The sequence below is a fragment of the Engystomops pustulosus genome, chromosome 4, assembly GCF_040894005.1.
Source record: "Engystomops pustulosus chromosome 4, aEngPut4.maternal, whole genome shotgun sequence".
Taxonomy (NCBI): domain Eukaryota; kingdom Metazoa; phylum Chordata; class Amphibia; order Anura; family Leptodactylidae; genus Engystomops; species Engystomops pustulosus.
This window is the reverse complement of record NC_092414.1, coordinates 105295644-105367732: the sequence shown is the minus strand read 5'-3', so window position 1 is coordinate 105367732 and position 72089 is coordinate 105295644. Positions and strand designations below refer to the sequence as shown.

Genomic DNA, 72089 nt, shown 5'->3' with positions numbered 1-72089 from the left:
TCAACTCTGACATGCAAGGTCTGAACCAGCATGATGTGCAGGGTGCGCTTGTTAGTGAGACTGACACACAACGCAACAGAAATAAATTTTTCTCAGTGTTGTTCAGGTTTTTACCAGTGGTACTTTTGCATTCCCATAGAAGCACAAGGGTGGCATCCTCTTTGGTCAACATACAGCACCCAAAAGTAGCATAAAGTTACAGAGGAACCTAAAGACTACAATACATAGGAAGTTGGTAAGATAATAAAGATCTTTTAGAATTTATTTGCTGTCACTTTCCCATCACCTTCTGGAGTCAAGCTGGCACTTTGTACTGTATGTAAAAATATAATTAAAGGGGTTGTCCCATTTCAGCAAATTAATGTTATAGTTTGTATTATAAAAAGTTAAACAATTTTCCAATATACTTTCTGCATCAATTCTTCATAGTTATCTGGATCTCTGCTTGCTGTCATTCTATAGAAAGCTTCATTGCTTATTTCCAGTTGACAGAAATCTGACCATGATCACACTGGTGCAGAGCTCGTTAGTATCATAGAGCGTAATCAGATTGTGTGTGATAATGAGCCGTGCACCTGTGTGACCATGGCCATATTTCGTGACAAGGAGAATTAACTACTGTGTGGGTTATACCCTGATCTCTTGGGCCTAGATACTTGAGTTGAATGTGTTTTAGGCCAATGCCCACAGGATAGAAGTCTGAAGAAGCATTATTCATCAATAATGAAGAATACTGCACGTAATGTACATTAACCAAGAGAGAATTGATCAGTAGGCTCTGTCGGTAGGCCAAATTGAAATTAAGGCTGTTGCAGTGAAACTATGGTGCATTACCATTAGTTCTCACTGTGAGTAGCTAACATTTTTGTAAGCTTTTTAATGGATGCAAGAAAATACTGGATAATTATCTTACCAATCATTTCCCATCAATTCATTTAATGATATTTTTACACTGCTCGCATAGTCCCTTATTATAGCATTTATTTTTAACTAATGTGATTTTGAAAGGATGAAACACCATTATTCTTCTTAATATTTTCCTCACCCGCTCTTATGCACAGCATGCTTCTGTACCTTTGTAAATCACTCTTGTGTACTGAGGGATTATTTTGTGTATCAAAACCCAGCAGGGTATTTAAACCTTTCCCAGCCAGAGCTATCATATGTGATATAGCTCTGCAAACGCCTTGCTTATTTATTTCACTGCCTTCAAAGCATTAGTTTTGTAAAATAATATATAAAACAACATTAAAGTGGAAAGATGCATGGCCTTTTCTATATATAATATGAATTTACTGCGGTGAAGGTTTTACAGTTCTACATTCTAGGATGCTAAATCATAGTTCTTAGAACCATTGTATCTTCACAGAGTGTGTAGATCTTCATTCTAGAATGTTACTATTCCTAACCACAAATGACTTTCACTAAATCAAGTGCAAGGAGTAGATTCCAGTTCTTGTTGCCATAGTGATTGTATCAGTAGGATCTTACTCCAGTTTATGTAGTGGAAACACATCAATGATCTGGGATAAATTGCATACAATTTCTAATACTGACATGTAGTATATTGTCACCATAGTTATAAATAAAGCATTAATTATTATTGTAAGGACTAAAATGTTTCAGAAAAAAAATAAAAATACAAAGTTAATGAAATAACTGGGAACTAAAAGATATCTGGTCGGTATGACAGAGAAGTCAAGTAATGGAGCACACCAAAAAATAAAGTTACTTTATTCCCAAATTGCTATGTTTCGATTTCATAATCAGAAGACTTTCTTATACAAAACAAAATTGGGGGACTGAATTTGTATATGGTTACATGTATATGAAAAGAGGATGTGTATATAGGACAAAAATACTTTATTGAATGATACAGATATTAAAAACACTAAAAAAGCTGTAGAAAGCTTTACAGTACAAATCCTATGTACAGGGCCAAATAAAAGATATAACTGGACGCCAATGTACTAATGAGCTCCAATGGACAAATGGATCAATATAGTAACATCAAAAAAATCAATAAATATTGGAGCAAACAAAGTGCATTAGTGCAAAGTTAAATACTACAAGCATGATAACATGATAATAATTTTTTTTTTTTATATTACCGTCATCTAGTGAGTCAGGTTGGCCCATATGAAACATAGGAGAGGAACCCCACACGTATCGCCTGACAAGCAGGCTTCCTCGGGGGATATCCATGTATACCATGTTGTCTACCTTTTATGGTCGCTGTGGTTTGGGAGGGGAGATCAGTAGTGAGGTAACATCCGGGTGCCAGCCCCGCCCACCAAATAGCGTGTCCCAAAAAGAAAGAATAAAGATACCGGAATAACGCAAATAAATTATTCATTTTTGCTGGGTTTAGTGGTCAAGTACTAAAAAGAGAATCGACTTTCTATAGCCACAATGTGTAGTGTGTTCGCCGGCCAGAAGTACGTCACATGCGGGTCATGTGCGTTCCAGCGTTCAACTAGCGGTAAAGCATAAAAGCACAATCTACATGTCTGAAAATGGTAACAGAATCGTCACCAAATTCAGACAGTATGGTAATGAATAGAGATGAGCGAACATACTCGTCCGAGCTTGATGCTCGTTCGAGCATTAGCGTACTCGAAACTGCTCGTTGCTCGGACGAATACTTCGCCCGCTCGAGAAAATGGCATCTCCCGCCGTTTTGTTTTTTGACGGCCAGAAACAGAGCCAATCACAAGCCAGGAGACTCTGCACTCCACCCAGCATGACGTGGTACCCTTACACGTCGATAGCAGTGGTTGGCTGGCCAGATCAGGTGACCCTGGAATAGACTAGCCCCTGCCCGCGCTGCTCGGATCATTCTGTGTCTGGATGCCGCTAGGGAGAGAGCTGCTGCTGGTCAGGGAAAGCGTTAGGGTGTTCTATTAGAATAGTGTTAGGCAGGAGTGATTCTACAAGAACCCAACAGCCCTTCTTAGGGCTACAATAACGTTATACATTTTTTTTTTATTTGCTTGTGGCTGGGCTTGCTGGCATTAGTAGTGCAGCTAGTACCATATTGTGAGGAATTTGCTGGGAGACCTGGGACCGTTGTGTTTAGCTCTTAGTGACACGCATATCCACCTCAAACACCGAAGTGGGACAATTTATTAGGGGTTTGATTAGAATTAGGCAGAGTCTGCTGATTTATTTTTTTTTTTTACCTTTATTTCATTTTATAGCTCAAACTCATCTTGCAAAGCAGTGTGCTTTCAGTGTAGGCTACAAAATAGCCATAGGAGAACCCCAACGGCTTACTTAGGCCTACAATAGCGTTATAATTTCCTTTTTTTTGTTTGCTTGTGGCTGGGCTTGCTGGCATTAGTAGTGCAGCTAGTACCATATTGTGAGGAATTTGCTGGGAGACCTGCGACCGTTGTGTTTAGCTCTTAGTGACACGCATATCCACCTCAAACACCGAAGTGGGACAATTTATTAGGGGTTTGATTAGAATTAGGCAGAGCCTGCTGATTCATTTTTTTTTTTACCTTTATTTCATTTTATAGCTCAAAGTCATCAGGCACAGCACAAAATCCAGTTGTGTGCTGTCAGTGTAGGTTAGAAACTAGCCATAGCAATAGGATAGCATCGTTTTGTTAAAAAAAAAAAAAAATTAAAAAAAAAATAAACACAAAGAAAAAAAAAAATTTAAAGTTTACATTTTAATTTGGAAAATGTTTAACCCGAGGGCTAGGGGTAGAGGACGAGGGCGTGGACGTGGGCGTCCAACTACTGCAGGGGTCAGAGGCTGTGGTCCTGGGCGGGGTGAGACACCACCTGCTGATGAGGGAGCAGGGGAACGCCGCAGAGCTACACTCCCTAGGTTCATCATGTCTCAAGTTACTGGGACTCGTGGTAGAGCACTGTTGAGGCCAGAACAGTGCGAACAGGTGATGTCGTGGATTGCGGACAATGCTTCTAGCCATTTGTCCACCAGTCAGTCTTCCACGCAGTCCACCCATGTCACCGAAATCAGCACTCCTCCGGCTCCTCCACCTCAGCCTCCTTCCCCCCAGTCTGCCCCCTCCCAGCAAAATTTGGCATTTGAAGCGGCATACTCTGAGGAACTGTTTTCTGGACCCTTCCCACAGTCACAAACCACTTGTCCGGTTGCTGATGAGCAATTTTCCGATGCCCAGGTTTTCCACCAGTCGCAGTCTGTGGGTGATGATGACATTATTGACGTAGTGGAAGAAGTGTGTAAAGAGGTGTCGGACGATGAGGAGACATGGTTGTCAGACAGTGGTGAAGTTGTTGTCAGGGCAGGAAGTCCGAGGGGGGAGCAGACTGAGGGATCGGAGGATGATGAGGTGACAGACCCAAGCTGGGTTGATAGGCCGGGTGAACACAGTGCTTCTGAGACGGAGGCGAGTCCTATAGCAGAACAGGTTGGAAGAGGCAGTGGTGGGGCCAGACGGAGAGGCAGGGCCAGAGCTGGTGCATCAGCGCCAAATGTTGCCCGTAGTCAAGCTCCCGTGGCGAGGGCTAGATTTTCAGAAGTCTGGAGGTTCTTTAAAGAAACACCGGATGACCGACGGACTGTGGTGTGCAACCTTTGCCAAACCAGGATCAGCAGGGGTTCCACCACTACTAGCTTAACTACCACCAGTATGCGCAGGCATATGAATGCTAAACACCCCACTCAATGGCACCAAGCCCGTTCACCTCCGGCTGGGCACACCACTGCTCCTTCCCCTGTGTCATCTGCTAGTCAGCCCCCTGCCCAGGACCACGGCCCAAACACCTCCCGTGCGAAAACCCCATCTTCGCCTCCACGATCCTCCACAGCATCCACCAGCATTCAGCTCTCCATACCCCAGATGCTGGAGCACAAAAGGAAGTATAGCGCAACCCACCCACACGCCCAAGCCCTCAACGTCCACATCTCCAAGCTGCTTAGCCTGGAGATGCTGCCCTATAGGCTGGTAGAGACCGATGCCTTTCGAAACCTCATGGCAGCGGCCGCCCCTCGGTATTCGGTCCCCAGCCGCCACTACTTTTCCCGATGTGCCGTCCCAGCCCTGCACAAGCACGTGTCAGAGAACATCATCCGTGCCCTGACCAACGCCGTTTCTGACAAGGTCCACCTGACCACGGACACGTGGACGAGTGCTGCCGGGCAGGGCCACTATATATCGCTGACGGCACATTGGGTTAACTTGGTGGAGGCTGGGACCGAGTCTGACCCTGGGGCTGCTCATATACTGCCGACGCCGAGGATTGCGGGGCCTACCTCGGTCCAGGTCTCAAAGGCCTACTATGCCTCCTCCTCCTCCCACCCCTCCTCCTCCGGTCCTCTGTTTTAAGCAATTTTTGGGAGTGCCACATACAGGCACTCAATCTATTTAATTTTTCTGGAGGACCACCTACCTGCTCCTCTGGTTTGAAAACTTTTTTGGACTGCCACATACAGGCACTCAATTTATTTAATTTTTCTGGAGGACCACCTACCTGCTCCTCTGGTTTGTAAACTTTTTTGGACTGCCACATACAGGCACTATCCAAATTAAATGGTCTCCATAGCAGCCTCCACATGTCGTCTTTTTAGCTGGCTCCACACGTTGTCTCCATTGCTTACTCCACACGTCATCGCCATAGCTGCCTCCAAAAGTCGTCCATATAGCTGCCTCCATACATTGTCTCCTTATCAAACGAACTGTGTCAGGCAGAATTTTGGGTTGTTTTCATGGATTCCACATCAAACTTGTTAACTTTGTCGCCACCCTGCTGTGTAATCCACAAAATATACTGGCAAACTTTTATCATTTACCGATATTATTTCAGCGCTTCTTGCGCATCTGTTTACATTCCCCTCACCCGCCATATCCCAAACTTATAAGAACGCTACTACACTTGATCTTATACAAAAGGTTCTTAGAAGTGCTGTTTGGGGAGTAGCCTAGAGACAGGGGCTTGGATTGGCGAAAGCTCGCCTGGCAGCGGAGCGCCAGCTCCATCTCAAGATCCAACTAACATAGTTTTAACTGCAGCACCTTTAATCTACTATGCTATTCCATTATTCCTAGGTGAAATATTCAAACGACCTGGCCTGATTTGAAAATTATAATTTTTTCAAAGTAAACGCTTCTGGCCCCCAGGCCCATTTTGGGTGGGGAGGAGCCGAGAGACAGGGGCTTGGACAGGCGAAAGCTCACCTGGCAGTGGACTGCCAGCTCCATCCCAAGATTAGGCAGCCTCAGAGGCATCCATGCATGCTGCCCCTGCTGTTTCCTGTCCATTTTGCCTCCACGATCCTCCACAGCGTCCACCAATGTCTCATTTCAACTCTCTATACCCCAGACGCTGGAGCACGAGAGGATATGCAGCACATCATCCCCTTATCAAACGAGCTGTGTCAGGCAGAATTTTCAGGTGTTTCACCAGATACATAGTGGAACTTGGCCCATCTGTCGCCGCCATGCTGGAGACCTGAAGTTGCAATCATAGCAGCGCAATATGAATGCCCCATACTGTCGCTCTTAATCATGGAAGTCGTCTCCATGGCTGCCTCCACATGTCGTCCCCTTATCAAAAGAGCTGTGTCAGGCTCATTTTTCGTGTGTTTCACCAGATACGTTATGGAACTTGGTCACTATGTCGCCACCATGCTGTGTTATCGACTAAATATACCGTCAACCTTTTTTTCACATAGGAAATCATTTCACCTCCTTTGGTGAAACCTGAGTCCATTTAGGGTATGTCGCCATGAGACTCTCTAGCCTGCCACTGCTGCCGCTGCATGCCGTCCCCTATAGTGTCAGGGTCAATTATTGCATGTTTTAGATGCTATCCAGCCTCATTCGGTCACTCTGTCATGGCCATGCTGTTACCCATAATTTTGGCATAATGGTGCGATTAAGCAGCCTCAGAGGCATCCATGCATGCTGCCCCTGCTGTTTCCTGTCCATTTCCGTGGTGTTTCCATCCTTTTCTGAGGTTCCCAGGTGTTTGGCCAAGCTTCCCTGTGCAGAGCCTTGGTCCCCTTGAAAAATGCTCGAGTCTCCCATTGACTTCAATGGGGCTCGTTATTCGAGACGAGCACTCGAGCATCGGGAAAAGTTCGTCTCGAATAACGAGTACCCGAGCATTTTAGTGCTCGCTCATCTAGTAATGAACCTATTGTAATATATAAAATTATATACAACCCTACTAAAGTGACAAATAATTAATACAGGTAAGTATATCACCTATTGTGAAGTACAGGATATATATCACAAGTCGGCGTATGCAAATATAACAAATATATATGAAGACATCCTAAGGTTGTAGTATATAACATATTATGCGGTACAGGATATACATATCGGCGCATAAAAGGACATATAAGACATGTAAAAAGCCAGTGCAAATGCCAAGAATAAATCGAAGAATCAGAGGTTGGTGTTATATAACCCACCAAAAAATATTCTATATTATAAAGAGATAATGACAAAATAGAAGAAAATTGTATAGATAAGACTTAGTGTCTATTAATATATAGAGTGAGTAGTCGTCATCATTGTTTCCAAATTCAAACTGGATAGTAATAGATATATAAAATTATGTACAACCCTATTAAAGTGGCGAAAAGTTGATAAATAAAGATAAGTATATCACCTATTGTGCAATACAAAGTGTATATACATATTGGCGGATAAAGAAATATAAAATATCAGTGCAAATACCAAGAGTACCGTATTTTTCGGCCTATAAGGCGCACCAAAAATCCTTTAATTTTCTCAGAAAACAAAGGTGCGCCTTATATATGAACTTATACAGAAATGTACTACAGACAAGATGTACTGTACATTTACCAGTGTTTAATAGCTCCATCCCCAGAAATTTCCTGCACCTTCCCACACAATATACAGGGTCCCTAGTTCCTGAAGTGCCCTGGCACCACAAGTAACATTGTGCCCATCCTGCCCTCCCCTAGCACGGAGAGACCGGAGCTGCCATAGTGCTGACCACGAGGCAATCATCATCATCAGTAAACAATCCCCCATACCTGACAGCCCTGTAACAGGGGAATTAGAAGGAGCCACAGGGAACCCCACAGAAATAACACCCTGGCTGAGGAGGGAAGGAGAAGGGGCAGAGGGAGACCGCTTAACCCCTGCTGCATCACCCTGCATTAACCCCCAGCAGCCATACCTCTGAGATCGGAGCTCTCTGACAGGCTGAAGACAAGTTTCCTGGGAAGTGTAGCTGGCTTGAACTGTGCACAGGTCTGCCACCTGTTGGTCATTTTTAGGTACTGCATTTGATCCTGCGCCTTATACACCAGTGCGCCTTATATATGAACCTAGATGTTTTAGCAGGCATTTATTAGAGGTGCGCCTTATAGGCCGAAAAATACGGTAATAAAAAAGAGGAATAGAAAAAGAGGAAATTATTAGTGTTGTATCATCATCGACTAGAGTCGCATATGTAAAATATTCTATACTACAAAAATAGTAACAAAGTGAAAAGTATATAAATAGGTACATAAGACTGGATGTCTATTAAGATATAAGGTGAGTGATCACCGTCAGGCATAAGTTCTAAAAATACAAAGATATTTATAGAAAAAAAACTGCGTAATGAGCCGGGGAAATATATGCAGTATAAATGCTAAAAAATATGAAAGAATAGGCGAGCGGACGAAAAAAAGGGACTAAAAATTCTCCTCCCAAGCCACAGCGAGTCAAAGGCATGTAAAAATGTTGTAACTAAATAATATATTTTTTACAAGTACAAAGTATTAACAATTATAAAAATTACACCGGATTATTACCGTATTTTTCGGCCTCTAAGGCGCACCTCTAATAAATGCCTGCTAAGACATCTAGGTTCATATATAAGGCGCATTGGAATATAAGGCGCAGGATCAAATGCAGTACCTAAAATGACCAGCAGGTGGCAGACCTGTGCACAGTTCAAGCCAGCTTATGTACCTATTTATATACTTTTCACTTTGTTACTATTTTTGTAGTATAGAATATTTTACATATGCGACTCTAGTCGGTGATGATACAACACCAATAATTTCCTTTTTCTATTCCTCTTTTTTATTACTCTTGGTATTTGCACTGATATTTTATATGCCTTTATCCGCCGATATGTATATACACTTTGTATTGCACAATAGGTGATATACTTACCTTTATTTATCAACTTTTCGCCACTTTAATAGGGTTGTACATAATTTTATATATCTATTACTATCCAGTTTGAATTTGGAAACAATGATGACGACTACTCACTCTATATTTTAATAGACACTAAGTCTTATCTATACAATTTTCTTCTATTTTGTCATTATCTCTTTATAATATAGAATATTTTTTGGTGGGTTATATAACACCAACCTCTGATTCTTCGATTTATTCTTGGCATTTGCACTGGCTTTTTACATGTCTTATATGTCCTTTTATGCGCCGATATGTATATCCTGTACCGCATAATATGTTATATACTACAACCTTGGTTGTAGTAGGATGTCTTCATATATATTTGCTATATTTGCATACGCTGACTTGTAATATATATCCTGTACTTCACAATAGGTGATATACTTACCTCTATCTATTAATTATTCGTCACTTGAATAGGGTTGTATATAATTTTATATATTACAATAGGTTCATTACCATACTGTCTGAATTTGGTGATGATTCTGTTACCATTTTCAGACATGTAGATGTAGTGCTTTTATGAACGCTGGAACGCACATGACCCGCATGTGACGTACTTCCGGCCGGCGAACACACTACATGTTGTGGCTATAAAAGGTCGATTCTCTTTTTAGTACTTGACCGCTAAAGCCAGCAAAAATGAATAATTTATTTGCGTTATTCCGGTATCTTTATTCTTTCTTTTTGGGACACACTATTTGGTGGGCGGGGCTGGCACCCGGATGTTACCTCACTACCGGTCTCCCCTCCCAAGCCACAGCGACCATAAAAGGTAGACAACATGGTATACATGGATATCCCCTGAGGAAGCCTGCTTGTCAGGCGATACGCGTGGGGTTCCTCTCCTATGTTTCATATGGGCCAACCTGACTCACTAGATGACAAAAAAGAAAAATCCTTTTTTGCCATCTTCTGAAGCTAATAACTTTTCATACTTTGGCGCACGAAGCTGTGTGAGGTGTTTTTTTTTTCGAAATGAGCCGACGTTTGCATTGCTACCATTTTGAGGTCTGTGCGACATTTTGATCATTTTTTATTCCATTTTTATGTGATGTAAAAAGGTGTAAAAGTCACATTTCGGACATTTAAGCGCCATTTCCCGTCTCGGAGGTCATTGCCGGCCGTAACCGTTTTTATATTTTGATAGATCGGGCATTTTGGGACGCGGCGATACCTAATGTGTCTGTGATTTTTACTGTTTATTATGTTTTATATCAGTTCTAGGGAAAGGGGGGTGATTTGAATTTTTAATATTTTATTATTTTTTTTTATTTTTTAAACTTTTTTTTTCTTTTTTTTTTCACTATTTCTTAGACCATCTAGGGTACATTAACCCTAGATGATCAGATCGTTCCTACCTTATACTGCAATACTTCTGTATTGCAATATATGGCATTTTTGCAGCTCATTCATTACAAGGAGCCACTGGCTCATTGTAACGCATCTGCAGAAGCTAGATAGCCTCGGGTCAAACTAAGACCTGAGGCTACCATGGCAACCGATCGCCGCCCCCGATGACGTTCGGGGGCGCGGCGATCGGAATAAAGATGGCGGCGCCCGCGCGCCGCCATCGTTTACATGCTCCCGGCGACTTTGCCGGCGGCAACGGACGGGTTAATAGCCGCAATCGGCGCAAGCACCAACCGCAGTTATTAGCGATGGGGGTTTGCTGCAATATGCAACAACCCCCACCCTTGTGGGCCCGTGAGCCCTCTTCATACATTCCCTATACCTCTGCGCCGTAGAGCTACAGCGCAGAGCGTTAAGGGGTTACAAAGATAAATTTAAAGTCTATATTTCCAGACCTCATGTTTTCTGTGCTACATACAACCCCCCTAATCTAAAACATATGTTTGTTAAAAGCTCACTGTCCTCTCCAACAATTACATAAAGCGCTACGAAATTTGATGGACCCATATAAATAAAGATTATTATATTATAAATTATTATTATTATTATTATTATTATTATATTAACAGGTAGCCAGAACAGATGTATAATCTGCTAAGATTAGATTCCAAATCCCAGGTAACTTCACTAGCACCACACTCAATGTGGTAACAGCCATAGACCCGGTCCTGCTCCTGCAATTAGCACAGTAACAGAAGATGTAACAGTGATGTCAAAAGATAAAATAAACCCTTTTATGTCTGCATTACCAAAATAATACAAATTCTATAGCCAGGATAATGTGATAATACAAATCTGTTCTGAAAGTTGCTGCTTTCATTTAATTCCCAGCCTTGCAATGATACAGCAGTTGATCACTACATATGGGGTATTGGCATATTTGGGAGAAATTGCTTATCAAATTTTCCTGAGCATTTCATCATTTATTCCCTTGTCAATGTGTAAATTTTGGTGTAAATTTCTGTATTTTTTTAAAGGGTTAACAGACTTCATAAAAGTTTTACATACGTTGAGGGGTGTAGTTTCTATAATACCACAATTTTGGTGATTTTACTATTATTTAGGTCTTTCAAAGTCACTTCAAAACTGAATTAGTTTATTGAAAATGAGAAAACGCACACTTATGGTTCTAAGCCTCATATCATCCTAAAACCTTCTGGAAATGTTAGTTATCAAGCTTTTTAAGTTGCCTGACTATCTGCCTGGAAAGCAGAAGATTTCAATCTTTGAAACTGGAGAATTATTTTCACCAAATTTACATGATTTTAAATTGTACAAAAATTTTAATTTTTTTTTTAATTTAAAGATTTTTAACTAACATGAAGTACAATCATTTACTAAGGGCCCGATTCGCGTTTTCCCAACGTGTTACATGAATATTTCCGCCGGCATGCATGCAACGGAAATCGGTGGGGCGTGGCCATACAAAAACCCGACGGATTCAGAGAAACCACCACATTTTTAAAAAAAAAAGTGTCGCAGGACACACACTTACCTTCACCAAGTATAGGATCGTGCACTCCGGCAGACCTCGGCGGACTTCAGCGCAGCAGCGACGTGGGAGGAACTGCCTTAGTGAATCGCCGGAAGACCCCAATCCACTGCAGAGAATGCGCCGCTGGATTGCGAACGGGCCGGGTAAGTAAATCTGCCCCAATGTGTCAATAGAAAACATTTTCACCTGGATATCTAAAAGCGTTCCAAAGATATAACCAATTTAGAATTTAGATTCTAAAAATAGTGCCTGGCCAGGGAGGCAGTGGCATTTTGGGGAGGGTTGTCATAGCTCGAAAAGTTAATGACACGCTAATCTGGACATGTCCATTCAGGGTGAAATCTAGTTAAAATGAATAACTTCTTGGTAAATATTAAGCAAATTTATTGTAACAAACAGTAGTAAACAGAAAACACACACCTGCTGAAAAATATTTGGTTTTTGCTGTATAACTTTCTTATTCATTAATGACCAGATAACTAGAAATTAGTAGACCGAAAGTTTCTGCTCGGGTTCAGGTGTGCCTCGAGTGACCTGGATATATTGGCAAATTGGCTACCAAACAACCAATCTGACATATTAACGCCCTGAGCAATTATCCATGGCTATGATTAGCCAGGGGTGTCCGATTGGCCAATCAAAGCCATAGCTAGTAGCTAGGGGCATCAAATCAGCAATAGGTCCAGTAGGTTGCACAGGGCATACCCAAAACCAAAACCCACACAGAAAGTTAGGTCTACTCATCACTATAGATAACCACTTTTTTTTTAATAAGTAAACTTAGAAAAGCTAAGATTTTCTAAAGATTTCTAACTTTTGGGTTTGCCACTATTGTAATTTTAACATTAAGAATGTTTAGCAAGAAACCAGGCAATAAGAATTAAAGGAAGCAAAACAGCTTTCCAGCATTGCAGGGATATCTGTAACAGACTTTCTTTTGAAAAAGCAATGTCTTTGGGAATGAATCCTGACAATAGGATAGCTGCCCTTGAATCAATCAATAGATCTTTCTGAACTCTTATCACTGACTGGATTAACTTCTCTTTTCTAGCTTCCCACATTATATTGTGGCTAAATTTGATTAAATACCACCTGTACCTAGCCTTATGAAGAAAGAAAATACAAGGAAAGCTTACAACTCTAACAATGTAATCAAACTAATCCTTTTTTTGTTTTGGCATTAGTCAATATGAATGGGTCGCTTATTTATGGCATATGCACAAATGTATTATAATATATAAGTTACATTACTTGTATATAATGAAAGTCTGAATATGCCATTATTTCATGATTTTAAATGCCTCTGTATGGGATCACAGGCATATATAGTAGTGGAATCTTCAATATGTGGCTTTGTGAAAAATTGAGCAATAAAATCAGAAAAAAAATATTACCTTAAACCCTTAAAGGGGTTATGCCACAACTCAACTTTAATTAAAAAGAGTTTAAAATTTTTCATAAAAACATATCCATAATGGTTGACATAATGGTTAACATAAGGGGTAATAGTACGTCCGTGATGAAAGGAACTTCCCACACCCAGATGTCCTATTTTGTCTTGCTTTTGGCACTGGCTCACAAGCGGAGCTTGTGCCAGAAGCAGCGGGTTTCAGCTGCAACAGCTGACACTCCACTCTAACACCCATGATCAGGAATGTCTCCGATCGTGAGTGTGGACCCCTTACACATCATGGTCAAGCATGACCAGTGCATGTAATGCACTTCTCACTAGGTTTCGGACCCCCTGTGACGCTTACCACGAAGATCTGATCTTTTTCAGGGCAGCTGCAAGGTCTGCCGAGTTTCCAGTGGTTGCTATACACTCACCGGCCACTTTATTAGGTACACCTGTCCAACTGCTCGTTAACACTTAATTTCTTTTCAGCCAATCACATGGCGTGTAGACATGGTCAAGACAATCTCGTGCAGTTCAAACCGAGCATCAGTATGGGGAAGAGAGGTGATTTGAGTGCCTTTGAACGTGGCATGGTTGTAGGTACCAGAAGGGCTGGTCTGAGTATTTCACGCACAACCATCTCTAGGGTTTACAGAGAATGGTCCGAAAAAGAAAAAACATCCAGTGAGCGGCAGTTCTGTGGGTGGAAATGCCTTGTTGATGCCTGAGGTCAGAGGAGAATGGGCAGACTGGTTCGAGCTGATAGAAAGGCAACAGTGACTCAAATTGTCACCCGTTACAACCAAGGTAGGCAGAAGAGCATCTCTGAACACACAGTATGTCGAACTTTGAGGCAGATGGGCTACAGCAGGAGAAGACCACACCGGGTGCCAGTCCTTTCAGCTAAGAACAGGAAACTGAGGCTACAATTTGCACAAGCTCATCGAAATTGGACAGTAGAAGATTGGAAAAACGTTGCCTGGTCTGATGAGTCTCGATTTCTGCTGCGACATTCGGATGGTAGGGTCAGAATTTGGCGTCAACAACATGAAAGCATGGATCCATCCTGCCTTGTATCAACGGTTCAGGCTGGTGGTGGTGGTGTCATGGTGTGGGGAATATTTTCTTGGCACTCTTTGGGCACCTTGGTACCAATTGAGCATCATTGCAATGCCACAGCCTACCTGAGTACTGTTGCTGACCATGTCCATCCCTTTATGACCACAATGTACCCAACATCTCATGGCTACTTTCAGCAGTATAATGCGCCATGTCATAAAGCTGGAATCTGGTTTCTTGAACATGACAATGAGTTCACTGTATTCAAATGGCCTCCACGGTCACCAGATCTCAATCCAATAGAGCATCTTTGGGATGTGGTGGAACGAGAGATTCGCATCATGGATGTGCAGCCGACAAATCAGCGGCAACTGTGTGATGCCATCATGTCAGTATGGACCAAAATCTCTGAGGAATACATCCAGCACCTTGTTGAATCTATGCCACAAAGAACTGAGGCAGTTCTGAAGGCAAAAGGGGGTCCAACCCGTTACTAGCATGGTGTACCTAATAAAGTAGCCGGTGAGTGTATGTCTCCTGCAGTAAGATCGCTTCAGGGTCTGACTGTAAACTGCCTGCGCATGCGCCAGCATGCTCAGATAGTTTACATTTCACTGCAATACATAAGTATTGAAGTGCAGTGTCTTGGACTTGAATCAGCGATCAAAGCATCACTGGCTCATGTCCAAGCTTGTATAAAGTAAAAAAGTGAAAAAATAAGTTTTAAATATTAATAAAATAATTAAAAAATTAATGAATAAAATATAAACCACTATAATTACACATAATAAAGTATAAAAAACACAAATACACATATTTGGTATCGCCATGTCCATAACAATCTATATAGGAAAACAGAATCATTTTTGGACCTACACAGTCTTTATTTATACTGTTAAAAATAAGACCTCTAAAAAGAACAACTCTTCTCGCCAAAAGTAGTCCTTAACCCCTTTCCGACGCCGGGTCCCGGTGCATGGAGAGGGCTCACGGGCCGAGCCCTCTCCATAGCCGGTAGGTCTTTGCTGCATATTGCAGCAAAGGCTTACCGGTAACACCCGCGATCGGTGCTAGCACCGATCGCGGGTGTTTTCACCTCGATCGCCGCCGGCAATGCTGCCATCTTGTCGTGGATCGCTGCTCCCCAATGACGTCACGGGGAGCAGCGATCTGTCGCCCTGGTAACCTCGGGTGTTCCGAATACCCGAGGCTACTTCGTTTTAACCCATGCATTACAATGGGCTAATTGCACATTGTAATGCATGGTGAGTAAAATCCACATATACTGCCATACTGTAGTATGGCAGTATATGATAGGATCGATCAGACTACCTAGGGTTAGAGTACCCTAGGGAGTCTGAAAAATAGTAAAAGTAAAAATAAAAAAAAGTTTAAAAAAAAAAAATTATAATAAAAAACCTAAAAATTCAAATCACCCCCCTTTCCCTAGAACTGATATAAAAAGAAATAAACAGTAAAAATCATAAACGCATTAGGTATCGCCGCGTCCGAAAATGCCCGATCTATCAAAATATGATAATGTTTTTTCACTACGTTTAACCCCGTAACGGAAAATAGCGTCCAAAGTCGAAAATGGCATTTTTTTGCCATTTTGAAAAATATTTAAAAAATTAATAAAAAGTGATCAAAAGGTCGCACAGTCCCAAAAATTATAGTAATGAAAACAGCATCAAAATTCGCAAAAAATTACACTATCCACAGCTCCGTACACCAAAGTATGAAAAAGTTATTGGCCCCAGAAGATGGCAAAATAAAAAAAAATATTTTGTACAGGAGGTTTTAATTTTTTTAAATGTATGAAAACATTATAAAACCTATACAAATTTGGTATCCACGTGATCGTACTGACCCACAGAATAAAGTAGACATGTCATTTGGGACGCAGAGTGAAAGCTGTAAAATCCAAGCCCACAAGAAAACGTCACAAATGTGGTTTTTCACCATTTTCACTGCATTTGGAATTTTTTTCCTGCTTCCCAGTACACGCCATAGAATATTAAATACCGTCACTATGAAGTGCAATTTGTTACGCAGAAAATAAGCCATAACACAGCTCTTTATGTGGAAAAATAAAAAAGTTATAGATTTTTGAAGTTGGTGAGTGAAAAATGGAATTGAAAAAACTAAAAAAGGCCAAGTCGTTAAGGGGTTAACCAGACTTGTCAACCAAAAATGAAGAAAGTTATGCTTCTGTAAAATATAGTGCTAAAATTAACGCAATTTTCTCCAAATTCGTTTTTATTCAGTAAAATTGTGAAGAAATTTTTAAAAAGCCATATAAATTAGGTATTTCTGTAATCGTCGCGACCTATAGAACAAAGGTGGCATATTATTTTTTATGGCATGTTGAACGGCCAACAAAAACAAAAATTAGGATTTATGATTTCCTCCACCAAGAAAGAATAAATAAAATCACATCAATTTGCTACCGATGCCCCAAAATGATGTACCTGAAAAGTGCATCTCATGTGGCAAAAAATTAAGCCCCCACATATCTACATTAGAAAAGAAAACATTTAAAGCCTGTACAATTTGACAATGTAAATCTGCTTTGAATGGTGCTCTTTTTATTCTATGCCTGGCCGTGTGTCCATACAGCAGGTTACCACTCGTGAGAAATTGGGTATCAAACATTATGGAGCTTTTTGTCATTTAATTCATTATGAATGAATAATCCCCACCCCCAAAATAAATGTATTGTCTTAAAAACTCCATTTTGCTTTAACCACTTTAAAACACCTAAAGGGTTAACAAACTTCTTAAATTTGGTTTTTCGTATGTTGTGGGGTGTAGTTTCCATCATGGGAAAATATATGTATTTCTTTTTATTGTAGACACGCAAAGGGAATGGAGCAGCACTATGTATAAAAAAAAAACAACCGGGTGCACGACTTCGATGAGGTTCAGACAGGAACAGCACAGCATGACTAGATGATGAAGCAGCACTCCATATAAACCAAAATAGTGATTTTTATTCCACGATAGTATTGCAACATTTCACCTTATCATTAAAGGCATTTTCAAGCATGAAGTGTTCACAGTCAATCAGATTAAACAGAGGTGAACTAATCACCAACAAATGTGTACATAACTGACGTCATTTACAATATCATTATACAAGCACAAAAAGTGCATCAGTGAACAAATATTCATACAGCAGAGCATAATATACATATAAGACCAATACAATACAATAAGACCAATTAAAAATTAGAATAAAGTGTATAAGGGACTCACGCGTCTACATCGTAGCCCTTGCTCCACCTCCTATGTGTAAACAGACAGGGAACAGATCCCTAGTCCATGTGTATCGTGGACAAAGTGCTAAGTGCATATAAAAAAACATATTGTAACACATATAGTGTTCAAGTGGGTAAAGCCATATTTTTTTCTGCATAGCCAAAAAAGTCACTCTTTTCCGTCGGTCTATATAAGACTGCTCCGGTGAAAAAACACAGACATGCGCATTCAAGGAAAAGTCTCTAGAGCAGCCATCTTAGAGAAGGGAAACATTGCCCAATTATCAAGTTAGAGCTAGACAGCAAAAGAAGGACAGCGACTATCCCCATGGAACTTCACAAGGGACAGATCGGGATAGTGCTGAGTGGTCCACAGGTAAGCTGGTAATGTCAAGCACAGGAAACCTCTTGTTGCCTATTGGCCAAATGGTCTATGTCTGTGACTCGAAGACTTCAACCAAGTCCCATCCGGGATCGACGCCACCCAATGTGGATCTGCTTGCTCAAAAATCACCCGACTATCCAAAGCTACTGTATCGAGGAGAGTCATAGTCTTGTCCCCTTTTTCGTCAGATGGATGCTGCAACAGAAAATAGAAAAGCGCATTAAGCAAGGTTACATCACAAGTCTAAGACATTTCTACAGTCTATATGTCAATATATCATAAATGTAATGTAATGTATTAGGACAATTTCGTCACTATTTTAAAGAAGCGGACAGAGATCAAACTTGTTAGGGGAATAGCGCTTAAACGTATATCACTATAGAAAGACGTTAAGAGGGAGTTCCCTATTGAGGCCAGAGGGACTCAGAGATCCAAGCCTATGTATCCACTGAACTTCTCTGTGTTTCAGCATCAATTCCCTATTACCCCTCCTCCTAAGCGGTGGAATCCTGTCTATAATGGTAAATTTTAAATCTTCCAATTTGTGTCCAGCCTTGGAGAAATGACATGGTACCGGCAGTTCTATTTTATTGGTACGTATACTGGATTTGTTATTTTTTAAACGCAACATACATTCCGTAGTAGTCTCACCCACATACAGTAACTTGCACAGACACTGTAAAACATTAATTACATAGTCACTTGTCCACGTGAGAAAGAAATTGATCTTGTAAGAGTTACCAGTGACAGGATGAATAAATGTCTCACACTTGGTCATGAATTATCACAGGCCATACTTGGGTAACTACCCTTGCGGCTTGTTTTGTCCATAGTCACATTAGATACTTCTGTTTTCACCAGTTGATCCATTAAATTTTTGCCTCGTTTATATGAAAATAGAGGGGGTGATTGAAAATAGGGAATATCCTTATAAAATGTACTAAGGATGCACCAATTCTTCCGTGTGATTGATGCCACTTTCTGACTGTGTGTCGTGTAAGTGGATATCATGGGTATACGGGTATCAGACTTGTTGTCCGGCTTATTGGATAACAGAGTGGTTCTATCAAGGGATTGTACTTTTTCCATTTGTTCAGTGACAAGTTGCTTGGGGTAACCCCTTTTGATAAATTTCTTACCCATAAGGAGGAGTGACTAGTTTTGTTTTTCCTCATCATCCACAATACGTTTAATCCTGAGCATCTGACTAAATGGTAAAGAACGTATCATGTTTCGAGGGTGTTGACTTTCATATTGTAGTATGGTGTTGGAATCTGTTGGTTTCACATATAAATCAGTTCTCAGTGCATTGTCTACAACATGTACATTAGTATATAAAAATTGAAGTTGGACATTAGACACCACCATTGTAAATTTGATGTCAGGGTCAATGTTATTCAAAAATTAATGCATCCAATAATGGACGGTCCCCTACCCATATCGTGAAGACATTATCTATGTATCTCCACCATTCCAGTACCATCTGGAAATGGTGGGACACATAGACGAAAGTCTCCTCAAGATTGCCACTACAATATTGGCATAGGCTGGGGCCACATTGGACCCCATAGCCGTTCCGCGTAGTTGTACAAAAAATTCATTGTTGAACGAAAAATAATTGCAAGTAAGAATAATTTCCAGCAGGTTCAAAGCAAACTCCTTACCACTATTTGTATAGTCACACCCCATGAGAGCTTTACCAACACTGGCTAAGCCCCGGTCATGATCAATAGACGTATACAAACTTGTCATGTCAAAGGACATAAGAAGGGCCCCTGTAGGAAAATAAATTTTGGAAATCCTATTCAAAAAAATCTGTGGTATCTTTAATATATGATTTAGCACCGACTGCGAAAGGTTTCAGCATTTTGTCCAGAAAAATCGCTGCCGGGCTAAACAAAGAATCCTGACCCGATACTATGGGCCTACCTGGTGGAGATGTCCTATTTTTGTGTATCTTTGGTAGACAATACAGTACCGGTACTTTCAGAAACCTAGGCAACAAAAAATCATGCAGTTCTTTATCAATTGCATCCAATGCAAAAGCGTGATCTAAAAGAAGCTTCAATCTCTTGAGGAACATCTGTGTGGGATCCACATCAACTTTTTTATATACAAGCTCATCTTTTAATTGTCTATAGACTTCATCCATAAATTTGGAACGGTCCATAACGACGATCCCACCCCCCTTATCAGCAGGTTTGATAGTGAGACCGCCGTTATGGACCAATCCCTCCAACGACTTTCTCTCATCAGAGTACAAGTTATTTACATGTGTATGAGCAGATACAGATTCCCTATATAATTTAATATCCCTCCTGACTGCAGTAATAAAGGATTTTACAGCAGATGAACTAGTGGGTGGACAAAATTTGCTCTTCAAGCGCAAATCACAGTCCCTAAGCCTGAAGTCATAAGGTGCATTAATGTTTGAGACAACATCACCCGTAATTGCCGGGTTTTCCACAAACCACTTTTTCAACTTATTTGATCGAAAAAAAAAATTAATTTCAATGTCCAAGTCCAGACAATTCATGAAAGTGGCTGGACAATATGACAGTCCCTTACTTAAAACATTAAGTTCAGCAGTTGACAGAGTATATGATGATAAATTTACCACGGGACGATCTTTCACTTCTTCTTCTTCTTTCACAACATCTTGACACTTCTGGTCTTTTGAGTGTCGATTATGTTTATGTCCCCCCCGTCTTCTCTTGGGTCTGTTGGATCTGGTGTGTCCGGAGGGGAAAATTGTAAAAAAAAATCACTTGTAGCCGATGTATGAACGGATTTGTTATTGTTGTGTTTTTTCAAATCTCGTCTATTTCTATTAGTATGTTGTAGCTCATCTTGTCTCCATGTGTAGATCCGTCCGGTCGCATAGTCGTCTTTATCCCTGGACCACTTATGTCGTTTAATTTCTTCTTGTTCTTTATGGAATTTCATTAAAACAGATTGTGTTTTCTCTTTATAGTTGTTGAATTCAGTCTCATTCATTAAGCCTCGTAGTTCCATCTCTAGATCATTTAATTTCTGTTGGCCTGATTCTAGATCAGATTGTATAAATTCAATATTTAATAAAATGATGTCCAGGGCATATTTGTTAGATAGACCCTCAAACCTAGTGTTTATAATACTGGCATAACAAAGCTAGGTGTAGTTCAAAATTGATGCGTCTTCTTGAAAGATATTCAAACTTACGTTTCAGATCCACTTTTGCTGGAATGTCCACAAATGTGCCATCCCCCGTAGATCCACTTAAGATCTTGTTCACATCTTCCTCTGTATATGAGAAGAGATTTGGTGGTGTGGTAGTTGGTTCCATATTCAAGGAAAACACGTGCAAACGCTTCTAGTCAAATACTGCAGACACCAAAGGGAATGGAGCAGCACTGTGTATAAGAAAAACAACCAGGTGCACGACTTCGATGAGGTTCAGACAGGAACCATAGCACTGCACGACCAGGTGATGAAACAGTACAGCAATCAGATTAAATAGAGGTGAACTTATCACCAACATGTGTTATGTGTACATAAGTGACGTCATTTACAATATCATTATACAAGTACAAAAAGTGCATCAGTGAATAAATATTCATACAGCAGAGCATAATATACATAGTGACAATAAGACCAATTAAAAATTAGAATAAAGTGTATAAGGGACTCGCGCGTCTACATTGTAGCCCTTGCTCCATCTCCTATGTGTAAACAGACAGGGAACAAATTGGAAGATTTAAAATTTACCATTATAGACAGGATTCCACCGCTTAAGTAGGGGGTAATAGGGAATTGATGCTGAAACGCAGAGAAGTTCAGTGGATACATAGGCTCGGATCTCTGAGTCCCTCTGGCCTCAATAGGGAACTCCCTCTTAATGTCTTTCTGTAGTGATATACGTTTATGCGCTATTCCCCTAACACTTTTGATCACTGTCCGCTTCTTTAAAATAGTGACGAAATTGTCCTAATACATAACATTACATTTATGATATATTGACATATAGACAAATGTCTTAGACTTGTGATGTAACCTTGCTTAATGCGCTTTTCTATTTTTTGTTGCAGCATCCAGCTGACGGAAAAGGGGACAAGACTATGACTCTCCTCGATACGGTAGCTTAGGATAGTCGGGTGATTTTTGAGCGAGCGGACCCACATGAGGTGGCATCGATCCCGGAGGGAACTTGGTTGAAGTCTTCGAGTCACAGACATAGACTCTTTGACCAATAGGCAACAAGAGGTTTTGTGTGCTTGACATTACCGGCTTACCTGTGGACCACTCAGCACTATCCCGATCTGTCCCTTGTGAAGTTCCATGGGGATAGTCGCTGTCCTTCTTTTGCTGTCTAGCTGTAACAGAGATGGCTTCTCTAAGATGGCTGCTCTAGAGACTTTTCCTTAAATGCGCATGTATGTGTTTTTTCACCGGAGCAGTCTTTATATAGACTTTTTTGGCTACACTGAAAAAAATATGGCTTTACCCGCTTGAACGCTACACTGTATGTCTCTGGTTTTAATTTTTTATATGCACTTAGCACTTTGTCCACGATACACATGGACTAGGGATCTGTTCCCTGTCTGTTTACACATAGGAGGTGGCGCAAGGGCTACGATGTAGACGCGTGAGTCCCTTATACACTTTATTCTAATTTTTAATCGGTCTTATTGTCACTATGTATATTATGCTCTGCTGTATGAATATTTGTTCACTGATGCACTTTTTGTGCTTGTATAATGATATCTTAAATGACGTCACTTATGTACACATATGTTTGTGATTAGTTCACCTCTACTTAATCTGATTGACTGTGAACACTTGATGCTTGAAAATGCCTTTAATGATAAGGTGAAACATTGCAATGCTATGGTGGAATAAAAATCACTACTTTGGCTTATACGGAGTGCTGCTTCATCATCTGGTCGTGCTGTATTTTTTTTTATTATTTAGACCTCTTACAGTCCATTGAAAGTTGAGCAGGAGCCTCTAAATAAAGTTCAGGTTTTGTATTTCAAAAAATGTAAAAAATCGCACCCAAAGTGTAAGCGTTACTTTTCTAGAATAATAAGTAGATGCTTAAAAACTAGAGATGAGCGAGCACTAAAATGCTCGAGTGCTCGTTATTCGAGACGAACTTTTCCAGATGCTCGAGTGCTCGTCTCGAATAACGAGCCCCATTGAAGTCAATGGGAGACTCGAGCATTTTTCAAAGGGACCATGGTTCGGGAATAAAATGTGTTAATTAATTGAAAAAGAATGTCTTCTGATAAGTTAGCAGATGTATGCAAACATCTGCAATCTATTCTTCACTGTTCCGCGCGTATATTATCTCCCGACAAGTTAACAGATGTGAAGAACAGTGAAGAATAGAATAAAAACAGTGAACACAGGATCATTTAAGTGAAAAACACAGTGAAGAATAGATTGCAGATGTTCTGCACATCTGCTTACTTGTCGGGAGATACGCTGTCCCGGGATCCGCTGCTCTTCTTCCACTGAAGTCTCCCCGATGTCTCCGTGCCCCTCGATGTCTCCGTGCCCCTCGATGTCTCCGTGCCCCTCGATGTCTCCGTGCCCCTCGATGTCTCCGTGCCCCTCGATGTCTCCGTGCCCCTCGATGTCTCCGTGCCCCTCGATGTCTCCGTGCCCCGATGTCTCCGTGCCCCTCGATGTCTCCGTGCCCCTCGATGTCTCCCCGTGCCCCTCGATGTCTCCGTGCCCCTCGATGTCTCCGTGCCCCTCGATGTCTCCGTGCCCCTCGATGTCTCCGTGCCCCTCGATGTCTCCGTGCCCCTCGATGTCTCCGTGCCCCTCGATGTCTCCCCGTGCCCCTCGATGTCTCCGTGCCCCTCGATGTCTCCGTGCCCCTCGATGTCTCCGTGCCCCTCGATGTCTCCGTGCCCCTCGATGTCTCCCCGTGCCCCTCGATGTCTCCCCGTGCCCCTCGATGTCTCCCCGTGCCCCTCGATGTCTCCGTGCCCCGATGTCTCCGTGCCCCTCGATGTCTCCGTGCCCCTCGATGTCTCCGTGCCCCTCGATGTCTCCGTGCCCCTCGATGTCTCCGTGCCCCTCGATGTCTCCGTGCCCCTCGATGTCTCCGTGCCCCTCGATGTCTCCGTGCCCCGATGTCTCCGTGCCCCTCGATGTCTCCGTGCCCCGATGTCTCCATGCCGCTCCCTGATGTCTCCGTGCTGCCGCTGCCCCATGTCTCTGTGCTCTTCACACATATATATTGTTCTTCACATACTATTTTGTTCGCACCGTTCCGCGCGTATCTTCCGACAAGTAAGCAGATGTGCCGAACATCTGTAATCTATTCTTCACTGTGTTCTTCTCTGTGTTTTTCACTTAAATGATCCTGTGTTCACTGTGTTCACTGTTTTTATTCTATTCTTCATTGTTCTTCACTGTGTTTTTTTAATTAAATGCTCGATCTCGAGCAGGGGAAATACTCGTCCGAGCAACGAGCCGTCTCGAGTACCTTAATACTCGAACGAGCATCAAGCTCGGACGAGTATACTCGCTCATCTCTATTAAAAACCCATGCCAACCCCGTTATAAATTAAACTAGGGTGGTATGCTTGTAAAGTAGAGAATTTTGAACTTTGAAAAAGGGAAATATTTCAAATGTTTTTCCTAGTTTCTGTTTTTTCATAACTAAACATAAAAAATATCGTCCAAATTTTTAAATAATTTGAAGTTCAATGTGTCATGAGAAAACATTTTAAATAATTTGAAGTTCAATGTGTCATCAGAAAACCCTGGATATGTTAAAGCTATAACCACTTATATTACTACAGGGCAGATTTGAAAAATGTGTTCTTAAATTCTGAAGGTGTTATAAAAGAATTGATTCTTGGTTAGCAGCACATTGGGTAACTGCCTACAAGGTGCATGCACAGCACTGACATAGGCAGTTTTACTGCAAGTCCCATAAAGCTTTGCAGGTGCCTCTCCCTCATTGGCCTCACCTCAGCGCTACATCACTGTTTTCTGATCTCCTCCCCCCTGCTGTATATAAATAATCCCTGCACTCACTGATCTCCAACAAAGCAGATTCTGCTATAGAAATGCTGTGTGTCACCAAAGCCCTGACATTGTTCCCTTTTTCTCTACATCCTTGTATCTGTAAGCTTCAATAAGAAAATAAAAACATATATATTTAGATAACATTTACCTAATGTTATGTATTGTTTTACTATAAGAGATTTTATAAATGAGGCTATTTTTCTTATATAAAGTGAAACATTCACACTACATTGGGAACTGACAGGTGATATATATATATATATATATACACTATACTATACTGAGGATGGACTTGTATATTCTGGCTCCTGACACCAACGTAAGGACCCAGAGCAAAACAAACCTGTGAGCTTGATAGCAACTGACAAGTACTCACTGCTTCTGCTTCTTCTCCTGCTTCAGGTGCTTCATCGGGTCCCGATGCCGACACATAAAACCAACATTGATATGTGGTGCATGAAGGCCTGTGTGTGCTATATAAATAAAGACATTATTATTACTATGATAGAAGATAAATATGAAAGATGATAGAGATTTCTAGATGCAGAACTATAAAGTAGATGATATATACAGTAGATAGATATGAGAGATAAATACAGTAGAACAGAAATAGAAGATTGATTAATAAATAGATAGAGAAAAAGTGAGATATATAAATGATCAGATTATAGGAGATAGATAACTAGACAGATAGATGATAATCATCTTCACCCGGGAATTTAACCAAGGGGTATTAACCCTTTCCCTGCCAGGCATTTCTGGATAGTATTTTTTTGATGACTACAAATAAAACCGAAATTACACCAAAAAGAATTTAAGTTAACTGTAACAGAGCACATATTTTCTGAAAGCAGACACTTGCCCTGTTTTCAAAATTTCATTAAAGAGTTTATAGACATAGGCACCTTCATCCAATTTTTATTCAAACTGAAACATTTTATAAAAAATACTTAAAATTTGACATTGATGGCAAAAAATGTGCTCCAAGCAGAAAATATTTACCTTCACATCTCCTAAATATAATAGATAGACATGTGTACAGTTCACAAATGCCTCATATTGATATGTTCACATGAATAAATCATCATAATATCACTAAAACTGAAATAACTAACTACTTTTCAGCTACAAATTTTTAGACAGTCACAACTTGCAAAATATAGCAATAAAACAGATTAAAAAGTAAAAGCGCCCCTAAAACCTATATATTTTGAAACCAGACAACCAAGCAATGCATTTGCCTTAATTAATAGTTTACAGCCCATACCACTCTCATGTAACTTTGTGACAAGGAAAAATTATTTAAAGGCAATTGAAAATGCCTTGATAACGTACGTTTTTACATAAAACTCACATCACAGTGGAGGTTTACTCACAAATAGGGATTTAAAAATAATAACACAAAGTGAGCAGATTTATATATATATATATATATATATATATATATATATATATATATATATATATATATATCACGATACACAACATCAAGAATTTACACTCCCAAAAAGGCTGAGACAAAAACCATGACATGTTTGGTTGCTATCCACAAATGTGTTTAAAATATATAACACACAAAATAAAAAGCTTTTTCCGGAAATCACCATGTAAACAAGAATAACTTTTTAATTCATACACACTACCACCTTCATGCAACTTTGCAGCAAACAGCAATATAATGCAAATATTGCATGAGAATTGAAAATTTCCTCTAAAATATGTACAAATCCAGAACACTTATATAAAGAAAATATACTTTCCTAAAACAGCAAGATGTGAGGAGATTATACATACCCCACATCTGTATATTCACCAAAATATGCAGCAAAGGGAATGTTAAATCCACAGGGGACACCAAACAATTTTTCCAGAAAATTGCACTGAGCGTCACACCGATCTATCATTGTATGCTCCTTTACACAATGGTAACCCAAATGAACAACTATATATCCATAAACCAAGCTAATGATATTGCAAAAGTCACTTAAAGAAGAACCCTTCATAACTCTTTATGCTTCATAAGAATATGAGTAAGAACGCCCTAAGATAGGTGAAAATAATGGAGGTTGTTGTCAAATAAAAACATGAGAACAACATCTTTTGGAAGAGAAGGGTTTGATGGCTTTGTGAGTGCCCTGTGGATGCATGCGGTTCGTTTGGAGGTCATTTATCGCAACATGAGGCAGGGGAGCAGCAAAGAGATTAAGGGCAGTCCCATGTAAATTGGAGAGGGGCTCCGGGAGGCCTCTGATCCTAAGATTGCCCCTACGATTATGATTCTCTTGGTCCTCACATTTTGCTTCTAGCAGATCCATTTGTGTTTGCAGGAGATCAATTTAAGTTTCCTCAGATTGTAGAGAATCCACAATATTGTCAATCTTTTGTTCAAGATCAGTTGTTCTTTGCCCCAAGTCATGGATCTGTGATTAGATATTTGTAACAGCAGCCGTGAGTTCCGATATGAACATGGCCTGGATCTTGTCAAACAGTCAGGACTCTTAAAAAGGCACCACAGTATTTAGAGGCAATGAAGCTGCTGATGCAGAGTGCCATCTAGTGCAGGAGAGTCAGGACAATGTTTAGGTGGTGGTGTATGCTTATGAGTGTATGTTGCCCGGGTTTTGACAAACAAGTCATTAACTTGACCCCCCGATGGCGTATTACCCTTTTTAGTGGATGCTCCCTGTTTCCCAGACATTCAGGAGTACTATCCAAAGTGGGTGCTCACTGTCTGTTATTATAGCTGGATCTGTGCAGCTGTGGACGTGGGGCCTAAGGGACATATCTATCACCTCAGGTGCTGTGTATCCACCCTTCACTGAAGAAATCAAAGAGCCCCCATGATAGCCAAAAGTCACCTGCAGCCAAAGTTAGCATGTAGGACAAATGAGGGGTATGTGGCAGCCACAGTACCAAGGAGGATGGGTACAGTAAATAGCAGAAGGGTACCTGAGCAGTGAAGTCCTACCACCTAACCCACTAACCTGTTGTGTATTAACGGGGTGCAACAGGGAGAAGGTGATCCCTTTGAATACGACTCTAGGCTTTTTTACAGAATACCAGGGGCTGGAGCTTCTAGTTGGGGCAAGGTTCCAAAAGCTGACTCCCCAATTAACTCTCCAGGTAGTAGGCTGCACTGACTAGAGGCAAAAGCAGAGCTCAGCAAACGGTGAACATCTCCTGTACCGACTGCTTGGCAAGGCATAAAAAAATCAAGGTCTGGGCTTTTGAGGTCTAGCAGGCCACGGTGCTGTAATGCAGGAACTCTTGGGCAGTGATCCGGCGTTATAGAGCCACAGTGTCTTATCGGGTGTTGTGAGGGACCAGAATGGCCTATACGTACCCACGGGATATCGCCCTCTTCTGCTCTGGCAGATACCGTGTTTCCCCGAAAGTAAGACAGTGTCTTACATTCTTTTTACCCCCAAAAGCCCCACTATGTCTTACTTTCGGGGTATGTCTTATATTGGAAAAAAATTGACAATTTTTATATTAACCATAAAATTAACATTTATTAACAGGCTGAACAGTATGGTATTCACCACCAAACAGTTTTATAAAAGCAAGTGCCAAGAATTATACAGTGTAATGGGTGGTTATACAGTGTGAGGGGGGGGGGGGCATTATACAGTGTGGTAGGTTATACAGTGTAAGGGGGGGGCATTATACAGTGTGGGAGGTTTTACAGTGTAAGGGGGGGGCATTATACAGTGTGGGAGGTTATACAGTGTAAGGGGGGGGGGCATTATACAGTGTGGGAGGTTATACAGTGTAAGGGGGGGCATTATACAGTGTGGGAGGTTATACAGTGTAGGGGGGGGAATTATACAGTGTGGGAGGTTATACAGTGTAAGGGGGGCATTATACAGTGTGAGAGGTTATACAGTGTAGGGGGGGCATTATAAAGTGTAAGGGGGGGCATTATACAGTGTGGGAGGTTATACAGTGTAGGGGGGGCATTATACAGTGTAAGGGGGGGCATTATACAGTGTGGGAGGTTATACAGTGTAAGGGGGGGCATTATACAGTGTGGGAGGTTATACAGTGTAAGGGGGGGCATTATACAGTGTAAGGGGGGGCATTATACAGTGTGGGAGGTTATACAGTGTAGGGGGGGCGTTATACAGTGTAAGGGGGGCATTATACAGTGTGGGAGGTTATACAGTGTAAGGGGGGGGGGGCATTATACAGTGTGGGAGGTTATACATTGTGAGTAGGGGCATTATACAGTGCAGAGGGGGGATGGGTGTTTTAACACAAACCATAGAACTGTGCAAGCAAACAAACTGACACACACTACATTCATACATTTGAATAAACATGCAAACAATGTTCAAATATAGATCAGGCATCACACCTACATACACACTACACATAACATACATACTTTTCAGTGTCACTGACTGCAGGGCTGAGTAGAGGCTGGTCCAGGCTGACATGTGCTCCCCTGCTGCCCCCCTCCAGGTCCGACTGATGTAGCAGAGTTTAGCAGCTACACAGGAGGGGGAGGAGCTGCTTCAGTAACACAGACGGCAGCAGCACACAGCAGGAAGCTACTCCCTCGGCTCCATGCTGCAGACTCAACACTGTGCAGCCCTGTCTCCTCTCTCCTCATGTGATCGGAGCCTGCACGGAGTAGCTGAGCTCCGGTCACATAATCTTCTATCGGCCAGGAGCTACAGCAGTGACATAAAGAGGCTGCAGCACCCCGGCTCCCCTCAGCTCTAACTATGTCTTACTTTCGGGGTATGTCTTACATTACACTAAAACACCCACTATGTCTTACTATCGGGGAAACACGGTAGTGTGCTGGTGCTGGGTGCCACTTTCACACGAGGCCAGGGATCAAAAAGCCGATGTAGGCTGCAACCTGAGACAGTCAGTAAAGGGACCCCAAAGTGTGCCAATGGTCCCGTAGATGTGAGGTGGGACCACACAGACTGTAAGGAGGGCAGCTAGCGTGGTCTTGGCCTCCAGACGGCAGCAGAGGAGGTCCAGCGGACCTCCAGCCCAGTACAGCTCATTGGGGTTTGCTTGGAACCCCGAGATATCGGTATCCAGCCATTGGAACCCCCCTGGCACAGATGGTGCGGTGCATGGAGCTGTTCAGGGAACAGATGAGGTAGGATTAATAGGGATCTCTCAGCTCCAAAAATGTGTGTCTGGCTAGGATGATAGGTAGCCACGCCCCCAGATTTTACATTTATTTAAATTGTTTTATTTCTTTTTTTAAAACTCTTTACACTAAATAAGGTTTTCAAATATGAAGCAATTAATTTAACTAGTATACTCATCCTGATGGTTGGGCTGTTAGAGTTGCCACAATAGCAACTGTCATCAGCTGTTAAAAACAGCCTGTTGGTCCCTGCTGCATCTGCCCTGCTTGGAGATCTTTCCATAAAGACCTGGGACTTAATGAGCCCTGCACATCAATGCCTGCCATTCTATCATCAGTTGCCTTGGCAGACTAGAGCCTGTAAGAGACTATTGAAGTATCAGGCGAGACACAATGGGGCTCATTTACTAAGGGTCCCGAATATTTCCGATTTGCGCCTAATTTTGGTGCATGGGATCGGATTGTGGCGCATTGACGCGACAGAAATCAGGGAGGTGGGCACCGGAAAGTAATGCTGATCAAGGCATTCTAAGGAAGATCATACCCATTGAGCCTCTGAAAGAAAACCTACCATTTGATCTTATGCCTTATGAAGAAAACATACCTTGAGAATTCTGTGGCTGCACTGAAGCATGAACATATCTTATTTAACCCCTTACCGCCGAAGCCACTTTTCACATTGCAACATATGCAAGTGATTTTGAAATTTTTTTCTCTAGACACTTTGTACTTTATGTTAGTTGAAAAAATGTGGTGGTATGTTTTGCGTTTATTTATGAGAATAGCAGATATTTGGTGAAAAATTTCTCGATTTTTGAAATTTTAAATGTTCTACTTTTTCCACTCATAGTCATAACAGCAAAAAAACCTTAATAACTAACATTCACCGAATGTCTACTTTATGTTGACATGTTTTTTTTATGCATCCTCTCATTTTTGTAGGGTGTTATGGGGCTTTGAACTTTAGGTGTGATTTTTCAAATTTTCATAAAAAACGCTAAATCATGCTTTTGAAGGACATGCTCAAGTTTCAAGTACCTCTGAGAGGTCTAAATAATAGTAAAATCCCATAAATTACCCATTTATAGAAACTACACCCCTCACCGTACGTAAAACAACTTTTATGAAGTTTATTAATCCTTTCATTGTTTTACAGGTGTTAAAACAAAATCTTGTGCAATTTTGAAATTCAATTTTTTTTTTGGCTAAATGAATGTGTGTTTTATAAAAGGTACAAATTCTCAGTGGATAAAATACCAAAACGCTCTACGAAGTTTGATACCCAATCTCTCCCGAGTATATCAATAGTATTATAAAGTATCTTTTGTGGACATACAATACCAGCAACATTTAAATGCCCAGAGCTGTGTGACCATACAGTAATTCATTAACAGTCATTTCTTTAAAAAATTAACCCATAAAAGGCACCATATACACTCACCGGCCACTTTATTAGGTACACCATGCTAGTAATGGGTTGGACCCCCTTTTGCCTTCAGAACTGCCTCAATTCTTCGTGGCATAGATTCAACAAGATGCTGGAAGCATTCCTCAGAGATTTTGGTCTATATTGACATGATGGCATCACACAGTTGCCGCAGATTTGTCGGCTGCACATCCATGATGTGAATCTCCTGTTCCACCACATCCCAAAGATGCTCTATTGGATTGAGATCTGGTGACTGTGGAGGCCATCTGAGTACAGTGAACTCATTGTCATGTTCAAGAAACCAGTCTGAGATGATTCCAGCATTATGACATGGCGCATTATCCTGCTGAAAGTAGCCATCAGATGTTGGGTACATTGTGGTCATAAAGGGATGGACATGGTCAGCAACAATACTCAGGTAGGCTGTGGCGTTGCAACGATGCTCAATTGGTACCAAGGGGCCCAAAGAGTGCCAAGAAAATATTCCCCACAGCATGACACCACCACCACCAGCCTGAACCGTTGATACAAGGCAGGATGGATCCATGCTTTCATGTTGTTGATGCCAAATTCTGAACCTACCATCCGAATGTGGCAGCAGAAATCGAGACTCATCAGACCAGGCAACATTTTTCCAATCTTCTACTGTCCAATTTCGATGAGCTTGTGCAAATTGTAGCCTCAGTTTCCTGTTCTTAGCTGAAAGGAGTGGCACCTGGTGTGGTCTTCTGCTGCTGTAGCCCATCTGTCTCAAAGTTCGATGTACTGTGCATTCAGAGATGCTCTTCTGCCTACCTTGGTTGTAACGGGTGGCGATTTGAGTCACTGTTGCCTTTCTATCAGCTCAAACCAGTCTGCCCATTCTCCTCTGACCTCTGGCATCAACAAGGCATTTCCGCCCACAGAACTGCTGCTCACTGGATGTTTTTTCTTTTTCAGACCATTCTCTGTAAACCCTAGAGATGGTTGTGCATGAAAATCCCAGTAGATCAGCAGTTTCTGAAATACTCAGACCAGCCCTTCTGGCCCCACCAACCATGCCACGTTGAAAGGCACTCAAATCACCTTTCTTCCCCATACTGATGCTCGGTTTGAACTGCAGGAGATTGTCTTGACCATGTCTAAATGCCTAAATGCACTGAGTTGCTGCCATGTGATTGGCTGATTAGAAATTAAGTGTTAACGAGCAGTTGGACAGGTGTACCTAATAAAGTGGCCGGTGAGTGTATACTCAAGTATTAGCCAACCCGAGTTATAGCCAAGGGACCTAATTTTACCACAAAATACTGGAGAAACGTATTGACTCGAGTATAAGGCATGGTGGTATTGGTCAAAGCCTCCCAGCAGCCTTCCCCCCCAGTAAAGAAATTCCTAGCAGCCTCACTCACTAATGAAATGCCCAGCAGTCTCCCCTATTAATGAAATGCCCCATGCAGCCTCCCCAGAAATAAAATGCCCCATGCAGTCTCCCCAGGAATGAAATGCCCCATGCACCCTCCCACAGTAATGAAATGCCCCATACAGCCTCCCCCAGTAATAAAAAGCCCCATGTAGCCCCCCCCAGTAATGAAATGCCCCATGTACTCTCCCACAGTAATGAAATGCCCCATACCACCTCCCCCAGTAATAAAATGCCCCATACAGCCTCCCCCAGTAATGACGTGCCCCATGTAGCCTCCCCTAATAACATAATGCCCCATCTAGCCTTCTCCCCCAGTAATGAAGTGTCCCATGCTGCCTGCCCCCCTCCAGTAATGAAGTGCCCCATGCAGCCTTCCACCCATAGAAATGAAGTGCCCAATTCAGTCTTTTCCCCAGTAAAGAAGTGCCCCATGCAGCTTGCCTCCCCAGTAATGATGTGCCCCATGCAGCCTCCCCCAGTAATGAATTGCCCCATGCAGCCTCCCCCAGTAATGAAGTGCCCCATGCAGCCTCCCCTAGTAATGAAGTGCCACATGCAGCCTCCCCGAGTAATGAAGTGCCCCATGCAGCCATCCCCAGTAATGAAGTTCATCATGGATCCCCCAGTAATGAAGTGCTCCATGCAGCCTGCTCCCCTAGTAATGAAATCCCTAATTTTGCCTCTCCCAGTAATGTACCCATGCAGCCTACTCCCCCAGTAAAGAAGTGCCACTTGCAGCCTGCTCCACCAGTAATGAAATGCTCCATGCAGCCTGTTCCCCCAGTAACGAAGGGCCTCATGCAGCCTCTCTAAGTAATGTAGTCCCCCATGCTGCCTGCCCCCCAGTAATGAAGTGTCCCATGTAGCCAACCCCCCAGTAATAAAATGTCATGTGCATCACCCCACCCATAATTGAATGTCCGTGGCCAGAGACGTGTCCATGGGGTCAAGCTGCGCACACACTAAGATGTGGCGCAGTTGCCGCTGATGATGTCATAATGTGTTTGCGGGATGCGTCTCTGACCACTTTAATAGATAGGAAGAGGAGAAGGAAGAGGAGAAGGAAGAGGAGCCGCAGGGAACATTGTGGGTAAGTATAAGTTGGGTTTATATACTCTGCTTATACACAAGTATATACAGTATTTGGATATTTTTAATAACTGTTCTCACATACATTTAAATGTGTTATTTGTATTGGTGATTAATTATATATTTGAATGCGTTCATAAGTAATATGTTTTACTTTAACCAGAAATATACTGTAATACCATTTAGTGCTATATTATTTTTAGTTTTGACTATTGAGTCTTCTTATAGAAAGTTATCATAAAGTATTATTAGTTGTTTGTACAGATTTGGGGCCACATTTATCACTTTTGTGCGCCTAAGTGTAGTAGTTGCGCCAAAATTCTGGCGCACTGTTTTGCCAGAATTATCCCCAACTGTGATAAGGTAATTTCTTGCCTCTTATTAATCACTTTAATTTAACACAGTTTAGGCGCAATTTTGGCGCAGTTAAGGCGCAATGTTAGATTCAGGCACTTACATGTGATCCTGCTACAAGCTCCTCTCTGCTTCTCCCACAGCCCAGAATGAAGATAACACTCACTGTGACACCCTGCACCCAGTGACCTCCTCAGCAGTGGCTTCTCCTGGAGGGGATCCCCCAGTGCTGGTCTCCTGCTGCCCCCTGTAATTCTACACAGTATCCCCCTCAGATACTGTGCAGAATTACATGGGGGACACTTGTATGTAGTATCTGCAACATTCTGCAAAGTTCTCAGCTCTTTGCTTTGAGCTCAGGAGTTTGCAGAATATTTTGTAAATAGAAGGTGATGAACTGTAAATAGAGTCTGCAGCTCCTGTCTGCAGTGCATCTAATGTCTGTATTATCTGGTCTAGTGTCTGGCTGAGCTTTGCTGCTAGAAATTAGCTGTTCTGCAAAGGGGCTCAGTGCTTTCTTCTCAGTTAAAGCCACCTTTGGGCTGAAGTGTTTTTGCGCCCGTTTTTGCGCCTAAATGAAAATGTTGCAAGTGATGAATATCATTAGGCACAGCAAAACATCTGGATTGGTAAGATAGATGAGGGAAAGCTGCTTATTTTTGCTGCACGGCTAGTTTGGCGTTTAGTCACAAAAATGGCGCAAAAACGGTGCGCCTGAATGAAAAGGCGCAAAAACAACAGAAAAAATGAGTGATATGTGTGGCCCTTGGTGTTTCATACCTCATATAAATATTTTTGTACTGTTTTAAAAAGGAAGAAAAAATCCCCTGAAACAGACTATTAGGATAAAATTAGAAATCAATTCAAACCAAAACTGCAGATATTGCTATTTTAATATAAAATTAGTATCCACTAGATTTAAGCCAATTTAAGTTTGTAAAGATAAATTTGCACGGACAAATTTAATAGCCAATGCCCACAGCTTCCAATTAACATTTCAGACTCATTCTTGACAGCATCAAAATGTAGTTATGTTCTACGCAGCGCTTAATGTATTGTGGTAATTCATGGTGGGTCAGCATACAAACTGCAGTGTTCCAGCAATTGTAACCTGGAAGTAATAGTTCCAGGAATTCATACTACCATAATAATACAATAATCAATCAAGCACCAAGCAGATTGTGAACTAAGCTTTTAATGTAGAGAAAAGTAACATCACTTTAGCTAAAAAGACAATGCAGCAGTTTTGTGAAAATGACATGCACCAAACACTATGTAAATTCCAAAGCTATTGGCGTTGCTCATGTGCAAAAAAAGATCATTTGCAAAAATAGACAATTCAGATTTACTGTGGAAAGGCATCACTGAAGCCACACTCTTTTTGCTCTTTTGCTACAAAACCATCTAATACCCTCCCCACACCCACCCCTTGCAATAAGGAAGAAAATATTTAAGGGAAAAAAATATTTCTGATGGTCTTTGGGAAAACATGCAAATACTTTTTCCACACCTCCTTTAGCTATCTTGTAAAGCAGTCCCTTGACATCAAGCATGACCTTCATGAAGCCTTACGACATGATGTGGGATTGAAACCAACCCACTATATCTGATCCATAAGGAACAGATTTTCCCTGAATCCACCAGTGAGGCGTCAATGGCTATAATTCTCCACACGCCTACAAGGCGGCCTTAATTGTCATACCCCTCAACTCCAGGGGGCCAAATGGATTACCAGCACCCTAGATGTGCCAAAAACCTAAGTACAACACAATTGCAAAAAACACCGACCTAAAGCGAAAAATTCCAAAAAATGCTGTTTGATTTGCAACATTTCTAACATTGCAATAAAACAAAAGGACACTTACTGGGGCTCATTTACTAAAGGTACATCGGATGCATTTTCATAGGGTTTCCCGACAATTTTCATCGGTGTTGGCTTGCACATGACAGAAATCGGGGGCGGGCCGTCGGACAACCTGACGGATTCGGAGTAACCGCAAAATTTAAAAAAGGAATTGTGTCACAAGATCAAGCACTCACATGCACCAGGAAGAAGATGGTGAACTCTGGAGGACCTCAGCGCGGAAGTGTTGGATGCAGGAACTCGGGTGCACGAGCTTAGTGAATCGTGGCAGACCCAAATCCTCGTCGGACAATGCACCGCGGGATCGCGACAGGACCAGGTAAGTAAATGTGCCCCATTATGTTATTATTATGCCAACACAAAGCAGAAAATAATTTAGGTAGCAAGACAATCTGTTTGATAAACAGAACATTTTGAATTTTGAAAATAACAAATAAATGCAAAGCATATTAGCCAAAATTTCTCATTTACTTGCAGTATAAGTCCCAAGAAAACAACCGTGAAAGTTATAACATTCTAAAGTTATTATCGGATGAGTGACACATAACATTTTGAAAAAATAGGGTTTGATCATTAAGGTGAAAATGAGCTTAGTCACTAAGGGGTTAAAGCATTATTATTTTAGTTGGTGGTTTGCATGTGGCTTAAAGGGGTTTTCCTACAAAGAAAAGATAGGGCCTATCAATCCCATTGCTGAGACCCCACAGATCATGAAAACCAGGGGTCCGATGGGGTCCTAAGGACCACCGCAATACCCCACGTCGTTCATGAGCCGTGCATGACCATTCAGCTGCATTAATCTCTATGCCGAGCACTGCACTCCGACGGACCCCTCATTTTCGTGATCCAGTTACACACTGAATATACTTAGAGGTTCTGGCATCATAATCTAGATCAGTAGTGGCGAACCTATGGCACAGGTGCCAAAGGTGGCACTCAGAGCCCTCTCAATGGGCACTTAGGCTGCCCCAGCACAGAATTTACCAGACAGGACTTAAGAGATCTTCCTGCATGCCCAGATAGCCCAGGGCGTGACACACTCAGCGTTATTTTCAAGTGAAGCATCTGGGTCTACCTGAGACTGCAAGAAGAGAAGATGTGGACATTGGCGCCATTGAAACTCCCGCTCTTAGCTCCACAATTCTACATGGTTAGTGGGTTTTCAAGGGAACTCCAATGGCAATCTGAATTTTCCCTCCTTCTGTCAATGATATTGGTGTCCTCGGGACAGTTTAAAGATGTAATGCGGAGCAAGAAGATTTTAATAAGTTAATGCTAGAATTGCGGTGTTGGCATTAGGCAATAAATAAGTGCGTCTGGGTTGCAGTTTGGGCACTCGGTCTCTAAAAGATTCGCCATCACTGATCTAGAACATGTGCAGGAACTGGCGCAGGCTACAGTTATTCCTTACCCACTTGGCAAGGAGGAGACATGGGGGAGGTAGGGCAGAAAAATAAGCAATGATGATAGCCACAGTCCGTTTACAGATGTTCTGACAAATTTTACCACTGTTTCCTGAAACTATAGTAGACTATAAGGTGGATTCTTTTAATAAAGAGATATATTTACATGGAGCCTTTAAATATTTAGCAATTAGAAGATAATTTGCATTGCACAGCTTTACTATTCCAAATTCCTTCCAGAAGAAAACCCGAAGGTATCTGATGTTGCTCTACCTGCTCAGCGTACCAAAGAGTCAATGTAACAGAAGCTTTGCCAACAGCCCTATTTGTGCTTCTTTCAAATTCCTCAGTGATTGAATCCTTGCGGCACATTCTAATCCTGTCCTGAAGTGTTCTACTTGATTTCTGAAACGTTGTACTTGATGCTTATCTCTTACAATAGATTAATCTTTAACATTGATGATGTAAATTAAGTGCATTTGTGTCGCTATAAGGATAGACTTTCTCAGCGATGCTAATGAAAGTAAGTGGCTATTTGGACAGATGTCCAATTATATTTGGACAGCTATCCAATTACATGTCCTTTTTAAAAATCTTGGCAAGCATTTGAAAGGTACTTTGTTCTAATTTATAAGCATAAGGTACAGTTGAAATATTTTTCCTTTTTTCTCTTTTTACTACAAAATATATAATAATGTTTCCAGTCGTACATCTATTATATATCCATGTTATATCACTTAAACTTACTAGATATATGTATACAAGTATAAGGGAGTAAATCAAATAAAGCACATACAATTATAATTGGAATTTAAAGTTATGGTTTTAAAGAGAACCTGTAATCAGGAATTTTTAGCTGGTGACAGGTTCTTAGTTGGTGAAAGGTTGCTGATTTTAAAAATCCCTTTGTCCGCAATCTGAATGATTTCAGTAGTTTATAATACTTTATTTCAGATTACCTGGCTACCTGTCAGTAGCATGTGGTGAGTCCCAGGAGAGAGGCAGCTGTGGCCTGAATGTGTCTATGTCTCCTCCATTCTCTGTTCTGTCTGCTCAATGCACATGACAGGAAGTGGGGAAGTAGTTAGATGAGTCTGGGGGAAAGGAGACTGACACAGGCACATGCAGGCTGCAGCTGCACCCTCCCCATGGTCTACCACACGCTGCTGGCAGAGAGCCAGGTAATGTGAAACAAACTATTATAAACTACTAGAATAAAGCTGACAAGGGTATTTGTAAAATTAGCATAGCATAGGTCAGTGGTGGCGAACCTATGGCACGGGTGCCAGAGGCGGCACTCAGAGCCCTTTCTGTGGGCACTCAGGCCATCTCCCCAGCACACCAGACAGGATTCAAAGAATCTTCCTGAAGTTCCAAGCAACTTAAAAGATGCTGCTTTCAGTGATATTTAGATACTTACTTTGCTATTTGGGACTGTAGGAAGAGGGAGAATGAGTAGACAGGGCCAAATTATCTTTGGAGGACCTCCTGCCGACCTCACTATTTTCTCTGTGTACAGAGGGACACTGGAAGAAGCTAAAATTCTGAAAATTTTCCATCTTTCTACTGTGTTGCTGTCCTCAGGAGGCCAATATGATTGAAAGTTGTTGAACAGGGAGCAATAAGTAACTGCTTTAATTTTTGTTTGGCACCTCACAATAAATGAGGGGGTTTTGGGTTGCAGCTTGGGCACTCGGCCACTAGAAGGTTCGCCATCACTGGCATAGGTTATTGGAGCCTGTTACCAGCTAAAAATTACATTTCTTGTAATTCACTTGAAATGATGAATCAATGAGTGTGGTATTTATGCATGTGCAGCCTGCTCACCCTACTGCATGTATGGTAGTTTCTGGGCTGCATCTGGGATATCAACTTAAAAGGTTAGAAAGTACAGGCCCAGCTGAATAGGCACTCAAAATGTCAAACTGTTTTAGACAAAAATGAGGCATCATCTGCCTCCACCAAATACACCAGCCAGGCACAAGACATTGGTACTATACACTACAAGAGCACTGTGATAAATGTGACGAGGGGAGGCCTTCTAGTGCGCAAATTCACCACCTTCCCCCATCCTCAGATTAATTGGCCTAATTGAGGTAGGTTGTTTACATTCACACAGCATGTGTCCTTGCTTCAAAGACCTCTGCAGTCAAATTGTCTACATGCACCCCCAAGTCTCAAACAAAGAGCCATAAACTGTCAAACCACTTTGTTGAATAGGGATAGTTATGTAGTCCATCTCACCAGAAGAACAAATACATTTTTTGAAGTTTATTTTCAGGAGATCATAATAATCCAACTTCCGGAGCTCTAGAATACTCGGTTCCAGAGATATCAATATCTCTGGATAGGACCATATCAAATGGGTCAGGTTTGGTATCAATGCGATCCAGGGAAGGCCCTGGAAATACTTGGCTATTTGCCTAGTGAGACCACCCTGACCTCTGAGGACATCAAGCAGGCTCTGGTCCGTCAGTACAACGGGACCCCTGAGACCTACCGGAAGAAGCTCCGGAGTTTACAGCGGGGGTCTGCTGACAGCTGGACTGACCACATGAGGGCTTTTCTCCGAGCAGTGGAGCTCAGGACTGGGACTTACCACCTTCCAGCAGCTGAAGGAGCATATTGCCATTGCAGTTTTTGTGGAATTGCCTGGAGGAATTACAGCAGCACATTTGTGACTGGAAGCTGAAGGAGGCTTTGGAAACAGCTGGCCTGGCAGATGATTACGGCAACAATCAGACTCTGGAGGACAGGAGACCTGCTGGCTGGAGAGGGGGTAAGACAAACACCATCCCTGCCAGGGAGACTATCCCTGCTATCCCTGCCCCTAAGCCCAAGGCACCTACCCATGCTCCCCTCTCCCCATCAGTGGGTGAATCCCATTTGTGTCATCTTTGCAGATAGCCAGGACACTTCAAGGCCATGTGTCCACAGCCCCAGAAAGGCCCAGGACCGTCCCTGACACCATCTCCTGTTTTGTTTGTGGGTGGGGGTGGTGGGAGGTCCCATGATAACTTGTATCATGAACTGGTGTCCCAATAGGATTTGATACCTGGGTAAACCCTTACTGTTTCTGGAAATGTAGGAACAGAACTGGCACTGCCAATTGCCAAGCTGTATTTGGACTAGGGTACAGGGACTACCATCCTGTGAGTGTTCTGCTGGGAACAGACTTGGGTCGACTAGTGTCACAGTATGTGACCCAAGAATCATCAGGGACTGATCGCTCAGACAGCAATATCCAGCCTGTCGTTGTAACTGATACTGTGATTGATGGTTGTGACAGTGATGTTATTATTGCCAATGATATTAATGTGTGTGACATACCTACTGCCAAGAATGTGGGCGTTGATAGGGTCATGGGTCCCACTTTGCCCCTGGGGGAGGGGACCATCCATGCAGAGGGTCAGGCTACTACGGGAAGTGGCCTGTCAGCCTCTGGATACCTGTTGTCCTCTGACACTCCTAGTGTAGGGAGAGACAGGGGTTAACAGCTATGGAGGAAAAGCCTGAAGGGGAGGAGAGGAAAATACCAGAACTAGTGAAGCATACAGGTGAGGACTCTTAAGCTTAACCCCAACTGGACTGTCTCAGGACAGGGCCTCTCCATCTGCCTTGTTGACTGGGTCAGAGGTAGAGAGGAAGTGGACACTACCTACGGCCACAGCAACCATGGCCATTGGGACACGCATTTGGAGTGTTGTAGCCCTTCAGGGGCTCACCGACTTCCTCCCTTCTGATCAAGTGGCTGCAAGGTCAGATGGAGGCCAGGAGACAGATCCAGGGGAACTGGCAGAAGACGTGGGGGTTTCTTCTACTCTCACCACGTCGAGTCAGGGGATCAGGTAAGTGGGCCTGCAAGTGAGAACGGGAAGGGTGTTTTCTGCATGGACCCACTACAGGGCTTATTACCAGCTGGACTGTCTCAGGACAGGGCCCATCTGTCTTCCTTGGTGACTGGGTCAGAGGCAGAAAGGACGCTGGGACGAGCAGTCGGAGTGTTGTAGCCCCTCGGGGGCTCGCCGACTTCCTCCCTTCTGATCAAGTGGCTGCCAGGTCAGATGGAGGCCAGGAGACAGATCCAGGGGAACTGGCAGAAGACGGGCCAATTGCCACGTCCAACCAAGAGTTTCCAGCAGCGTTAGATGCCTGACAATTCAGGAGAAATGCGCCTGTAACAACCGGGCGTGGTTTGAAGCCGTAGCATGAACCCTGTAAAAAAAAAAAAACCTGCAAAAAATTATGATCTTTACCTATTTAATCCCACAAAAAATGTAATAAAAAGTGATAAAAAAACACATGTACTGTAAATGATACTGTAAATGATACTGTTGCAAAGTACAACATGTTCCTAAAAAAAACGCCATAAACCAGCTCCATAGCTAAAAAAGTAAAAATGTTATGCCACTTGGAAGACGGCGATGCAAAAAAGATTTTCCCCACATTAGGGTTTTATTTGGCAGATTTAGTAAACATAAGAAAAAATATTCAAGTATGGTATCCACGTAATTGTATCGACCCATAGAATAAACATAACATGATTATTAGGCTATACGGTGAACAGAAAAAAAAGTACAAAATCCAGTACAAAATTGATGCTTTTCTACTCCTGACCTCAAAAAAAAGTTCATAAATTTTCAAAAATAGTGGATACCAACCCCAAAATGGTAACACTGGAAAAAGCATCTCGTCCCGGGAAAAAAAAATGCTCTCACATGGCCCAAATAATGAAAAAGTGAAAATTTTATAGCCTACAAAAAGGGCCAATGAGGAAACCCTGGCCCTTCTGCGCCTCGCTGTTCACCCATAAAACAAGTAACGGCCACATGTGGGGTGTCTCTGTACTCGGAAAAAATTGCATAACAAATTTTGTGTAAAAATGTGTAAATTTTAGGGCTAAATGAATGTATTACTGACAAAATTTGACCACTCTAAATTTCACCTACATTTTGATTCAAATTGCTATGAAGATCTTAAGGGGTTAACACTCTGTTTCTGATAGTTTGAGGGCTGCAGATTTGAAAATGGTTTGATTATGTTGGGTGTTTTTAATGCTAAATATTTAAAATTCTGAAAATACGGAAAATCGATAATCTATTTGTAAGCCGCGTGACGTCAAAGTAAAGTAACCAGACATTTCAAAAAATATGAAAATGTAAAGTAGACATATGGGAAATGTTATTCAGCAACTTATTTAGGTGGTAAATCTATCTGCCTGAAAACGTGATAATTTTGAATTTTGAAAACGGCTAATTTTTCAAAAGTTTATCATCTTTTCTTTTTTTTTTTGTTTTGTAGATAAACTCAAAACCTAGCAGCCAAAATTTACCACTGAAATGAAGTACAACATGTGAGGAAAAAACAATCTCAGAATCGCTTTGATAAGTAACAGTGTTTAAAAGTTATAACCATATAAAGTGACGCATGTCAGAATCCAAAAAATGGGGCTGAGCCTTAAGCTGTAAAATGGCTGCGTCCTTAAGGGCTTAAAGTTACTCAGAAAAGCAGACTTTGAGAGAGTTTTTTCGTTTATTGACCAGCTGTTGCCAAGTAGAAATACCCACAAGCGAGGAGCTACAACTAATACTGAGTAAGTAGGTAATAGTACCGTGCAGGCACTACAAATGTGGGTGCTCCAGAAGGGTTCCTACCCAATATATAAGATAAATCAAGACACTAGACACTCTTCAGGAGAATAATCATTTCAGTTTATTTAATGCGGCCGAACAATCAGCGAGATTCGCCAAGTGCAGACGTGTCTTACATGCAGCGTTCTATCCCAAAACTGAGCTCAACATTCTTCATCTTCTCTAAGCGACATATGGTTTGAGAAAGGCAAGGTTGTTTGCAGAAACATCACACAGGATTAAAAAAGCAAAAATTATTATTCACCTGAAGAGTGCCTAGAATTGATTTATTCTAATACTCACTAAGTGCTGAGTTGCTGAAAAGAGGCTTTAGCGTGTATTGAAGAGGTACTGTCGTCGGTGTCGGTGTCCCCTCCCTGAGGCATGCAGGGGAGGGGGCAGACGGCTGGCTTGGATGTGAGAGGACAGGAGGTGGGGAAAGCTGCTGCTGCTCGGCTCATCTTCCCGCTCCCTGGTCAGAGGGAGGCAACACTGCTCGTCTACACCCCTCCTCCAGGGATAGCAGCCTGTGGAAATCCTGTTTGCAAAGCTGTTTCTACAATGGCGACCCTAAAGCAGTTCCCATTCTTGTATGTCCCTGGTGCCTTGTAATGGTCCCAATCCCCCTACAAGTAGTGGATTACTGAGAGCGGAGACATGGCCAACACCGAGCGCCTGGACACACAGGCTGCACCCTAGTCCGTACACAGGAGTGGCAAGCAATAAGAGGCAGTGGATTTCTGAAGCATGGGGGAGACAGAGCAGCAGCAGACGGCAGCCTCCCGGTTTAGGTGCTTCAGTGAGTGCCGGGATCAGCACTTTAGAACATGGAACCAAGCCACCTCTATCACCACATGGCAAGTCTTATCCATTCAAAGTTCAAATGTTGGATGACAAACAGGAAACTATTGAAGCTCCACTAAGAGCCCCTGGGAAAGCACTTCTAGATGCTGTCTGTAGCCACCTTAACCTAGTTGCAGGGGATTACTTTGGACTGGAGTTTCAGGACCATAGGAAAATGATGGTATGGTTGGACCTGCTGAAACCGATTATTAAACAAGTTAGAAGACCCAAGACTATGGTTCTGAAGTTTGTTGTAAAGTTTTTCCCACCCGATCACACCCAACTTCAAGAAGAATTAACAAGGTACCTCTTTGCCCTGCAGGATTTAGCACAAGGCAAGCTCACATGTAATGAAAGCAGTGCTGCTCTCCTCATCTCAAACATCGTACAGTCTTAAATTGGAGATTTTGACGCGGCTCTTGACCAGGAACATTTGTCAAAAAACACATACATGCCCCAACAAAAAGCCCTGGAGAAAAGATCATTGAGTATCACCGCAATCACTTTGGCCAGACACCGGCTGAATCAGATTTCCAGCTTCTGGAGGTTGCCCGATGCTTGGAGATGTACGGTGTCAGACTACATCCAGGCAAGGATAGAGAAGGAACTAAAATCAACCTCGCTGTTGCCAACACAGGAGTCCTTGTATTTCAGGGTCACACAAAAATAAATGCATTTAACTGGCTACGGCCTGATGCAAATAGTTCTTACCAGGATACTTTGGAATTCATGATGGCTAGTCAGGATTTCTGCAAGTCGTTCTGGAAAATATGTGTTGAGTACCATGCCTTTTTCAGGTTATTTGAGGAACCCAAACCAGAGCCAAAGCCAGTTCTATTCAGCCGTGGTTCTTCTTTTAGATTCAGTGGCCGAACACAAAAGCAAGTTTTGGATTATGTGAAGGAAGGAGGACATAAAAAAGTACAGTTTGAGAGGAAGCACAGCAAGCTTTGTTCCATAAGAAGTTTATCGACTCCATCATCTGATCAGATTTTAGAAGTGCCAAAAAAAAGTCCTAAGGTAACCCTTATACAAAGTTGTGAACCAGATGAGATACAAACATTATCACCATGCAAAGAAGAGAAGTTAGTGACTGAGGTGCTAATACAACACAGAAGTCCATCTCCAAAGAAAGTATCTGTGGAGAAGAGAGGAAAAGAAGGAACACATTTGACAATTGATGGAGAAGTAGCAGCCAAAGACCATGTACGGCAGAATATGAAGAACGCACACCACCCCAGTACAGGTCCAGCATCACGGACTGCTCATGGCAGCAGTAACTCAATACCTTACATTACCTTATCACTGCAGTGATGTAGATAGCGAATATGATATTCACAGAGCACTTTTAATATGCTTGCAGTCCCAAACAAATGACAAGGATGAGGGTGGTTTCCATTGTAATGGAACCTATAGGACAGATGATTATGTAAAACATTCTAAACTGAAGCAACAAGTGTCTTCTGTTAGGTCATCTTCTAATATTATTGAAGAATACATAGATGATGACTCAGCTGGCATGTCTTTTTATGCCGGCAACAGTCCTAAAATGCCCAGACACAGCTCGTTGATAGATGAAATGTTTAGTGCCCCTAATAGTTGTAGTCCTTTTGCTAGTCCATTGTCACCTGGAAGCAAGGGGTCAAGTTCAATTTTTAACAGGAGCGGCTCTCCAAGATTTATTTCCGAAAATGTACACAACAATAATGGGGCAAGAATTCCAGATAATGATATTGGTAGCCCCGACTTTGAATATGCACAGTATGACACCATTAGATAGGCCACATATTCAGAAACTAAAGAGTGGCTACCGCAACCATTCTGACACTGATCCTTTTATTTTAAGTCAGATGGCCTCAAAACCTGTAGTAGATCATAGAGCTGAGGAGCAAAGGCTAGACCATCTGGCCAAAATGGCTGCCTTGGAAGCTAAAATGATGTCAAATGGACTTTTTGAGAGCAAGCAATCCAAGTACAGCCCAATATTACGATCTTATGTTAAAGTTGAAGATCACTTGGGTGGTGGTCCGATGGTTGATGGTTCCACCAGTAGTGGTAGCGAATCAAGTGATACAGATTCAGACATAGGTGATTCCTTTAGTCACCCACTTGTTTATGGGAACACAATAGTGTTAAATTCGTCACCGATGCCTAGAAATAATTACTCATTTGGTAGCCTTCAATTGGAAGAGTATGCTGAGGAAGTAAATGATGAGGACACAGTCCTTAGTTTTAGTGATGAAGATGGTGCCCATGTTTTTAGCTGCTAGGGGAGTAAGAACTGTATGTTGTACAGTTGATTTTACGATGGTGAAGCTTTTCTAGGCATAGTTTGCACTTTATGTTTAAATGTTTGCAAAAGTAGTTCTCACTACACATTTGCCAGTGTATAATTTAACATAATTGTGATAGATTTTATTATGTATGGACTTATTATAACCACCAAACTTGTTGCATCCTTGTCAGTAAAATTCTCCAATTTCACCTGTTTCTGCAAACTTCAACCATCCATTAATGGGAAGCTAATGGGATGCCAACAAAGGCCATTGGATCTATCAACTATCCTATTATGGCCATAGGCAGGCACTGCTACACAGGCAATACATGCACATCAGAATGAAAATTAAATAGAATAAAAATTCCTGAAACAGTAAGAAAATTAAAATAAGTTTAATTAATAATATACTCAATATAAAGTCTCTTTCCCTAGACTAGTTGCTTATAATGTAAACTATATATGGTAGATCAAAGGTTAAAATACTTAAGTCTTTTTGGTATGGCGAGAATACTATAAGTGAATGTACTTTTATTATAGAAACGTCTTTACTTGAACTAGCGGAGTATATGCTGCTGTTTAAATATGCATTTTGATACTTTTGACTGTGAAATGCAGTGATAAAACAGCAAGTTCTAGGATGCAGGTGGTTCACATTTAGAGAGAAATTTGGGCTACATATTAAAATTCTTTTCTTGGTTCACAAACAATGTGTTCTCTATGGGGTACAGTATGAGAATAGTTAGGGCTGGTAAGTGAAAAAATTCTACTTCTGTTCTAGACCACCTGCTGAATATGGTTAAATAATGACTCTCAATTTTCTCAGTTTTGTAACTCCTATTCCACTACTGACAAGTCATATAAAGTGCATTGCTCAACAGGAGATACAAAGAATTTCAAACATGCTGTCCATCCTAAAGAATACCAGAAAGGGATATTTAGATGAAAAATATTTTAGGACAAAACTCTTAATATCACTTTTTATTAAATGTGGTGTTACTCTTTTACTTTTATGTCTATTTATGTAATACATTGATCATCTCTATAGTAACTTTACCCTTTACTTATTTGTGTCCATGAGTGTGTCAGAATAGTTTAGCCTGACTTTAACAGGGTTCAAGCCACATCCACAGATATACACAGAGTACCTATAATACTGTATAAAACAAACCTGTAGACAATCCTTCTGCTGCCTTTCTATACTGAACACTACTGCCAGCAACATCTTGTTACTTTACTGCCATGCCTAATAAGAGGAAAAACATAGTTTTTCACATTTCCTTTACCACCGGGCTCTATCCATGATGGCGCCACCAATTTGACACCACACCACAGGTTTACAACGCAGATCCTGGTTGGTCTCCGAATCCTATAAACCTGTGTCTCCACCTCGTGTCAGACCTAAAAGACTGGTCACACCATAATAAGATTGAATACCTGAAATTGTGCCACCGGCAGAATTCTTCAATTATGCACAGGCACTCATTAAGGCTATGCTTCCAGAATCCTCCGATAATGACCTGACCATCGACAAATCCCACAGGGTTCCCAGAACCAAACGCCTTGGTGAATCTATTCCTAGAGACATGCTTGTGTCATTTTTATACTTTAAGGGAATTTCTCCTTTGAAATTGCAAAGAAGATGAAACAACTTCTCACTCCTTATAGCAACATTTCACTATATGCTCATCTCTCTGCAATGACTCTCAGAAGGCAACTCACCCCCATAACCATTATCTTGAGAGAAAACAAGATCCCCTATAAATGGGGCTTCCCAGTACGTCTCCTTCTCACTAAAAATGTCATAACCCACGCAGTGCGGTCAGTAGAAAAAGCTTTTTTTTTGCTGAAAAGCTGGAGCCTTCCTCTTCCAACTCTTCCAACTTCTCCAAAGAAACCTCCAGACAGAATAGAAGAAGAATGGCAGATCGTTGATGATCACAACGCTCATCGTCAAAACAGCGGCTATAGCCATCGCAAATGGTGGTTGCGGTTCTTGACACGGTACCTTTCTGACATTCCCCCAGTACAGTCCACCAGAGCCTTTTTCCAGCTCCAACTGTATGTGCAGACTTTATTAAGTTACACAACAGTAACCACCAGTTACACAGCAGTTCATGTTAAGTTTTGGATGTTATTTTTTTGTGTTTTTTTACAGGCTAAATGTGATAAGATAAAATGTAGGGAGAAGAAGATACAAATCTAAAGGCCAAAGATCTATTAACATAACATCCATAACATCCATCAATACTAAGGGTTTGAACATTCCTTTCAAATGTAACCAACTATGGAAGGAAGCTAAAATCCAATCTGCAGATATTCTGCTTGCACAAGAAATGCATATCCTACTCAAGGATGCTCAATGCATCCATAATCGTATGTTTCCCCATATTTTTCAAGCACACTGCTCTAAGAAATCTTGAGGGTTGCTAATTGCTATCAAAGCAACATTAGCGTTCCAACATATTGAAACAATTAAAAACACAGAGGGAAGATACATTATTGTAATTTGTGATCTATGTAGTATTTGTTGTGTATTTGCCCCCAAACACAGACTGCTGCACTTCTTTCATAAAGTAATTAATTGCCATAAACAGGGTAAAGAACTTACAAGTGGTGATTTCAATCTTGTTCTTGATCTCCAAATAGAGTCCACTAACACCTCTAGACTCCATGGCTTGGGCCTTACATCTGGATGAAGCTGATCAAAGTCCACCCCTCTGAAACAAAGGAATGCCAGACCCCCTCAGCCAATGTTTATATTGACCTTCATGGTCACAAGGGATTTACTACCCACTCCGGGGAAAACAAAGCCTTTGTGTCTGTGATGCCCATGTAATAATTTATCAACCAATGGACTATGGACATTACTTCTTTATCCCTAAGTAACCAAGCCCAGGTCCTGCCCCACTGAAGGTTTCTGTATAATACTTTGTGACAAAAATATAGCATCTCACATCTTCCCAGTCTTGCATGGCATCACTTCTCCACAAAGATTGAGATATTATACTTTGTCTTGGTGTTATTTCTTTGAGCTCACTTTGTGGATATTATCAACAATTCGAGAACCTGAGGTTGTGTGAACAGGGGCAGAACTCAACACTCTCACAAAGAGGGTACTGATTCAGTGGAAAATGTAGCCACTGGAACACCCATAAAAATTTTATTAGCGGTATCTTTAGGAAATATGGCTTTATTGATATTAAAAGGAATGCCCAGGAACGGAAATAACTACAGAGCTCCGCAGGGCAGAAGAGACAAATAAATCAAACCATTCTCCCCAGGGATTGGAGAATCTCCAAACCCCTAGAATACAACTTCAACACCATCTCTTTCATTCATATGACAAAGAGCTTAGAAAGACAAAGGCGACCTACTATTCCCAAAGTAGCAAGGAGGGGGGGATACTCGCATCCTAGATTAAACAGAGACATTTAAAGGACACGTGTCATCAGGTCTGTGTCACTTGTCCTGTCACCTCTACCTGTTGGAGCAGCTCACAAGGATCCCAGCCCAGCCTTTATCTAGTCAATTCATACATTAATCATTATAAAATCATATTTTCTTTATTATGTAAATGAGGCTGGTCACATGGTCAGGGGCAGTGATGTCACCCCTGTTACCCCTCCCCTCTCCTCCCCCTGCTCATGTCTGTGTGTGATGTGTCCACAATTCCCTTTCTGAATAACCCGGCAGACGGAAGTAAGAGCTACACCACAGCAACCATATCTAACAGATTTAAATCCTTCTATGAAAACCTTCTTGAAAAATACAAGGATCCATTCACAACCCTGCCAAATATATCAAAAATGAATGAGTTCCTTAGACAAGCCAACATTCCTTCTTTGTTCGCAGATAAAGTAGAATAATTATATGTCCCTTTCACCATTGCAGACGTCACCAAATCTATTACATCCCTAGCTAAACAGAAATCTCCAGGCCCAGATGGTTTAACCTCTGAATACTATAAAACATTTGCCCATATCTTACCCTGCCATCTTCTCAAATTATTTAATAAAACAGCTGCAGTAAACAACTTCTCACCTGAGAACTAGCAGACTGTAATAAGAAATATCCCACCGATCAATCAAACAAACCCACCGATCTCCCCCAAAACCATTGTCCCATATCGCTTCTCAAAACAGACCTTAATATATATGCCTCCATAATAGCTTCTAGATTAATTCCTCAAGATGGCAGGAGGGCTGGGAGTCCCTGACATTGTAGTATACTATTACACAATTCTTCTATCACAGGCAGCCAAATGGCACAACGCTACTGTCTTCTCTTCCTGGAAGCCAAAAGAAAGCTGCTAAAGGGAATAAATATTTGTAAACTGTTTATAGCAAAGATGGGGAAAGTTTGCTTTCCGTCCCAAATCTCCCCAACAACTAAAGATATTATACTGGAATACTCTGCATTTGTAAATAATAACAATAATCTAGATAGAGACGCCTGGAAAGATTTCTCCATATACCTACTTGCACATGCCTATCCCAATTAGCATATGGACAGCTAAAGGGATTCTGTCCCTAGACACCTTTATTGAGGACAATAAAATAGTGGCTCATCAGATGTTGACTACAAAATATGCCAGATTTATTACTGATTTCCAAATGCTAATGTGGAAAGGTTCCTAAAGGCTACAATATTCACCTCTACTAAAGGTTTACATTCTTTATACTCGGCTATTACCAACAACATGGTTTTCACAGTGTGGGTTCCCCTGAAGCATTGGGAAAAACATAATAATAACATTACTATTTTACAACAAGAATGCCTACAAGCCTTCTCTTCATTGCATAAGTCTTGGAAAAGCTTCTCACATCTTGAAGCCGCCATTAAAACTTAAGTTGAAGCCGACTTAGCCACAAGTATCCAGATACCTCCCATATTTGCTGGAGTGGTTGTATAGCTAGAGGAACCCTCTACCATATTTTATGGTCACGCCTCATATATCTCACTTTTGGTACAGTGTTTCTCAACTACTAAGTGATATATTTCTATGCAGGTTACCAGCAACTCCCAAAATCGCCCTGCTTATGATAGATCTGCCACTACGTTATACAAATTAAAATGCTGGCAGACAAAATTCTTACAATTGCAAAGATCCTAATAACTTGGAGATGGAAATCTTCATTCAACCCTACACAGGAAGATCTTATAGCCGAGATTAACCAGATCTACTCACATGAGACAGCACTCGCAAATGGATTCTTCAAATCCCACAACCCCTTCATGATATGGCAGCCTTGGTCTTCCTCCTCGTGGGCTATTAATCTACAGTAATCTGATCTCCCACCCTAGACTTTAATAATCACCTCTTATTCTTTTTACAGAATATTGTTATATGGTCTTCCTGCCAGTGGTTTTGTAATTGTAAAGTTTATTTTGTTTAACTGTTTGGTTTTACCTTTAATTACGGTTAATCAACCTTATGCAGACAAAACCAGTATGTGTGTACAATTTCTAAAATGAGAACATGTAGCTTCAGGTAATTGATGTAGATTTATTATAAACGCATGTAAGTGTTTATTCCTCTGTACCCGCAACAATATACTGGATGTTTTGAGCTTTTAATCTGCTAAACTAATAAAAACTATTGAAACAGAATCAAATGGAAATCCCAGTCACTGAAACATATCAAGATAATGCTATTCCTGGCTGTTTAGCTATAAAGATGCTGCATTCTTTAGCAACTGCTTCTAAGTAGTTGAATATAGGAACTCTCCACTCTGTCTAATTGCCATGATATCTGGATTAAAAGTTTCTCTCTGCATCAACATGTTTTATTTCTATGTGAAACTGATCTGTAAAATTTATTTCCAAAATATTACATACATAATTTTGTAAATATACATTGTATATTGTATATTCAATTTTCATTATGGAAATTAGTATGGAAAAATAAAGATAAAAGATTAAGATACAAAATGTTCAAACATGCTTTAGTTATTTTTAGTTTGTTTTCTGTGTGACAAATTGTACTTTCTAGTGTCAGCATCTAATATTCTATGCCATGCACTAAAGCACAAAACAAATTCCAAATGCAGTAATATCGAAGAAAAACATATTTGGACCATTTTCTTGTGGGCTCTGTTACAGTTTTCACTGTGCTTTACAACTTTTGACACCTCTTCTTTATTCTTTTGGCAACTATGATCATGGAGACACCAAATTTATATAGATTTCATTATGTTTTAATAGATGTTAAAAATGAAAACCTTTTATAGAAAAAAAAATCTTCATTTTGCCATATTCTGACACCAATAACTTTTTCATATTCATGTTCTACAGGGCTGTGTAATGTGTCATTTTTGTCGGGACTAGCTAATACTCCGAATAGCCTGCCTGCCGCTGAACCTAGGCTGAGACTCTCCATGCCTACTAAGTATGATTGGCACCCCAAGCTGTGTAGGGGTTTTATTACCCAGGGCTTCCTTCACATAGAACTCATGCCATCTCAGTTTGTCACTCAGTTTCCTTTCCAGGAAGGCCCTGGCCTGTCTTTTTAGAGACTTACTTTATACCTGTGTCTTGGTCTATCTAGATGATATCCTGGTGTTCTCTACAGACATTGGAGCAGATTTATCAAGCTGCTTGAAAGTCAGAATATTCTTAGTTACCCATGCCAACCTTTTACATCTCCCCTTTAAAATATACATGAGCACTGGTGAAATGAAAACTGAGCTGGAATATTCTGACATTCAGACAGCTTAATAAATCTGCACCATTGAGTCCCATTGGGCCCATGTACGGCAAGTTCTCAGGCGCTTAAGGGCCAATCGCCTATATGCCATGCTCGAGAAATGCCAATTCCATCAGAAGAGTCTCTCATTCCTAGGATATATTATCTCAGACAAGGGACTACAGATGGATCCTGCAAAGTTGTCTGCTGTACTTCAGTGACCGCCTCCAGTGGGTCTTCAAACTATCCAGAGATTCCTAGGCTTCGCCAATTACTACCGCCAGTTTATTCCACATTTCTCCTCCCTGGTATCTCCCATTGTGGCACTGACCAAAAAGAATGCCAATCCTAAGCTCTGGTCTCCAGCGGCTGAAGAAGCCTTTTCATCTGCTCCTGTTCTCACCTGGCCTGATACTGAGAAACCATTCCTGCTAGAGGTTGATGCCTCATCCGTTGGTGCTGGAGCCATTCTTAACCAGAAGCGGTCCAAAGGCCAAACTCTCATCTGTGGGTTTTTTTCCCCAAGACCTTTGCAGTCGCAAAAGGAACTATTCTATTGGTGATCGGGAGCTTCTGGCTATTAAACTCGCTTTGGAAGAATGCCGTTATCTTCTGGAGGGTGCCCATCATCCAGTCAGTATCTATACAGACCCCAAAAACCTCCCGTTCCTCCAGACTATCCAGCGTCTTAATCTGAGACAGGCTTGTTGATCTTCTCCCGTTTCAACTTTCTGATATATTTCCGTCCTGCAGAGAAGAATGTTAAGGCCCATGCGCTCTCTCTTGCCTCAGATGTTGTTGGGGAAGATCCTGCTCCTAGACATATTGTTCCTCCTGGCAAGGCGTATGTTCGACCTGCCCTTCATGAAAGGATACTCTTGTGTGGCTTGGCACCCTGGGGTTCAATGCTCTATCGCTCTCATTTCCTGGTCCTACTGGTGGCCAGATCTGGTCAAGGATGTATGGGATTTTGTGGGCTCCTGCACTTCCTGTGCCTGAAACATATATAAAGTATTGGAAAGAAAAAATCTCTATGAGTACATATGGGGCGCTAAATAGATAATCCAGGGAAACTAAATGAAAGCCTTGAAAATGTGTTTTAATAAAGACCTTTTATTCTTTTACTCTATTGAATGTTTAATTATTTTCTTACATATCTAGCGATATGTTTATATACATTACCATGACAACGCTTGCTATAAATCTAGCGATGTGTAGTAGGTTTATATGTGTTACTATGACGAGAAGAGCAGTGCACGATACTGGGCGTCAAACAATTCTGTTTGTGCATACGCAAGCTGATACAACCGGAAGTAATGGTCTAACTCGCGCCACAACACACTTGGACTACTTGAGCAACTGGAAACTATCAATCTTAGTTTACTTCAGACCTAGGTAGGATCTATGAAATGTATTTAAGGCTTTGATTCTTGCTTCAGTATTACTTGTCCGTATTTTGAAAAAGGGTCTTAGTACCCGAAACGCGTTAATAGGACTTTTCCATTTTATATCCTTATATATTTTTTATACAAATTGCTTTTATTGATTTTGTATTCGGTTTTATAACTTTAAATAAATTGGTTTCCTAGACACAATTTTTGTTTCCCTGGATTATCTATTTAGAGCCCCATATGTGCTCATAGAGATTTTTTCTTTCCAATACTTTATATACTTATCACCGATGTCCCTTGTTGACCACCGGTTTATCTTGAGCCTTGGGAGCTGCTTATTATACTTCCTGGAAACTAGTGTCATCATATTGGATCCATAGCATTGGAACTTTTACTGGACCCCAAGTTGGGCTATTTATGCATTACCTCAAGGATTAACAAGGTGAGCACATTTTATGTGTCACATAGTATTATCCACTTCCCAGACAATATCACCCGAGGTGCTGTCCTCTCTGCCTTTTTTTTCTTGTCTTCTTGTTGTGCCTGAAACAAGCCACCTTGTCTTAAACCTGCTGGTCTTCTTCTGCCGTTGGCAATACCCAGTTGCCCTTGGACTCATGTGGCAATGGACATTATCACCGATCTTCCATCTTCCTTGGGTAATACCATAATCTGGGTGGTAACTGACTGGTTCTCAAAGATGTCTCACTTTGTTTCTCTGCCAGGTCTGCCAGCGGCTCCAGGCCTTGCCAGCCTGTTCTTCATGCACATCTTCCGGCTTCATGGAATTTCCTTGCACATTGTCTGAGACCGTGAGGTCCTGTTTCTGGCGATCTTTGTGCAGTCAAATACAAGTGAAGCTGAACTTCTTATCTGCGTATGATCCACAGTCCAATGGACAAGTTGAGAGGGTTAATCAGACCCTGGGCTGCCATCTCCGGCATTTTGTTTCTGGCCGACATGACAACTGGTCCACCCTGCTGCCATGGGCGGAATACTCCCTGGACTCTGAATCTTCTGGCTCCACTCTGTTTTTTATTGTGTATGGACTACTTCCTCGTCCTCCTTTCCCTCTTGCTGAGAGCTCTGATGTTCCTGCCGTGGAGGAATTGGTCCAAGATCCATCTGGGAGCAAACACGTCAATCTTTACTATGGCATCCGCCTGCACCAAAACCCAGGTGGACAAGAAGTTCAGGTCTCCTCCAGTCTTCTCCCCAGGGGACATGGTATGGCTGTCTTCTCGGTATGTCTTTTTGAAGATTCCAAGCTATACACTTGTTCTAGATTCCTGGGTCCATTTGAAGTTCTGAATCTCATCAATCCTGTGGTGTATAAGCTTTGCCTCCCTCCCTCCATGCGCATCCCGAACTCCTTCCATGTCTCTCTCTCTTGAAGCCATTCTCCCTGAACCTCTTCTCTCAGCAAGTGTCTCCTCCTGCTCTTGAGGCTGATTCCACCAATGTCTTCGAGGTAAAGGAGGTCCTGGATATGAAGACAGTGAGAGGTAAGCGGTTCTTCCTTGTTGACTGGCAGGGGTTCGAGCCTGAGGAGAGATCATTGGAGCCCAAGGACAATATCCTGGACTATGGTCTCCTGCAGAGATTTCTCCAGCCCAAGAAGAAGGGGAGGCCAAAGGGAGAGCTATTGTCATGGGTGCTGGTTCTGCTCACCTCTCCCCACTCCTAATTCCGGTCTGTGGCCCGAGCGCCCACTCGCCAGCCTCAGTAAATTTAAAGGGCCAGCGCACCATAAATTAGCGCTGGCCATTTCCCAGAAATCTACTTAAACCTGCCTCTCCCTGCATACCCTGATGGATCTTTGTGCTCATGCCTAAGAGAAAGCTGTTTCCTGTGAGTTATTCCTGTGAACTGACCTCCTGTTGTGACCCCAAACCTGTTCCTGATTATACTCCACCACTTTCTCTGACCCTGATCATTTGCTGCCTCTCTTGACCTCCGGCCTGTCCCTGACTACGAGATTGCCTGCTGACTTTGTACCTTGATCTGGGCTGCCACTGCGGACAAGTCGCACTTGTGGAACTACCTGGTGGTACCACGCCGCTGCAAGTCCAACCCGCTTTGCGGCTGGCTCTGGTATAATGCAGGTGCCTCTTAGATTCCGGTCCCAGGTGTAAGCTTGTGTCATCATCAGCTGTGGTCCAGGGGGATCACAGCCCCAGAAGCCTGACAAGTTTATATGGTGTTAATTTGGCAGAAAAAATATACAATAATTATGAGAAAGCAGTATATAGGGAATATACAAAGGTTGAACGGACTAGCTAATAAGGGAATGATGAATAAATTCAATGGTCATGTATAGAGGCAAAAGCATATACCAGCATATACCAAGTCCTGTAGTCCTGGGTGATAAAATCTGACTGATTTTATCTTCTGAGTAAACCACTGCTTCTATCTCCTAGATAGATTAATAGGCTTTTCACATCCTTTGTTCCAGCAGGATTTATATTAGTATTTGCACATCAAAAGAACATGCTCAGTATGTTCATTAATAGTCTCCGGAGGTTTGATATATAATGCATTGTTTATGTGGTTTGGTTAGGAATTAGAAAGAGAATTAATTTCTAGGTAGAAATTAGATAAATCAGCCATATATAACAGCTGGCGAATCTTAATGTCTAATTAATTGATACCTTGAGAAAAAGGTTAAAAAAGTAAAAACAGCAATTATATCTTGCACTTCAGGGAATCCAACTCTGTTAGTGCTTAAGTCATGTATGTCCTGCTTGGAGGATTGTCAGCTGAAGATGACAAACTTGTAACACAAAAGGCAAAGAAATGAGTCCTCCGGGAGAGAGGATCATCATGAACAATCTAATATATATATATATATATATATATATATATATATATATATATATATTGTACAAGTAAACACACAGTAAATGGATTAATGATGATTCTGCATTTAGAGTGATAGCCACAAGAACAAGAATGAATTTTATACTGAAGTATTGTAGCCATTAGCACTACAAATGATAATATAGAGTTTGTGTATAAATATAGATATTGATCATATGCTTTTATATGTGGGCTCATTATGTTAAATGGTGTGAAAAGGATCACATCTGTTAACAGATTCTTGATGCATTGCAGTTATGATCCACAGCCAAATGTTATTACAAATGATAACAATAACTCAAGATGAAGCATAAAGGCTGGGACAAAATGTAATATATTAAAGATATATAGAAAGCAAGTAGCATTGTGCTGATGTGCCTTTTTTGTATTATGGGTTATTTATTATAGTAACCATGAGGATTACATACATACGTAATACATACAGAAATATTGCAGTTGCACACAACAAAGTGTACAATAGTCAAATAGAGCTAGAAAGACAAAAAACAAGTTAGACAGTAAGTATCCAGTGATGAGTAGTGGACCCCGTAGTGAACCATGAAAATGTTATGTCTTCAATTACAACCATTACAGGCTAATGTGAATGCAGTCATACAAAACCTAAAACACATTACACAAGAGAATAAGAACAGGTGTTACAGTTGAGCATCCAAAGTAAGTTGCCATGGGCACTAACAGAGGCCAACTTCACCAAATAAGTGAAGCTGGAGCGCAGCCTGACAAGGTAACATCTGTGCCAGCTCCAAAGCACTGAGCTAAAGGGACAAGGTCCCACTATAACATCAAAGAGTGCACTCTTTTTACACTGACATCAGATGATTTCATAGATCACGACAGAACCTGTTCTGTTAAACACGGATACATGTAGAAACCCCTCTTAAGAGTGGAGAGGGTGTCATGAGTAATTTTGCATTGATGTCACTGATCATTTTGCCCTTCATTTCATCCGTCAGTGACCACTTTCAATTGGTCAATAATCCATCAGTATTGCTAAGGCCAAAAACAAACAGTAGTGGTTCCAAAACAGATATGACCAGTAAATGGGATATTTGCATGTCCTCAATGTTCTGTATCCACTCCTGCTTTTGGCTATCAATCCTGAGGCTTTTCACTCCTTCTGATAGATGAAATGAAGGGGAAAACCAAACATAGTGGCAACATCATAGAGTGGTGGAGGGTGAAAACAGCATTATGGAAATCACAGCGTGTTTCAGGGAGACAGAGGTCAATTGGCAGCAGCATGAGTAGGCCGCAGAGTGGCACAATGACAAATTATGGAGGTGGCGGAAACATGGTAGGCCACAAAGTGGCCCAATGAGAGAGTGTGGAGGTGGCAGCAATATGGTAGGCCACAGAGTGGTAAAATGACAGAGTTTGGATGTGGCAGCAACCAGGTAGGCCACAGAGTGGCACAATGACAAAGTGTGGAGATGGCAGCAGCAGCATGAGGTCAGAGAGCGGCACTAGGACAAATTCTTTTTGATTTTGGTTATCAATCCTGAGGCTTTTCACTCCTTCTGACAGATGAAATGAAGGGGAAAACCAAACATAGTGGCAACATCATAGAGTGGTGGAGGGTGAAAACAGCATTATGGAAATCACAGCAAGTTCCAGGGAGACAGAGGTCAGTTGGTGGCAGCATGAGTAGGCCGCATAGAGGCACAATGACAGAGTGTGGAGGTGGTCGGAAGCATGGTAAGCCACAGAGTGGCACAACGATAGAGTGTGGAGGTGGCGGTAGCAGCTGCAGGAGCCCACAGCGCGGCACAATGACAATGAGTTTGGAGTTGGCGTCAGTTTGAAGTTTGAAATGAATTTGACGTTTGAAAGGAATTTGAAGTTTGAAAGGAATTCGAAGTTTGAAATGAATTTGAAGTTTGAAATGAATTTGACGTTTGAAAGGAATTTGAAGTTTGAAAGGAATTCGAAGTTTGAAATGAATTTGAAGTTTGAAATGAATTTGAAGTTTGAAATGAATTCAAAGTTTGAAATGAATTCGAAGTTTGAAATGTATTCAAATTTTGAAATTTTTAATTTAAATTTGAATTTGAAAATTAGAGACGCCACATGCATCATTCATTCTAATTTCCCTGAAAATATCATGTCTTTGACAAAAAAAGAACTGAAATTTGGGGTATATAGCTCCCCCAAAATGGACACCCTGGACTGCTATTAACTTCAGCAACAAAAAAGAGCTGCAATTTGGGATATACAGATCCCCAAAACGGACACCCTGTAATTCGAGCAAAAATAATTCCAGAAACTACGTGGATTTGACACATTTCTTGCTATCAACTTTATCAACAATAAAATATTGAAATTTGCGGTATACAGTTATTCTAAAACGGACACCCTGGAATTGGAGCAGAAATCACCACAGAAAGTATGTGGATTTTACACAGAAATATACATGCTGGGAGATTCATTAACTCCTTCACGAAACAGAAAAATAATACAAAATGTCATGCATTATAAAAATAATAAACACCCCAAATAATCTACCTTTTCCCCATAAATGATTATATACAGTACTTTGTTAAACAAAATAACGATAAAAAAATAAACCTATTTAGCATTGCCTTGTCTGCAACAAACTTAATTAAGAGGATATTATGTTATAAAACGCATACAGTGAAGATCATTAATAACAATAATAAAAAAATAAAAATGCCAAAACTGCCATTTGGGTTCCTTCCACTCAAGAATGTAATTAAAAGCAATCAAAAAACTGTCTAATTTAAACAATATTTTGTCAAGCTAAAAACAAGCCCTATAAAATTGTTCTTTCATTGACAAATGAAGAATGTATAGCTCTCACTTATGTTCCCACGAGCCTCCTCCCATTCGGACTGGGCCGCATGCGCGTGCCCACTCCCAGGGGCAAGCTCGCCAGCACTGGTGATTTTAAAGGGCCATTGCATTGCTGATTGGCACTGGCCACTTCTGGGTTTCCATAAATTCCAGCTGCTCCCATCATTCCCCGCCAGATCTTTGAGCCAACAGGCTTAGAGAAAACTCCCCTGTGTAATTCCTGTGTTCCTGTTCTCCATCATTCCAGGTTCCTGCTCCCGTGTTCCTGCTGTGTGTTTCTGCATTCCTGTTCCTGCGTTTCTGTTCTTGCGTTGTTCTCCCATTGTTACCACGGTCTTGGACTGTGTTCTGCACTTCTACCTTGCTCTCGCGCGCGGGCCAGTTGCACCTGTGGAACGACCTGGTGGAACCCTGCCGCAGTAAGACCATCACTCTTTGCGGCGGGCGCTGGTGAAAACCAGATGGCACTTAGACTCTGGTCCCAGGAGTCGGCTAGTACCTGGAACCCTGATGGTAAGATCCGGTCGCAATGTCTGCAGTGGTGCCAATGCAAGTTGACAGAGCCTGACTCATGCTTAAGGAACGTTCCAGACGTTGTCAAGAAAGCCTCTGTCTGTATTGTGCCAGTCTCAAGCACCTCATAAGAGCTTGTCCAATCTTTCCCCAATGTCTTGGAACTGCTAGCACCTAGGGCTTCTGGGAGAAGCATCCCTAGGTGTGAAATCAGCTTCTCCTTGCCTGACAGTTCCAATGCTCCTCAGTGTTGGTACCAGCGCTCCATTGCAATTTTTAGCATTCTTGGAAACTTTATGGATGCCGTTCTTGTATCCTGAAAACACATTCTGGTGGTTCCTCTCAAGCAACCACTTGTCATCTCCTCAGTCAGCGGACATCTTCTCTCCGGTCCGGTACCACACTGAGCCAATCTGTCTTCAAATTGGAGCTCTGCATAAAGAATGACTGTTCTTCAATGTCCTACCACGCCACACATCATCTCTTCTCCTGGGTCCCTTTCGTGGCTGAAACTCCATGCTCTGGTCCTCAACTGGAAAACTGGTGGTATTCTGCATTGGGGCCCTGAATGCCACTCACGTTGCATGGTGGCACCACTACCTGTTCTGACTTCTTCCGAGTCTCGCAAATCTCTGGAGGGTCTGCCAGCTTGTTGCCAGGACTTTGTAGATGTTTGCTCCAAAAAACAAGTTAAGACTTTGCCGCTGCACCGCCCCTATGATTGCCCTGTGGATCTCTCGCCACTCCTCCTAGAGGTTGTGTTTACCCTCTTTCTGTTCCAGAGATGGCTGCCATGTCTGAGTACATCAAGGAGAACCTGCAAAGTCCTCCTCTGCAGCTGGCACAGGGTTCTTCTTTGTAACCAAGAAGGACGGCTCCCTCCCCTGACTATCACCGGCTGAACAAGGTCATGGTTAAAACGTGCAAAACAGTCTGCAGTTCTACAGAAGGTCTAAGAGCCATACAGAGGTTCCTGGGTTTTGCAAACTATTATCGGCAGTTTATTCTGCATTTCTCCACTCTGGTGTCTCCCATCGTGGCACTCACCAAGAAGGGTGCCAATCCCCGTGCCTGGGCTCCTGCAGCTCAAGAGGTCTTCTCCAGGTTGAAGTCCACTTCTGCCTCGGATTCTGTGTTCACTAGGCCTACCACAGATAAACCCTTTCATCTCAAGATGGATGCATCATCCATATAAGCAGGAGCAATGCTCACCCAGAAAGGGCCTAAGGGCCGAACTCTCACATGCGGTTTCTTTTCTAAAACTTTTTCTCCTGTGGAGAGAAATTACTTGATTAGTGACAGAGAACTGTAAGCCATCAAAATTGCGCTGGAAGAATGGCGGTATCTACTGAAGGGAGCTCTCCAACCAGTTTGTGTGTACACAGACCACGATAACTTACTGTACCTCCAGACAGCCCAGGGCCTGAATCCCAGGCTAGCCCGTTGGTCATTGTTTTTCTCTCGCTTCAATCTGCTGATTCATTTCCATCCTGCAAACAAGAATATCAAGGCTGATGCAATATCCCGTGCTTCGGATGTTGTTGGAGAAGAGCCAGTTCCTCGGCATATCATCTCTCCTGAACAGCTTGTTGTTGTAGCTCCGATGGATCTTCCGCAGCTACCTCCCGGCAAGATGTATGTTAGATCTGCTCTCCAGAAGAGGATTCTGTCTTTGGGACATTCTTCACGTGTCACTGGGCACTCAGGGGTGCAATGTTCCGTGGCCCTCATCTCCCACTACTACTGGTGGCCAGACCTGGTCAAAGATGTTCGGGATTTTATGGGATCCTGCTCCTCCTGTGCCCATAACAAAGCCTCTCATCTCAAACCGGCTGGACTGTTACTTCCATTGTCGATACCCAGTCGCCCGTGGACTCACGTGGCAATTAACTTTATTACTGATCTGCTTGTCTCCTCTGGCAATAGTGAAATCTGGGTGGTTACAGACCGGTTTTCCAAGATGTCCCTTTTTGTTCCCCTTCTAGGTCTTCCGTCTTCTCCATGGCTTGCCAGTTTGTTCTTTAAGCATATCTTCAGGCTGCATGGTCTTCCACTGCACAACGTGTCTGACCGAGGGATCAAGTTTGTGTCCAAGTTCTGGCTTTCCTTGTGTAACCAGCTGCAAGTTAATCTTAACTTGTCTTCTGCCTATTACCCTTGATTGGCCAAGTAGAAATGGTGAACCAGTCTCTAGGCTGTTACCTCCGCCACTTTGTCTCAGCCTGTCAAGATAACTGGGCTGACCTCCTACCATGGGCTGAGTTTACTATAATTCCCTGGACTCTTGGTCTGCGGATGTTGTTGGAGAAGAGCCAGCATATCATCTCTCGGCTTGTTGTTGCAGCTCCAGTGGATATTTGGCAGCTACCTTCTGGCAAGATGTATATTAGACCTGCTCTCCAGAAGAGGATTCTGTCTTGGGGACATTCTTCATGTGTGGATGGGCACTCAGGGATGCAAGGTTCTGTCGCCCTCATCTCCGCTACTACTGGTGGAAAGACCTGGTCAAAGACGTTCCAGATTTTGTGGGATCCTGCTCCTCCGGTGACCACAAAAAAGCCTCTCATCTCAAACCGGCTGGACTGTTACTTCCGTTGCTGATACCCAGTCGTCCATGGACTCTGCTGCAGGACCTCAAATCAAATTGGGACTAGACCCGCCAGTCCCTTCTCTGAGCCACAGACCACACCCAGGCTGATAAGAAGCACGGAGCTCCTCCTGAGGTTTCTTGAAACCAAGAAGAGGGGGAGACCGGGGGGGGGGGTTTACTGTCATGGGTGCCCCCGCGATCCATGTCATGAAGCCCATGCCCATCTCCATGGCAGCACGGCTCCCCCTGATCCTCACTTACCTTCCTACGAGCCTGCTCCTGTCCGGACTAGGCCGCACGCGTCCCCACTCCCTAGGGTGCGCGGGCCGGGTCCCGGTGCATGGAGAGGGCTCGCGGCAATGCTGCCGGAGGCTCCAAAAAGATGGCCGCCATCTTGCTGCGGATCGCCGCTCCCCGATGACGTCACGGGGAGCGGTGATCCATTGCCATGACAGCTTCGGGTCTCACGAAGGCCCGAAGCAGTCTCGTTTTAACCCATTCATTACAATGTGCTATCAGCACACTGTAATGAATGAGGAGTAAAATCCCCATATACTGCCATATTGCAGTATGGCAGTATATGGTAGGATCGATCAGACAACCTAGGGTTAAAGTACCCTAGGGAGTCTGAAAAATAGTAAAAGTAAAAGTAAAAAAAAGTTTAAAAAAAAAATTATAATAAAAAAACCTAAAAATTCAAATCACCCCCCTTTCCCTAGAACTGATATTAATATTAATAAACAGTAAAAATCATAAACACATTAGGTATCGCCCCGTCCGAAACTGTCCGATCTATCAAAATATAATTACGGTTTTTCACTGCGTTTAACCTCGTAACGGAAAATAGCGTCCAAAGTCAAAAATGACATTTTTTTGGCATTTTGGAAAATATAAAAAAAATAATAAAAAGGGATCAAAAGGTCGCACAGTCCTAAAAAGGATAGCAATGAAAACGCCATAAAAAGTTGCAAAAAATGACACCACAAACAGCTCCGGACACCAAAGTATGAAAAAGTTATTGCCGCCAGAAGATGGCAAAATCAAAAAATAAAATTTTGTACAGGAGGTTTTAATTTTTTTAAATGTATGAAAACATTATAAAACCTATACAAATTTGGTATCCCCTTAATCATACCGACCCAAAGAATAAATTAGACATGTAATTTGTGGCACACAGTGAAAGCTGTAAAATCAAAGCCCACAAGAAAGTGTCGCAAATGTGTTTTTTCACCATTTTCACTGCATTTGGAATTTTTTTCCCGCTTCCCAGTACGTGCCATGGAATATTGAATACTGTTACTACGAAGTGCAATTTGTTACGCAGAAAATAAGCCATAAAAGAGCTCTTTATGTGGAAAAATAAAAAAGTTATAGATTTTTGAAGGTGGGGAGTGAAAAATGGAAGTGAAAAAACTAAAAAAGGCCAAGTCGTTAAGGGGTTAAAGGGCCAGCACAATGCTGATTAGAGCTGGCCACTTCCGGATTTCCATAAATTCAAGCGGCTCCCATCATTCCCCGCCAGATCTTTGAGCTAACAGCCTTAGAGAAAGCTCCCCTGTGTTATTCCTGTGTTCTTTTTCTCAGCGTTCCAGTTTCCATGTTCCTGCTCCAGTGTTGCTGCTGTATGTTCCTGGGTTTCTGTTCCTGCGTTGTTCTCCCGTTGTTACCGTGGGCTTAGACCGTGTTCTGCACTTCTACCTTGGCTGCCACTGTGGGCTAGTTGCACCTGTGGAACAACCTGGTTGCACCTTGCCGCAGCAAGACCAGGTGCCAATTAGACTCTGGTGTCGGCTAGTACCACCTCCCGCAGTGGTCCAGAGGGTCCACTGACCCAGAACCCTAACAACTTTATTATTCAAACAATAACATGTACAGTATTTGCTGAAATGGGAAAACCACTTTAATAATGGCTTAATAATGAGCCATGATTAAGAGTGCGGTTGCACTTGAAACGTGTAGGTGATATGATGTTACCTGTCAATTGGATTTTTTCAAATAAAGTCTGAGGGCAAAACTTTTTTAAATAACTGTAGTGTTTTGGTGCTGAATCAATCTGCTATTTTGTTGTATTGCTTAGTCAGGTCTGAGGAGGGATTTACAGCATTCACCACCACAGAAATTGCCATAGACATACTGTACTATTTTTGCTATATATTAGTGTGGCACAAAGACAAGACCTCAAATGCATATGTCAAATGAGAAAAAAAATTAGATCTGATGGAAGATTGGGCTTTGATAAAAAAGAAAATAAAAAGTGGTAATTCCTGAGTACAGGAATGCAGGCACACAGAGGGGCTTTCACTTCACAGGTTATGGCTTGAAGATCCAGTGGGGAATGATGGGATCCACTGGATTAAATATCAGACCTGGAAGTGTGCGCTGGCTCTTTAAATCTCCGAGTGCTGCACCCTAGGGAGCTGGGACTCGTGCGTGGGACCTAGGCCAGACAGGAGCAGGAGCGAGGCGAGGTAAGTTTGGAGATGGGCCCAGGGCAGCACAATGACATGGATCGCAGGGGCCCCCGTGACATTATCTTATCATGTTCACTACTGTTTAGTGGCCATAGAAAGTCACACCTAGTTCTCTGAGCATTTAGCATGAGCAGAGTCAAATACACATTTAGAGCTTAGTCCAGATTGTATTTCTGTAATGTATATAACTACTATTAAGTAATGCCTTTATCTGGAGAATATCTTTGATATGGGCAAGGTGCCATATTGTTTGTTGCCACTTTTAGCATTCTGTATAGTGAGCTATAAATATAAAATGCCATATTGCTTTTTGGCGAGTGACACTTCTGGTGTATCTGGTTGTCCATAACCCCTGAGACAAGCAATGGACTCCCCTAGATGCCATACCAGCCTCCAACCCCCAGCCTGTAAAATCACTAACATTTTTCCTTTACTACATAATTATTTGTAAATGACACTAAGGAAGCAGCTATTTAAGGAATATACCAGCATATATAGGTGTGTACTTGTGGTGCCAATAGCGAGTCAATAACATTTGAACTTTGCATAATCTGATTGGTAATTTGCTGGATGAAGACTGATGTACATAAAACTTGGCATATGGATCAGTGATTGCTACCTTCTGGATCTTTTGATACCTTTGAGATAAGCATAATAACCTTTGGTGGCATACAGGTGATGTTTCACATCTTTTTTATACACTGCATATTGTCAGATTCAACACTTTCTATATTTATGTCAAAATCAGGGATCTAGCTTGTTTTTCCACAATTTGTTTTTCAGCTGTTAGTTTCGGTAATTTACCGTATATACTCGAGTATAAGGCGACCCGAGTATAAGCCGAGACCCCTAATTTTACCACCCAAAACTAGGAAAAACTACTGACTCGAGTATAAGCCGAGGGTGGGAAATGCATTGGTCAAACCCCCCCAGTAGTATACAGCCTGCCAGCCCCCAGTAGTATACAGCCTGCCAGCCCCCATGTAGTATACAGCAGCCCCCTAGTAGTATACAGCAAGCCCCTAGTAGTATACAGCAGCCCCTAGTAGTATACAGCCAGCCTGCCCCCACGGCCCTTAAAAAAATAAACTTATATACTCACCCTCTGATGTCAGCGCGGCTCCCCAATGTCGGCGCGACTTACCGATGTCCCCGATGTCAGCGCATCCCGTCTTCTTTCTTCTCCGCGGCTCCTCTTCTCTCTTCTTTCTTCCGGCATGGACATGTTTTCTTCTAGCATGCGCATACTATGACGCGGCCGCTGCTGACTTCATAGTATGCGCGGCCACTAAGAAAACATGGCCGCGTCCATGACAGAAGAAAGAAGAGGAGCCGCGGAGAAGAAAGAAGACGGGACGCGCTGACATTGGGGACATCGGTAAGCCGCGCCGACATCGGGGAGCCATGCTGACATCGGAGGGTGAGTATTTAAGTTTATTTTTTTAAGTGGGTAATTTCTTTTGGTAATAGACTCGTGTATAAGCCGAGGGGACGTTTTTCAGCACATTTTTTGTGCTAAAAAACTCGGCTTATACACGAGTATATACGGTACTAGTAAAAATAGAAAACAGCTTACAATACATGTAATTTCTGTATTATTTTCTCTTTTTAACCCCTTAAGGACGGAGGGTTTTTCGCCTCATTTCTCGCTCTCCAACTTCAAAAATCCATAACTTTTTCATTTTTCCGTGTACAGACCTGTGTGAGGGCTTATTTTGTGTGTAACAAATTTTACTTTCCCGTAATGTTATTTATTTTAACATGCCGTGTACCGCGAAGCTGAAAAAAATTCCAAATGTGGAAAAATTGAAAAAAAACCGCACGTGCGTCACGTTCTTGTGGGCTCAGTTTTTACGACTTTCACTCTTCGCTCCAAATAACACGCCTACTTTATTCTTTGGTTCGGTGCGATCGAGGTGATACCAAATTTATATAGGTTTTATTGTGTTTTAATACATTTTCAAAAATTAAACGAATGTGTACAAAAAAGAAAAAAAAATTTTTGCCATCTTCTGACGCTAATAACTTTTTCATACTTTGGCGCACGGAAATGTGTGAGGAATCATTTTTTGCGAAATGAGGCAACGTTTTCATTGCTACCATTTTGAGGTCTGTGCGACATTTTGATCATTTTTTATTTAATTTTTTATGTTATGTAAAAAGGTGTAAAAGTCGCATTTCGGACATTTGGGCGCCATTTCCCGCCTCGGAGGTCACCGCCGGCCGTAACCGTTTTTATATTTTGATAGTTCGGGCATTTTGGGATGCGGCGATACCTAATATGTCTGTGATTTTTACTGTTTGTTATGTTTTATATCCGTTCTAGGGAAAGGGGGGTGATTTGAACTTTTAATATTTTATTAATTTTTTTTATTTTTTAAACTTTTTTTTTTCTTTTTTTTTTCACTATCTTTTAGACCATCTAGGGTACATTAACCCTAGATGGTCAGATCGCTGCTACCATATACTGCAATGCTTCTGTATTGCAATATATGGCATTTTTGCAGCACATTCATTACAATGAGCCACTGGCTCATTGTAACGAATCTGCAGCTGCCAGATAGCCTCGTGTCAAAAGAAGACACGAGGCTACCATGGCAACCGATAGCCGCCCCCCGATGACGTTCGGGGGCATGGCGATCGAAAAAAAAAAAAGATGGCGGCGCCCGCACGCCGCCGTCTTTTAAACGCCGCCGGCGACTTTGCCGGCGGCGTTTAGGGGGCTAATAGCCGCGATCGGTGCAAGCACCGACCGCGGTTATTAGCGGTGGGGGTTTTGTGCAAAATGCAAAAACCCCCACCTCTGTATGAAGAGGACTCAGCCCGTGAGCCCTCTTCATACATCCCTTATACCTCTGCGCCGTAGAGCTACGGCGCAGAGCGTTAAGGGGTTAAGATAGTAATTCTGTTTATGAAAGTGTTTACAAATTAGTCATTCAATAATTTCAATCATTGTTAAATTAATAGGAACATGAAGAGGATTTCATTTTAATTGCAATGCTTTACCAAGATTAATTAAAATGTTTTAACAATCCACTATGAAAATGTGAATTCAATATAAGAAATTAAAAAACTTTCTTTTTCTCTTAGAAAATCCATTTATAGTCGTTAATTTACATCTTTACACAATCAACATCCAAAGCAGCATTTATTGAAGACATAAAGAATAAAGTTTATTGCTTGAAGGAGAGAAAACAAGTTTTGAATTCTTAAAATGACTGTCCATTCCGATGATTAACCCCTTAAGAACCAAGCTTATTTTAACCTTGAAGACTAAGCTTGTTTTTCCTTCAAACCATGCCATAACAGCTTTAGAAAGCTTTAACTTAACCAAGTAAATTTGAGATTCTTTTATTACATGTTGTACTTCACGTTAATGAGTAGTTTTGAAAGTCATATTTCCTATTTTCTTTGTTATGAAAATGGAAAATCGGTCAAGTGATTAATGAAAATAATCAAGATCCTGTAATGACTTTGACTTGTTTATGGAAAAAATGAAATTTTTTTAAAAGAACTTCCTTTGGTCCCAAAATATTTATTTTTACACAAAAATATCTCCAAAGGGAAGGTGTGCCAATTGGCTTTTTTTAGTTTGCTGCAATAGATTTTGAATGTTATATCACATTTGCAGAGCTCTTGAGATACCAGAATAATGGAAACCCCAGATGAGAAAAAATATCACTTGATTTTGTATTGCCACATTTTAATTCTTTTGCTGAGTGAGCTGTTTAGTGCTTATTCTTTGTTGTACTTGCTGTTGGTATCATTTCTGGGTGAATGTGACTTTTTGATCCCCTATAAACCTCTTTTTTGTGAGATTGCTGAAGAAAAATCATAATTTTTGCTGTTTATTTTTAGTTTTGTTTACAGTGCTTACTATGCATGTTCAGCAATGATTCGATTTTATTGTACAGGTTGTTACAGATGCAGGGATACCAAATGTGTAGTGTTTGTGCAGTGATTTTCACTTTTTTATTTTGAATGGCTGCTTTGTAACGGAAAAATGACTTATGATATCTCAATTATTTTTGATTTATTTATTCTTTTTAATTGTAATCATTTTCTTGTTTTACATTTCTTTTAAGCCCCATTGTGAGACTTGAACAAACGCTCATCTAATTGCCTGTTTAGACTAATACACTGCCATACTGATATATGACAGTATATTGAACCAGTCTGCACTGTATTATATGTGTTACCAGTCAGCAGTGCATTATAGCAGTCATGCATAGGCTGACACATGCACTGATTGATTCAATAGCAATCAGGCAGTTACAAATGGAACAAGAGAGGGAAGAAAAGTGCGCTCCTATGGAGTAGTATTGTTTTTAGACAATAATTGATGTGAAAGTTAGAGATCTACTAACCTTCTGGGGTTGTGCTGATGGGCACAACTCCAATGCACGCTTTGAACAATCGGTATACAGGTTGGCGTCTTCCTGCTGCCTCGCTCCTGGGGGTGTCCTATTTCCAAGTAGAAGACAATTCCCAGTAGAAATCCAAGGTATGGTAGGTGCTTGAGCGGTATTTAGGCGCTGGATACGTAGCCAGGAATAAATAATCTTTTATTTTCTTGAGAAATTAAAATTTAAATAAAATAAATAAAAGAATATAGGGATATAGAACAACGCGTTTCGCGCTCGAACAGAGCGCTTCATCTGGTTCATATCATGGTAGAAAAAACTGTGACATTTGTAGGTGAGTGGAGATAATGAGGAGCATGACAGTTTCCGGTCAGCTGTTTTTTGACAGGTAAGTGCGATATGTCTAGAACTTATTTGAAGATAATGTTTCAAAAGAGAAAAGAGTGAATTCTATTTCAGGATGTAACTATATAGAAATGATGGTAAATGTGATACGTGGAACTATATTATGTACCGTATTTGTTGAACAGATGCCAAATGCTGTGCGGTGTCGGGGTTTGGACTACGGAAGCCGATTGGGGTCATAAAGGTGTAGTGTCTCCGTGGAAAGTTTGCTGACTGGATGGATCTGTCTTCCTGCGGGGACTCCCAGTAATGGTTCCAACGGAGACAGAAGGTACAACGAGGCTTGATCATGTCTAAATAATGGTTTCATTAGCTTCATTTAAACCTAATGGGGATAATGTATTAAGTTTAAAAATCCAGTATACCTCGCGTCTGCAGAGGGTCTGGAAACGGTTAGCTGTGGTTTCGGTGATATGGTCTATGGGCATGATGGAAATAGGAAATGATGATTTTGGATGTTTTAAGGCACAATGTTTTGAGAGACCATGGAGTAGGAATTTTTTCTTTATGTTTTCTCGATGTTTATTAAGTCGGTTGTGTAAAGGTTGGACCGTTCTGCCGACGTATTGCAGGTGGCAGATATTGCATTCTATAAGGTATATTACGTATCTTGTTTGGCAGGACATGTTATGATTGATACTGAATATTTCTTTTGTATTGTTTGATTTGAAATAGGAGCCCGTGTTTATGGATTTACAACATAGGCATCTTTTTCCGTTACATTTTTTAATGTGTCCCTTTCCCTTTTCAGTTTTTATTGTTTTATGTTGTTTTAGGACGCTAGGGGCTAGAATGTTTTTAATACTTGCTGATTTTCTAAAAGTGATTTTTGGTTGTTTGGGTAGATATTTCCCTAAATAGATGTCTTTGGTGAGAATGTGCCAATGATTTTTTAGGACATTCCTGATTTCTTTGTGTTTTGTGTTGTATCGAGTGATGAAATTAGTCTCATGAGAGTTCAGTTTATTATCTTTTGGTGTGTTCTTCTTCATAATACAGTCCATCTGTTGTAGCGGTCTTGTCTTCTGATAGGCACGTTTCAGAAGATGTTTCGGATATCCTTTTTCGCTGAAGCGATCTCTTAGTTGTTTGGCTTGCTGATCAAAGGAATTAGTGCTGGTACAATTTTTTCTAATTCTTTTGTACTGTGAAAAAGGGATATTATCGATCCATTTTTTATAGTGGGAGCTAGAGTACTCTAAGTAGTTGTTGGAATCTACTGTTTTAAAATGGGTCTTAGTTTTAAACATATTTTGTTCAAGATAAATATTAAGATCAAGGAAAGTGATTTCGGAGGTGTTCTTTACCAAAGTAAAAGAGATGCCCCATTCATTGTTATTAAGGTATTTATGGAATTCTAAAAT

At 41.6% G+C, this 72089-nt stretch overlaps 1 long non-coding RNA gene and 1 pseudogene across 1 annotated transcript; one reads left to right on the top strand and one right to left on the bottom strand.

Moving 5' to 3' along the window:
• Positions 1 to 17535: 17535 nt before the first annotated feature.
• LOC140129061 (uncharacterized) lies at positions 17536 to 29678 on the bottom strand. Its single transcript, XR_011855284.1, has 3 exons — positions 29595 to 29678; positions 25584 to 25680; positions 17536 to 18373 (listed from the first exon to the last, which is right to left on the bottom strand). It is a non-coding gene; the product is annotated as an uncharacterized lncRNA (long non-coding RNA).
• A 14263-nt stretch (positions 29679 to 43941) lies between these two features.
• LOC140128464 (FERM, ARHGEF and pleckstrin domain-containing protein 1-like) lies at positions 43942 to 45651 on the top strand (annotated as a pseudogene).
• Positions 45652 to 72089: the final 26438 nt, after the last annotated feature.